This window comes from Bacillus rossius, chromosome 7 (assembly GCF_032445375.1).
Source record: "Bacillus rossius redtenbacheri isolate Brsri chromosome 7, Brsri_v3, whole genome shotgun sequence".
In the NCBI taxonomy this organism is placed as follows: Eukaryota; Metazoa; Arthropoda; class Insecta; order Phasmatodea; family Bacillidae; genus Bacillus; species Bacillus rossius.
Window position 1 is genome coordinate 61,834,294 of NC_086335.1, and position 60,948 is coordinate 61,895,241.

The following is a 60,948-nucleotide window of genomic DNA, read 5'->3' on the forward strand; positions in this document are numbered from 1 at the left end:
GTTCCGACAGTGGTGTCTGACAGTCAGTGTGTCGGAGGAAATGCTCTACTGTCGATAGGCAGTGGCTTTAGGGCCCCCACTGAGATATATGGACAAGGTCTAGGACTGCTAGTGGTTCCGTCAGTGGTGTCTGTCAGTCAGTGTGTCGGAGGAGATGCACTACTGTCGAGAGGTTAGACCAGCACGACGTGGAACTACGCCAGGTGCCAGGCGATTGCGCAAGCTGTGACGTCAGGGAGGTACCGGATGACGGCCGCCGCGAAGAAGAAGAGGAGGCGACCCGGAGCCCGGCAGGGGGATCCGGCGACCCACTGGCGGGGCAGGCCCCTGACACAGTTCGCTGACCGGGCGGCCCTTGCAGCCGATGAAGTTGCCTCACGGGCAGTCCGGGGCAACACCGCAGGCTGTGTCGCCATCGCAGCGGTCCTCCGACGGGCATCGAACCGCTAAGGCCCTGTTCCGAAAATGGCACGGGAAACGGATCCCCCAAGAACATTTCACCATCGCGTCTGTTGCTCCCGCGAGTAAATCCTTGTTAGTCCGTCTCCGCATGCTTGCCACTGTAAGATAAACTCTCTAACTTAAAACGATTGCCTGTTTTTTTTCTGGAATTACGTGTGTACACACAGACTATGATAAATATGATATTTACGTTATGTTATGAATATGGGCTAGGCAGTCCGGAAGTGTGAAATTATCTACTTAGGTAGAGTATTTACCTGAAAGTACCTTAATTACAAACCCGTTAATTATCCGGGTAAAGAACCAATATACTTAATAAATGGTCAAATGGCGAATTTTTAAATAACACGAAACATTCGTTTTCATCTGCATACAGCAAGATTTAGTAAACACTTAAAAACGTAATGAGTTTTTTTTTTTTAATTTTTATTATTGCCAAAGAGAGGAAAATAGGTTCGCCCAAAGCCCTGCAGTTTTGTACACAGATATTTCCAGCAGTCGGCCGTATGCACCTCAGAGCGATTATTTTTGAACTAATAAAAACCATAATTAATAGATAATTAAGAGAGTCACACATTTAAAATTCTTTGCGGGATATTGTGACCATGTTGGTTTAAATTGTGAATTTGATAAAAAAAAATATTTGCTGCTGCCGTGTGTACGGAATCATTTAAAAACTATATGAAAAATGTAAATAGTTATTAAATACAAATAAATAAATGACCATAATTCTTTAAACTTAGAAATTGTTGGCTCAAAAATATTTTATTATTAATATTAGTTGTAAACATTATTTTCCAAAAAAATTATTTAATATAATTTTTATCATTCGAGGCATGGCGGTGGCGAGAGTCTTTTGCCCGTAGACTAATTCGGAAATAAGTTATTTTAATTTTAAATATAATAACAAAAAATTAATCTCAAACTAGCTTACTTATTTTTTTGCAAAACTCCGTTCCCCCGGAGAAACCCCCGGAATGGCCACCGCATGGGGAGCCCAAGAAAAGAAACGGGCTCCCCATTTGGAAGCCACCTGGAAGGTTTTTTTCTGTTCCACCCACCGTTTCTTTGGTAGCCTGACTTGTTACAAGGGATTGTATTCCTACCAGAGAAAATGCCGCCATTTTGTCTGGGCAATCCGCCTTGGAGGAGCCGGGGCGCGAACCCGGGTCCTACAAGTCACAAGGCAGGCGCTCTACCCCAGAACCAGAGTGGTAGAGCGGTTACCTGCAGTCTTCTTAACACTGACATGATGTTTACTACAGTTTGGCATTCAGCATTTAATAATGCTTACTGTTGGAGTTTGATTTGGGTAGTTGTAAACCAATAATGAGAAATAAAATACAAAAATATGTACACAACAAGCAAAGAGTACGGAATTTAAACAACAAGGACAAAAATAACATTATAGTTAATAGTGTTATGTAGTAACATGTTTATTATTAAATTGTTTGATTGTTTTTGTGCTCTGTTAAAACAAATTTTTGGTTCTTTTTCGAAAAACTACCCTTAATGAGAAAAATTAATTTTTTAAAATTGATATTTTAATTACATATATAGAATAGTGTAATATATATATATATATCATTCAATTATGAAAGTATTTTAAGTTTTTTCTCGCATCCCTCGATTGATACAACCCGCAGCTAACCCCAACCCACTCCCAGCGGTTTCTTCCTTGTGATTGACGGCCGTCTGCAAGAGAATTCATAGCCTTATTTGGCCTGGCCATTCATGACACGTTTGCTTTCGCACTGAACGGGTGTTATGGGTGTCCATACAGACGATAACTTAGCGTTTTAACACACAGCTGGTCTCAGAATCTTTAAGCGAAATATGCATGCACCTACCCATCACTTCTTATTTGGAGACAGGCTATAATGTATAATATGCCACTATACGTTTGAATTGTATTTGAATAAGTTAACGGGGATTTGACCAACAAAAAACCGGAAATAAACAATAACATACCAAAATTTTGATGATACAAATAAACTGTAATGGCAGCCATTGAACCATACATACTTTGTAAACAATTTTGTGGATTCTAACCAGGAATCAGAAAAAAAAAGGGCTAATTTTGCAGGCTTATATCATGAAATATCAGTAGTCAGCTGTATTTCGCGAAACGTTGTGTGCCAAGATATTGACTCAAACATTTTTTTTATTATTATTTGGAGGAAGGTTAAACATGACGTTAGTTAGTTAAAGTGAATTACGGACATTTATAATTCCAGTAACTACGATCCCATTTGGCCTCTCCAATCCGAAAGAAAACCTCTCTCTAATCAAAAACCAACAATAAACACAAATACTGCAAGAACTATAAATGATTTTGTCAATTTTTCCCTTTAAAATGAAGGCATCTCTAGATACTAGTAATAGAACATTTGCAATATTTTGTTGAAAGGCCACGTCTCTTACCGCAGACAAAATGTTATATCATGTCTCTGACTCGTACATAAAACATAGACGTACCAATTTAAAGAAAATGGAGATTCACTTTTTCAAATTTGACAATGTGTAGATGAGCATACGATATTCCCAGATTGTAACTATATAAGTTACGTGGTTATAATAATAAACTCGCTTCAATTACTAGGGGCTTTGCCCCCAAATCCCTAAGGCTGCTTCGCTCCCCAAAGTCCTCTATAGAAGTGGCGTCCACGCGTTAGGGGCTTCATTCCAAAACTTCCCTTGGGGGCTTCGTTCCCAAACTGGTCTCTTCGCCTCCCACTAAGGAAACTTCGCCCTCCATTGGGGTATTCTCCTAACCAAAATCCCTCAAACTCCCTCATAGGATTGTATACATTTTATATTTACAAATATTAATAGTATTACATTTTTACATACCTGATGGCCAGTTACAGTCATAAAATTTGCAAGCACATTGGCATATCCAGTAGCCATAAGTGTGCCAATTTTGATGATTCTAGCTGTGCGAGAAGAATGGAAAATTATAAATGAATTTGTATAAGACGAATTTGCGAACAGAAGTTATAGAAGAAAATTTAAGTTCATAGAAGAAAAATTGGACATATAAAGGCTAGCCAGATTTAAAGACTAAATATAAATTAATATTACTTTAATTAGATATAAATATAATTTTTTGCTCACTTGTAGGACAGCTCGCACATTCACATTTTGTAGGAATATCGGCATATTAAATAGCTTCAAAAGTGTAAAATTCGAAAGTATGTACTTGCTGTACGATAGCAAAATATTCCTTTGGAATTCAGTTGGTAAGAAATAGTTTGTAATACTGTAAGAAATATATATTATAAGTTTTGTACAACACATTGCAATGGTAATTTTTTGCATATATGAAATAAGTTTCCCGAGATGATAATGGGCATTTCTTACGAACATTGGCGCATAATTTTTATATTTTTATTAACGTTACATTCAAGAATCAATTTTTTTTATGTGAGCATTTAACACTGGAAAGCTATTCAGGGGACGGTTTACAAGTAACTTTAGCTATCGGTAGAGACAGGAAAAATTCGCGGATTCATTTCGTGATAGGCTGAAATTCAAACATGTTAACAATTCTGCTGGTTCTGCTATTGGCTCGCAGTTTAACTGGAGCTCTCTCGGCCAGTGAGAGACTATCGACCAAAGAAGCGTCGAATCACAAGCTACCCAGTGGAGACGCCTCACAATTTAGTACCAAATGAACACGCGTGTTTACTTGAGAAATGCAGAGGATAATGGAGGCTATGCTAGAGGTCATTGAATCCGCGAATTTTTCCGGTCCCTAGCTATCGGTAGAGACCTGCAAAATTCGCGGTTTCGATGGCCTTCAGGATAGACTGCACATACCCCTGTACACTCGGGAAAATAACGCAAGTTCATTGGCTGCCGACTTGTAAGTCGTCTCAGCTGGTTTGTCTGTGATTCGATCCTTCTTTGGTTGAGGGTTTATAACTGGTTAAACAGATGAACAGTAAGCCAATAGGAAAATTATCTAAGAGGTATATGTGTTTGAATTCTAGCCTATCACCGAATGAATCCGCGAATTTTGCAGGTCTCCAGCTATCGGAGGTACTGGGACAACACAAACGCCCCGGGCGGGAATCTGTGAACCCAGCGTGTAGCGATACAAGGCGCAGTTCTTGTCGGATGCGTCGAGCGATGCCCGACGCTGAAGGATGTGTTGTTCCTGGTGCGAGCTGAAGGCCTGCTGTCGGGGCGTACACGTCTTTCCTTCCTACCTTCCTCCTCCCGTCGGCAAGGGTAACTGTGCCGTTGTTTGGAGAAAGTGCGGCGGCGAATGTACTGTGCCTCTCTGCGCTGTGCGGAGGTCGCCGCGTGACGCCTCCTTCCTTCACTTCCACTGCCCCACTTGTCCGCGCCCCCCGCCCCCCCTGTGACACCACGGGCTGCCGGGGAGCCTTCAATCCACAGGCGAGAGAGCCACGCCCGAAGTTCCCCCAAGTTCATGCTCGCTTTTTTTTAATTTTTGATTTCACATTATCAGAGATTCAGCATGTTCCAAAAGGCAGAATTGTTTGAAGAATCAGTAACACGCACATGTTTTTTTTATGGTGTAAGTATTTCAAAAGTAGGCAATAAATATTTATCGTTAACCAATCATTACTGATTTATTAATAATCATTGATGTCCTGAGTAGTTAGTTTGAAGTGAGTAATAATTTTGTCAATTCGTGTATATTAACTTATTTTTATTTTAATCAAATTTCTAATAAATACAATATAGGTTAGGATTTAAATACTTGAAAATAAATGAAAGCCTAAAATTCCCGCGTTGTGTTATTTCCATAAAGTTTTCTTCTTTCTCCCTCACTCTCTCTCTCGTTGCCGTTTTACCCCTTACAATATTCTTACGAGTCGAATTTTGAATTGCCAAATAAGTTTCACTTCTATCGCGTTGTTAGATATGACGTTGATAAACTAAGACACCTTTTAACCGATTACCGTGAAAGTTGCCACATCTAAGTGTTTCCTTTTTCCATGCAAAATGTTTTTATGCTATCCACTAGACGGCGCTACAGCGCATCAACTTCTATATCGTTCGACCTATCGTCATGCGTAAATTAATTTTTATTACAGGAAATCATAGGTCATGGATAGGGGTAGTCAAATTTCGTTAATGACGAAATCGCGAAATTTTAAAAAAATCACTTGCACATGATGTGTAATACAAATAACCTTACTTGGTAGTGATAAGACGTTAATATACTGCATTTCGTTTTAACGAAATTTGCTGTGATGCGCGAAATCCGTAGTTTTTCACGAAATATGACGAAATAGCGATATTTGCGCGAAATTAACCTTTTTTATCGCGAAAAATCACGTTGAATCATTCTGGAACCGCACAAAACGTATATTATTCTAAGAGGTTATATGTGAGACGCCATCTTTGCTTTTGTTTTTCTCTAGCACCCATAGAGTAGAGAGTGGCAATAAACATCATCACTTTAGCTACTGGTGGACAAATCACAGATGGCGTTGGTAGTTACGAGTGTCAAAATGTTCTATGATTTTATTTTCACGAGTGCGTGTCTGTCGAGTTTAAGTTCTTTATTTCCGAGTGGATGCAATATGTATCTCTTCCGCATTCTATGATCGTTTTCCGTTAAAGTTTTTGTGGCATGTTGATGTTGGTCATATTACCGTGGTCACTGTGGATAAACGTATAAAATGCCGAAAGTAGTGAGTGTTTTCAAAAGAGCTTAAGAATATGACGACGAAGGATTTTACGTGTTCAGTAAAGAAAAAGGCATCATGATGTGCAAGTCGACTGGAAAAGAAAAGACACGTGTGAAAAACACTGTAAATTTTGAGCATCGCACAAGGTGAACAAAGAGAGGTGTCAAGCATCGGGTTCTGGAACTAAGCGTCAATTTACTCTAGAACCATATATTTCACGAATGAAAATTATTACATCCGGACGTACGTGTACTCAGTCTCCGTCGTCGCACACGTTCCTAAGTGACGTAGAAGGCCATTAAAACGACAAAAATCACATTATTTTGCCGACAACAAATGCGTCTCGTGACGCCATCGTCGATAGGCCTTAACTCACTCTTTGTTCCTTTCTCTGAATCGGCCAAACGCAGTCCAGAAAAATAGCGTCACTTCCATATTAGCCAATCAAATTATAACTTTCAAAATGCTAATTGTTGTATCTGGACGTCCTAGCCTAGGCGACTGTTTATTTTCGTAGTTGTCACAGCAACGCACGAAAAATGCCGGCCAAGCGTGCCAACATATACATGAACAAATACCGCACACGCTGTTGAGGCGGTCAAAAACTTAACCAAATAAAAAAAAAACAATATTCTGTATTGTTGAATAAGTACAGTGTTTTGGTGGGGACTAGTTTGCAGGAAATATATAATAGCTGATTTTCAGAGATAGTCGAAATGGACTTGAGCCACTAACGTTTCTAATCAGTTTTCGATTTTTGTTGTATGTAATCTTGAGAATTTTAATTACAAATGCAGCGTGCTAAATTTTAGATGTACATGTTGTACTTAAAAATATTGTTTTTGATAAATTTTGACCAAAGAAAACAATAATTCCATCAAATATATATATATATGTATAAAATTATAATGACAAAATAGTTATTTCTTCTAACTAAACAATTTTTTTTTCACCGAAATTTTGCACCGAAATAACTCTTTTTATTCACCGAAATGGGCCTTTTTTATTTACCATTTTTCATTGGCCCTAGTCATGGACATACAAACAGTGAGAGTGTGTAATTTCTTTATGTCCGCCACACGGTCATATAGTAAGGTCTGGCAAATTCCTATTCTTCTTCTTGACAGGACCCGTCCTTTTGGCGGAGCTCGCTGCGGCTAGCGAACTAACGGCGCTAATAACAGTTTTTTTTTAAATTAGTCAATAAATAGCCTGGGTAACGTCGGGTACTGCAGATAGTAAGATAATAATAATTGGTGCGTGTACTTATGTACGCGCTTTAGAAGTAATAATTACTTGGCGTAATAAAAAAATTAACTTTATTTTTGCACGCAAATAATCAATATAAATGTAATAATAAAAAAGACTGGAGTGATATTATAAATACGGCTGCAAAGTATAAATTCAATAAAATCAATATTTTAAAAAGAATACTCAGTATTCAATATTAATATAAATACGGGTATAAAATTAGCTATTTCATTTAGTAAAACAATCGAAACAAATTATAATTAATAATGAAAATCAATAAAGTGTTGAAGGTTTATTATAATGTATTAATTTTAATTATTTAAAAAAATTATTTATAATTCTAAATTAAAATAAATTATTCACACGCAAACATAAATTCACATATGTAAATATACATGAAAATACAGTTGAAAAAAATTATAAACACTATTTCTATCACTAATATTCACAATAAATAAAGGTTTTTAATGATAACTAGAGACCGGAAATATTCGCGGATTCCTTTCGAAACAGGCTGGAATACAAACTCGTTTAGCTTAATGCTGCGTCAGTGATTGGACCGCAATTTACCTGAAGTACTCTGAGCCAATGGCAAACATTCAACAAAAGAAGTATCGAAACATAAGAATCGCAGTAAACAGGTGTCCCGAGTCGGTAGCCAATGACCAGGTCATAGTTGCCCGAGTACATAGAGAATCTTGGAGTCTATCCTAGTGGTCATTGAAACCGCGAATTTTTCCAAACCCTAATCATAAGGACCAGTATATAATACCAATCACTAAATAATAATATTTAAAAGCAAATATAAAAATGTACGTGTATGTAGCATTTTTTTTTATGTAGACTTGTTTTCATCCTGTGAAAATTTCGTTGCATGATGCGCGCGAATCGTAAAAATTCACTCATCATTTTTTTCATGACGTGCCTAAAAAAGCATAACTTCAACAAAATGTGTGAGCCAATCTTTCAGTACTTGCCAGGTATGCGTAAAATCTAACCTTGGTACCGAGAAAATTCATGTGTTGTCACGTGGCACATACTTACCATTGTAATACGAAACTCGGGCTCGAAATATTGCCAAGCGTGAAATTTTATTTTATTTTACATTTCTGGACGCGAATCACACGTAGTTTCCGCACCCGCCGCTAGAATTCGCTGCCGGAGCAGCCACGTCGACTATTGTGTAATTTGATCGGCAGAGCCAAATGTTAAAGCATATATCGAAAAAGGCTCCGATAAAAGCGAATAAAGTCTTGAAAATATACTGAAACCCTGCTTTGCTCCTGATTTACGAATGTCCCCGGATGATTTGGTAATCAGTATTCTTCCTGAACGTGATATGAACACTGTTGATGGTGCAGGTGAGAAAGCTGTCGTCTTCAGCGGCGTCGCACGGGTGAGGAGGATCAGGAGCGACGCATGGGAACCTAGCCTTTAAGCTCCACGCGAGGGGCGTAATCTGGGGGCGACTGAAATGCTGCCCCTTGGAAGGGCAACCCATCAGGATTTTTCTGACAGTAGTGTTTTTGAAAGGTTGTCTGAATTATTGCCCCTTGGATGGGCAGCCCTTCAGGATTTTTCTGACAGTGGTTAGTTTGTAAAGCGACTGGAAGGGCAGCCCTTCCAGTATCTTAAAATGTGTATATTTTCGTAATTTTATAATCCTGAATTGTTGCCCCTTGGAAGGGCAGCCCATCAGGATATCTTTAACAGTGGTGTTTTTAAAGGTTGTCTGAATTGTTGCCCTTGGAAGGGCAGCCCATCAGGATTTTTCTGACAGTAGTGTTTTTGAAAGGTTGTCTGCTGAATTGTTGCCCCTTGGATGGGCAGCCCTTCAGGATTTTTCTGACAGTGGTTAGTTTGTAAAGTGACCTAACCTAACCTAACCTAACCTAACCTAACCTAACCTAACCACTGTCAGAAAAATCGTCAAGGGCTGCCCATCCAAGGGGCAACAATTCAGCTCCCCCGTAAACTGGCGGCGAGCCCTGTGCAGCAGTTGCCCTACTTTCGTTCGGGTTACGTGGCATTCTCCGCTAAGTAGAAAACTCCCGGACAACGTAATGACTAGGTGGGAGTCACTGTAATGACCGGGAACCAAGTGCCCCGGCCAGCTAAAAACCAGTTGGGCAATCCCGGAAAAACCTGCGATGATAACGAGAATCACACAAGGAAAACAATTATTTCTTTTCTGTGCTTTTACTAAAGATTGCTTTGGAAACCAGTTTCCAAGAAATGGTTTGTAATGCTACTTTATACAACTCGTGGCAATGGTTCGTTTTGCATACATTAATATATTTTAATAAATGTTTCATTCAAGAATATTTTTTTTAAAATCATGTAAAAAAGTTAGAAGAATAGTTAATAATTTGACTTTATTTGGTTTTTCATGCTTATAAAATGTGCGCAGTTGATACTGGAAAGCAGGTATTCGGGGAACGGTTCTCAAATAGCCCTTTAACTTTTGGAGGTACTGGGACAACACAAAGCATATATGCCCGGGTAAGAATACGAACCCAGTATATTACTGCGAACACTATTTTATTTATTTAACCTAGACCGTTGTTTTCATGTAAATGTACAAATTTACAAAAATGCATGAATATTTCTGTTCCATCGAAAACCTTACATTGCACCCTCTGACCATCCACGGAGATTTAACTAGTCCGCGGTTACCCATCTTCCAGGTAAAAGACGGAAAAAATGGTTCCTCCTGCGTGAGTTAATGCATGCCTCCTGCTTTCAATATCTGACGAACGTTGAATTGATGTGATAAGATTTTACTTCGGGTTGCAAAATAAAGCCTGTGAGTACGACAAGCAATAGTTGGGTTTTAACTCTGTTCACAGAAAAAACTGAAATTACTTGAGGTTAACACAAACTGAGCCTGAAGTGATTTTAAAGTGGATGGGTAAGTAGAAGCGATGACGTCATGAAAGTGCAATGGAAGTGTAACGCTTTGATGGCAACCGTGAAATTCCGAAGATTAGGGAGTGGAGTGCTCGGTGATGGAGAGCGGTTGAGTACTCGATGTCGTGTTTGTGTCACAGCACTCTTGCATATTTCCGAGTTTGCACGTGTGCATTTACACACTTGTATGCTTGCACCCTTCGCACTTGCATACTTGTGCACGTGCATACTTGTACACATTATTATATTTCTATCTGTGGGAATGTACTTCTAGCACGAGAGGCGAACAAGCACCCAAATGTTTATTTTTTATAATGTATTTTTTTTTCTCTATTGTTGTAGACAGCGTAGTATTTAAGGTGGGGTCGCACACGCTATGTTGATTTTTTTTCATATTTCTCGTCATTTCTAGTAGTCAAAAGCTATTTTTAAACAATTTAACACCTTACATAGTTTGCATTTGTTGTTCTGCCACAAAGATTTCTTAAGTGTTATTTAATGGGTGTAAAACGGTGCGCAAGTGATAGCAATTACAAACACTTGTGCGCCTTTTTACATCCATTATACGACACCTAAGAAATATCTGTAGATAATATATTCATCAGAGTAACAAATGCAAACTAGGTATAATGTCAAATTTGCAGAAATAGCCTTTAACTAGAAATAATGATGAGAAAATTAAAAAAAAAAAAATGAAATGGCGTGTGAGACCCCCACCGACGGAATCTCACAACAAAAATTATTTATATAAAAAAAATAATAATTTACCACAAATTAAAAAGTATAAAATAATTTCTCCTAGACCCATACGGATTTATTACCCCTTACAGATTCCTAACACCATACAGATTTTCCTGAAAAATTTGTATTTTTGTGAATTTTTAGTAGCTATAAAAATAATTGTAAGATCTAAAACGTAAAACTTGGTGCCCATGTAATATATAATTGATGCATGAATAGTTCAATTATGTCACTAACTGCAAATTTTATGAACTGTTGTGTGGTTTTTTTTCAACGGCGGCTACACCCTACACTCCTTACAATTAAGTATTGCATGCGCCCCACGTTTATCGATTTAAATCTTACAATAATTTTCATGGGTATTAAAAATTCACGATCACAAATTTTTAAGTTCAATCGGTATGGGGTCATAAATCTGTATAGGGTTAAGAGAAATCATTTTATACTTTTTAGTCCGTTAAATAAACGTGGTACATTATTTTTTTTATTTTGATAATTTATTATTTTCTGCATTTTCAGTCTTATGTGTGCATTTTCATCCAGATCTGAGCTGTGTTTAAAGTTCCAAGTCATCGGGAAGTTAGTTCAAAATCGATTTCAAAATTTGTACCGAACAAGCAAACAAACAGGCAGACAAGAAAGCTAGTTAGTAGAAACGTGGTAAAATAATAATTTCTGGAGGAGGAACTGGCAATGGTAAGAACAATAGTAAATAACCATTCAAACTGACTGAAGTGATCTCGGAGAAACCATAGGAAAGCTGAAGTCAGAAAGGCCTTTATCGTTGCGCCACCTCTCTCGATACTTCAAGTAAGGTTAGTGTTTCACATCACAAGGTCGTGCATGGATAAGTGGTGGTCAACGTCAGGTAAAAATATGGATAAGTGGTGGTCAATGTCAGGTAAAATATGGATAAGTGGTGGTCAATGTCAGGTAAAATATGGATAAGTGGTGGTCAATGTCAGGTAAAATATGGATAAGTGGTGGTCAACGTCAGGTAAAATATGGATAAGTGGTGGTCAATGTCAGGTAAAATATGGATAAGTGGTGGTCAACGTCAGGTAAAAATATGGATAAGTGGTGGTCAATGTCAGGTAAAATATGGATAAGTGGTGGTCAACGTCAGGTAAAAATATGGATAAGTGGTGGTCAATGTCAGGTAAAATATGGATAAGTGGTGGTCAATGTCAGGTAAAATATGGATAAGTGGTGGTCAATGTCAGGTAAAATATTGATAAGTGGTGGTCAATGTCAGGTAAAATATGGATAAGTGGTGGTCAATGTCAGGTAAAATATGGATAATTGGTGGTCAACGTCAGGTAAAATGCTGCAACGTTTTTATAATCATGCGGTACGCAACGGCAATCGAAACGAAATGTGCGCCAACTCACCATGTTCAACCTTAGTTCGTTCGCGGTTAACTGAACTATTTTGCAAGCCCCACTTGGATTTTCGTTACTTTCTGTTTGTTTGTTTGTTTTTATAGGTTTTCTCTCTTGTGTATCCTTCCGTGGTTTGTAAATTACTGCAGCGTCTTTAAATCTGCATCGTACGCATTTCTGGCCAGAGTATCCGACTACGTATTGGCTTCTGGACTGGAGAGGTTGTTGTTGTGCCCGGCGTTTCGGCATGTCTCGTAGCAGCCATCTACAAGGTTGGCAGCCGCCAAAATGTTGTTACAGTATAATTAGTGTCATAATTTTTTAACCATGAGTCTTTTAAAGTCAGTTCATGATGGAGGAAGAGGAGGGACCATCTATAAACATTAGTGATACTTGAAGATTTTTAGTTAAATATTTAGATTTTCAGCATATTATTATTTCAGGTTTGCACGACACCTATAGATATTTCCAACTTGCATGCCTATAATAAAATGTGACTCGGCCTGAGATTCCAAGGTGTAAAGTTCGAATCTCGAATAAGCCTTAGACGAAGTTTTTTTCTTTCTTTTGCGGTTGGCTTTCCTAATTAACGTCTATCAAAATATAGCAATTGAATCAGGAATTTGCAAAAGGTACCAAGTCCACTTTTTGAGCAAATTCGTGTTATACGAGATTCCGAATCTCCAAAGTGTTCTCTTTGCTGTCAGCAGGAAAAGGAACCAAGTCCTGTATAAGAAATACGATTAACGGACTAGTAAATATATGTGGAACTTGCAAAAGGTACCAAGTCCTGGACTTGGTACCTTTTGTTGAAGATATCAATCTCTGAACTTGGTATCTTTTGTTAATGAACATGGGCAGGGCATTATAATAATGTTCATTCATCAAGGTGTTGTTGAAGTATTTGAACAGCTACAGGGGTTGGTTTATCATACCTTTCATCTCCAGCTCCCAGGACAGTTGAGACACATTGTAATGCCTACAAACAAAGCTTACAGAAATAGAACTGTACCAATTAAAAAAACAAAACTTAAAGACATTCACAAATGTTTGCGGTACATTGCAGTTCATGATGAAGCTCTCACATTCTACGACAATATACTACATTGGCCTGCCATAGACTAACAGACATGCCCATGTATGCCACAAGTGCACTATTTTGTTTATGACTTACATTATTGTTTTTGAAGGATCTGTTTTCATGTTGTTTGTATTTATTTCAATAGCATGTACTAAGGTTCCACTAATCTATACCAATGACACTATGCATTCTCAGATGTGTAAATTTAATACTTAACATTTATTTATGGGTAAATGGTATCAGGTGGTTTTGTTGTAAAATATGTTTTTGTGTATCATATTAATAATTTTTGCATTATAATATACCAACACTGTACTATTATCGAACCAAAACATTATGTTCTATGTGCCATTGTTTGAATGAATGATACTTCATTTGCAAAAAGTACCAAGTCCACTAACTTTATTGATTTTTAATATATTTCAGACAAAAGTGTATATATGTGAATTACGTTTAAAATCATCACACACCCACAATACTTTCAATTGATCCATTACTGATAACCTGTTTCATTACCAGGTCGACAATAATATGTTTTCTGTTGTTTCCCAACAATCTACTTACTTGGACTTGGTACCTTTTGCAAATTCCTGATTCAATTATAATTTGTAATTCCATTTTAATTTAAATGTGGCCTTGAAAAGAAACCGTTGACTTCAAACATACGTGTTGGATGTCGGGAAATGTTTATTTCAAGACAGCTGTCCCGGATGCTGTGGCCGGATGACCACCGCAGTTCGTCACGACTGCTCACAGTTAGGCTAGGAGCGCCCCGAGTGAGGCAAGCAACCCCTCCGACGCCCAGGCGCCACGACGCCTGTGACGAAACGACGCCGTCGGTCGCCCGGTCACGCTCCCAAAGAGTGTAGCAAGCGGCGCGCCGGCCGGCTCGTGCTCGCTCCGGGGCCGCCGGACACGCCGGCCGGCTAGTGCTCGCTCCGGGGCCGCCGGAGCAGGGCCGACTCCCGCGCGCGGGAGAGCGGCGCCTCAGTCCGCGACGCGCCGCTGACGGGGGAAGGTCGCACCGAGGCGATGGCGACGCGATGACGGGCCCGCGCAGCTGGAGGGCGCTTATGGCGCTGCTGGCGCTCGTCGCCCCGGGGTCCGCGGACCGCGCGGAGGAGTCCCTGGACCGCGAGGTGGACCGCCACGACCTGAGCCCCGGCAGGCTCCTGCTGGGGAGGGTCGTCGACGCGCTGGTGCCCGGCGACCCGGGCGCCGACAACGACCTGTGGCGCGGGCTGATGGGCGAGTGCGCGCGCGACGCCTCCTTCGCCTGCGTGAGGCGCGGCGTGTTCGGCTACCTGGACCGGTCCTTGGACGAAGGCGCGCGCGACCTGCGGGTGTACGACGGCCTCGTGCTCGCGCGCAACGAGAACAAGTACTCGGAGGAGCTCAACTCCAACGGCACCGCGGAGGCCCGCTCCGCGCCGGACTCGTTCGAGGGCGTGGCCGAAGCGCTCTACGACAAGGGCGTGAGGTTCGCGATGACGCACGACGTGCGGCTGCAGCTGCCGCGGTTCCTGTTCGGCGGCGCCGTGCTGCGGGTGTCGCCCCGGGCGCTGGACGGCGAGGGGGGAGCCCTCCTCAAGGTCGAGGTGAACCCCGACGGCGCGCGCGCCGACGAAGGCCGCATCTTCTTCAAGAAGCGTGAGTCTTGCAACCGGCCTGTTGTCCCAGCATCTCCCTGGAGCTAGTGTGTTGCCACTGAACCGCTGGAGCCATCCAGTTCCTCCAGGAGCCTACTAAGGATCCTCTGCAGTGGAAGTCACCGCGTCCCGCTGTGGGTTCGAGTCCTTGGCAGATTGACCTCTTCGACATCCAGGACATTCAGAGACGGATGGTGGCTGAAACTATCGCCACGGGATGTAACGATGCGGAGAAATGGGAGAACCGCGAGGAAACTTTCCACGGGCTCACAGCAATGTCCGCCACGTATCCCACTTGTGAAAAAAAAACAGAATTTTTTTTTTCTTCGCCCGGAAGTAAAATCCGGGTCCCATCGGCAGGAGGCGTGTCTTCAGAACACTGCTCTGCCGTGGGAATGTGTGTTGGGGCTCAACCCAACCGCAATTGTTATCATTGCATTTTCATAGAATGATTACATCTGGCGCTGGCCGCCATCTTGTATTGTAGTGAGCATGATACCTGACGCCATCTTGTATCCGCCATCTTGGATCCTCCATTTTAATTCTTGTTTTGATCTCACTCATATCGTTGTTTGACTTCATACGCATTGTATTTAATAATTACTTTGTTGCAATTTTTTTTTTTGGCTAGATATAGATGCACGTGATATGTTATTTGTTATAGGTCAGGCATGTGCTCGCAATTAAATAGATGCGTTTGCCTCTTACTTACTCCGTTTTTTTTAAATTAAAATTACAATAATTCTGAAGTACTAATTTACATTCTGTTAACAAATTTCAGATGCAAGATTTATACGTGTTGTAAAAAATTGTTTTCTCTTAAATTGCAATATGTCATTTTATCATACCTGTTAACAAACAATACGGGGTGATAAAATATTGGGTAATTAACTTTAACTTTACGGAATCAAATTAATTAAAAATAACTTGGTTTTATTGTTTACATCTAACATGTTTGATGCATTTAGTAATAGCTTTACGTTTGTCATTAATGCAGATAAATGTTAACTTTGACGTTTATTTGCATGTATCACACAAACTGGTCACCTTTTTAAAATTACATTAAAGTAAAATATAAGACTTGGTATTCATGGCACATTTCAAACACGCTAAACTTATTATTAGAGTCCCGGAAATTTCGTTGATTCCTCTGGCCTCAGAATAGAATTCAAAGTTATAGGTGTACTCGACCCATGTTTACTTTCCCATTGGTTGATTTCTTAGCGAAAACATTTTCATCCTTGTTATTTGGCACTACCTGATTCGCTTACTTCTCTCCTAGCTGGACATCATTGGCTCACGGTCGTAGAGGGGCGTGTCCAAACAACTGCGTGCCAATCATGAACACAGTGCGAAAGTGTGGAGGTTTGCATTCTAGCTTGCGACTATTTGAATCCGCGAAATTTCCGTGTCTCTACTTATTATCTTAAAATAACACAATAATTGTAACCAGGGGCGCAAATTTGTAGGATTCAAGGGGTGTCCTTAAGATGTTGGACCGAGGGGGGGGGGGGGGGTTGTGGACTAAATCTGCGGTCTGAGAGTCTTACACATGGGGGTACCCGACACAAGTCATCTCTGGGTAGCTCAATTATCACATACGATGTATTTACTAAATAGAGTAGAGCGGCATATGTTGTAACACATGTTAACCATTGACTGTAAATAGTGGAGTAATAATATAACTTGATGTAAGCTTTTGGACATACGCCATTGCTAAGCACATGTATGTCTGTAGAAGAAAACTACAAAAAACACAAATTAAGCAAAACATTGCTGTTGTAAACAGGATATATGTTGACCATATTCCTGTTATGGAATATTATGTAGTGTTTATATCATGTTGACAATAGCAATTTTTTGCTTAATTTGTGTTTTTGTCTTTTGTGTTTTTTGTAGTTTTCTTTTACAGATATAGATGTGCTTAGCAATGGCGTACGTCCAAAAGCTTACATCAAGTCATGCACTCCCATTGCACAAATCTTTCAAAGATAATAGTATTAATATATTCCCGCGTACAATTTATTCCTGTGAATTTAATTTCAAACATACAGTTTTCATTTAAGGAAAATAAATATTTTCAAATAAAAAATATGAATAAATTAAACAAATTGGTAACACCTCTCTCAGTAAGGATTTTTTTATTCCCGGGGGAGAGAGAGGAAGAGTTGAAAGCTCATGATTGTAAGGTCCAAAGTCATCACTGTCCATTTGTACACATTTTCAATGAGCCCACATATTACAGACAAAAAAAAACACTTAACCCACCTTTACCTTCCTCGTGATTTAGAGATGGAAAACAGTTAAAGCAGAAAATACATCACACATTTTTCTTCTTCTCCTCCACGCACCCAATACGGTGTTTGTTTCTAGCATAACATTCCCCTCACCCACTGCAATTGTAATATTTCAGCAGCCTTATAACATATTATATAAAGAATATTTTTCTTAAATTTAAATTAAAATAAAGCTTCTCAGTATCTTCGCTATCTTAAATTTTTGACGTGATAACGTCTTATAAATTGATGAACACCGGCTGCACGCACGAAAAAGCATGACTCATTGTCACGTTCCGCCTGGGCCGAGCGTGCAAGAACCGGCCAAACCACCGTGCGAGAAAATCTTCCATAATATCAACCAGGTTAAGGCGGGCTTTTTAACTAAGTAATTGTTCGTGATTGTATTTAAACAAATTACTCAAATTAAATTTGCAAAAATTGTAAAGAATATTTGAAAATTAAAAAGTATGAAATTGTTCATCATTGTTTTCTTATGACGTTATCACGTAAAATTATCGTTTGTAAACCAACTTTGCAGACAAACCCCCCCCCCCCCCTTTTTTTATAAAACCTATTAAAACCTTAAATTTTCTAATTTCCTCTTTGGAGGTTGATGTCGACGGAGTGACGCCTGGCGCTCCCTGGGCTTCGGGCTTCGATGCCCTCGTCCTGGCGCTCTGCCCCCGGTATCCGCCCCTGGGGTCCGCCCCCGGTGTCCGCCCCCGGCCCGGGTGCAGTCAGCAACGGGACTGCTTCGTTAATTGGGGGGGGGGGTGGGGGTGCCTCGCCAGCTTGCAGTTTCAGATAGCTCGCCAGGGGCGCAAATCTTTGGGATTCTCGACGGGGAGGGGGGACACACGGCCCAAGATCTGGGCGTGTGGGTTTTAACAGACACCAGTCATCTCTGGCAGGGTGCTTGTACGCTGTATACTTCCCGCATCTTGCCCTACGTGCGTGAAATAAGCAGAAAAATTTTCCATTAAGACATAGTTTCGACATCAAACTCATTTCACAGTCGCACGGTTTTGCAAGTGCCGGCATCACCCCTTCCCCCCCCCCCCCGACCACCCTTTGTGAGGGGCTTCTTAATTCCAGGGGAGGGGGGCCTTTGTTTGACCCCAGGGATCTGCGCACATGCCACTTGCTAGAAACCTTCCGTGCGGTTTGTTTTTCGGTTTGACTACTTGTAGCTTTGGCTACATGTTGAAGCCAACACTTGTGAACTCTTGTGGTTGCCATGATAGTTGTAGTGGCGCTTACAGACTGGAGCCTGTTAAATAAATGTGTGGTTGCCACAAGGTATAGAAGGTCTGGGATTAATGATTGATAATAATTATTAATTAATAATATGATTAATGCCTCGACATGCCAAAAATTAGGCTAAACAGTTGAAAATTAGAAATGGAAAAAGCCAAGAAGTCCGGGCCTAATCCCCCTTAACAGGAAAGTATTCAAAATTATTTTTTGGAGTGACAACGTCTAATAAATCGATGAACGCCGGCTGCACGCACGAAAAAGTGTCCCGTTACGCACATTGTCCCGTTACGCTGTGTCCCGTTACGCTCATTGTACGCTTGCGCCGCATCTATCTCTCTTCCACTCGATTGGAACAACAATCGATTTGACTTTTTCGAGGCACATTATACTTGAAACACTCCCATTCGTTTCCTACTTTTCCTATCATCGTCCTATCCTTAACAGAAAAACACAGATTGGAAGAAGTTAAACAGCAGACATGTAAAAAGTTATAGTTAAAATAATCTCTTCGTTAAAGTAATACACATATTTGAATTAATGAGCGCAAATAAAAGTAAATTTATCAATTAAATTGTAGATTTCATTTCACTCCTTCTTTGTATCCATACAAAATAGTGATAATTCAATAAAAATTGTTCAATTTTATTCATAAAAGAATGCAATCATTTCATCAATGTTTTATTATGACGTTGACACGTTAAACTATCGTCCGTAAACCGACCTTATAGACAACCAATTTTTTTCTAATACTTGGCTATTTGCACGTGATTTCAAATACAGTTATTATATAAACAAAGTTAATTGTTTATAATTTTTTTCCTAAACGAGTTCTAATTTAATGGGTATCATGAACTTAATGGCAAAGTTTTATGTCAGTCCTAGCATAAACTGAAAGCACGAAAACCTGTCGTATACAGATTTAAATGAAACGTTCGTATGTAGCCTACGTCTTAAAATTATTTATTTTAAGTATAAAATTCATTAAATCCATAATAATTAGCTTTAAACTATAGGGAACCTTAGTTCACGTACTAGGTTTTTTTAAAAAAATATATATAATTTTTATTGATTTATAGAATTTTATACTAACATTTAAGAGTTACATGACGAAGACTCATAAGAACGGTTAATTCAAAACTTTAAACCATATGATTTCATGCTTACAGTACTTGCTAGGACAGACGCAGTTCGGCTTCAAGTTCATAAAAATCATTTAATAATTCTTTTAATAACCAAAATAGTGCGTGGAGTCCCTCCGCGAGGAAGAAGTGAAACTTCACTGTTTACTTCGCTGCATAGAAAGAATACCACGCGCATGTGCTTGGGATCTACCGACTCACTCTCTTTCTCTCTCCTACTTTCTACCTTTGTGTATCTTTCTTTCTCTCTCCCTCTTGCGTTGGATTATTGGACGCTACTCGTTGCTAACGCTCGCGCTGGCCTGTAACAGGTACACTACGCGCATGCGTTCGAGTGCCACGCATTCACTCTCGCTATGTCTCTTTCCATTCCCCCTCCCCAGGAGCGTTGAACGTTTAACGCAACAGTGCTTTCATACCCCCTCCATGGTAGCGTTAAAAGGTTTAACGCAACCTTGTTGGGAAGTCGCACTAGAAGTTTCACTTCAACAATTTAATGCGGTTGAGTTGTGGAATTATTTAAGAACCGCGTTGCATTAGAAGCGATATAAGCATGTATTCCGAGCTCGGCGAGAGAGTGGGGACAGCCTGCCAAGTCCAAGGTCAGAGCGGGAGACGCCAGCACACTGACCTGGCTGGCGCCTGGGGGCAGAGGGAACCCACTCAACCGCTCGGGCGAGACGCCGGGGGAACCCGGGTGGCTTCCAGCGGAGCTGACCCCGATAGCAGACCTTCATTACGCCGATGTGGCCACGAGCTTCATCTGACGCCGCTGCTCCCGAGGAAACGAGGTCAAATGGAACATCCCAGTTGTTGTTTTTTTGACGTGACAACGTCTAATAAATCTATGAACGTCGGCTGCACGCACGAAAAAGTGTCCCCCGTAACGCACATTGTCACGTTAAGCTGTGTCCCGTCACGCTCATTGTACGCTTGCGCCGCATCTATCTCTCTTCCACTCGTTTGGAACAACCATCGATTTGACTTTTTCGAGGCACATTAAACTTGAATCACTCCCATTCGTTTCCTACTTTTCCTATCATCGTCCTATACTTAACAGAATAACACAGATTGGAAGAAGTTAAAAAGCAAACATGTAAAAAGTTATAGTTAAAATAATCTCTTCGTTAAAGTAATACACATATTTGAATTAATGAGTGCAAATAAAAGTAAAATTATCAATTAAATTGTAGATTTCATTTCACTCCTTCTTTGTATCCATACAAAATAGTGATAATTCAATAAAAATGATTAAATTTTATTCATAAAAGTATGCAATCATTTTATCAATGTTTTGTTATGACGTCACGTTAAACCATCGTCCGTAAACAGACTTTACAGACAACCAATTTTTTTGACTCACGTCTTTAATATTGCTTCCATAGTGGGAGGCAATTTAAAAAAAAAAAAAATGATAACAAAATCGGGGGATACAGTTTGAAGTTTTAGCTACATATCTGTCATCTCCATCCAAAATTTAATCAGACCACTGGATGGTTAAAGGATCAAAGAAAGAATTAGTTACGCTAAGAGAGGACTGTGACGCATCGCGCGCGGTGGAGGGGGAAGCGCCGCCATTTTTAAAGTCATTTTGATGCGTTTTGAGATTTCCATTTAGTATAACTTTTGACTCGGAGAATCTACGACGTTCGTTTGTGTTTCAATCGTCAGCTCTCGTCAAAATCTATAAATGGCATATATAGAACTTTAGGGTAAATTAGTTACAGTGAATATATGGTGTTAAAATAAAAAATAGCGTATTTTATATTTTGTATAGAAAATATTACCTGTTACGTACACGTATTGACTTACAACACACGGCCATGTCCATGACACAGCCACACCCCATTTTTTTTTGTTTTGTTTTATTTCGCTCCATAGGGTTTTTTTATTTGGATACAGACTGGAATTTATATTATTATATAACTTCATGACATTTTCATTGGTTTCTGGGTGGTTAAAATTCCTACAATCCGACCACATGTAATACGGACCGAAGATAAAATGTACAGCTAATGACTGACAACATGCATTTTTCACGAAAGGATTTCCAGACCAGCTGTGTGTTAAAAATTTGTACCATCTTTGTTTCGTTTTTGGCTGGGTTTACCTCAGAAACATGTATACTGTCAGCGCACCAATCACAGCCATCCAGTGCGAAAGCAAACGCGTTCTAATGTCCCTGTCAAATGGGGAAATGGCTTCTCTTGCAGACGACCACCAATGAAAAGGAGCAGTGGCTAGCAGTAGTCTTACTTTATTGCTTATTGCAAGCAGTCTAATAGCGATCACATTTTTCCGCGAAAAATACAAGCCCCTACTAATGAACAATACATTGATTTGTTTGTTTAAAAGTGTGTGAATTCTTGCTTACACCAGAATATATCGCGAATCATGAAAGTTTATACATTTTTTTCTTATGATCATACGCTGCAGTAGAAAAAAATAAATAAAATATTTTTTATCTATCTGTTTATTTTATTACAGTGATGCTTAATAATTATAAATATTATATTTCATGTTTAAACTGTATTTTTAGAAGAGTCAAAATGGCTAAAACTACTGTTTTCAGAATAAATTTCAAGCTTGAAACACCTCTTACAGATTTTTTTTTAAAATATTATATTCTCCACCATGCAATGTTAAAGTTACCGCTCAAATCTCATAGTTGCCGTATACACGACGAGAAGACCGCGCGCCAGTCCAGAGGAGACACCGCAATAGAAACACCAGCGAGCGGCGCACTTATCACCCCGCCTCACCGACACAAATACACCCCTGAACAGGCAGGCCCCTTAAGGGTTACTTGTACCGGTTGTTTTACGCGAAAAAAATTACTCTGAATAAATGCGGTTTGATCCATTTTAACTCTTCTAAAAATACAGTTTAAAAACTTAATCCGAAATCAAAAGTACTTTTCGGCCCTCTGCGAACTCTTGAATGCTTTTCGTAAGAAGACCCCCACTCGGATATCTTGAGTAGTTTTGAAATCGCGTTGTTTTTTTTTTTCCTGAAGCTCTGCGCACCGTATGAGTGCCCGGGTACACTCTAAAAAAATTTTGTACGTTTACAAGGGAAATTCTTGGAAACCCTGTTGCCAAGGATATTTCTTGCAAAACTACAAGGCAGAACCTTGCAAAATCGTACATGGTACAAAGCTCTGCCTTGTAGTTTTACAAGTAATATCCTTGACAACAGGGTTTCCAAGGATTTTCCTTGTAAAATATACAAAAGATTTCTTTCAGTGTAGGCGGGTAGGCGGGACACTAGCTTGACATCTCTCCATCGAGGTTATTAGAAACGAACGAAGCGTGAAGCTTTAATGGAGCGTTAACGGAGAAACCTCACATACTTGTGAAGAGAAATGCCACGGTCTCTTCGCCGGCAAACGGCGTCGGGTTTGACCCCACCGGAAAAGAAACTCGAATCGATGTCGTGGGAAGCGAGTGGTCAGGCCAATCAGGCCTGCAGACTTCAGTGACGTCACTTGCCATACGGTGATCTCCCAGGATCCGCAGGGTCGGGAGAGGTCCTGGTGAAACATAACCATACCTTTCCTGCCTATTTACGAAACAATTGTCTGTACTAAATCCTTGCTTCAAAATCTACAGCTTCATCGTAAAGCGTTTTGTAAATGGAACACATGTTATTACATATAGTATATTTGTAAATTCGCACGTTTATATGAAAATAACTGTATCGCTACAATGTAGTGTTCACAGAAATACTGGGTTCGGATTCTTACCCGGGCATATATGCTTTGTTTTGTCCCAGTACCTACAATAGTTAAAAGTTATATGTTAACCCTTCCCTGAATTTCTTTCTAGTATTGAATGAAACATCAATTAAAATATATAGGTATTAATGTGCCAATTTTCGTATGAAATACGCATTATTTACTAAACAATTAAATTCATATATGCAAAAAATAACCATAGCCATGTGTTGTACAAAGTTAAAATATTTCCTGTAGTATTTCAAATTATTTCTTGTCAACTGGGTTCAAAAAGAATATTTTGTAAAAGCAAATATTTTTTTCCCTGTATTGAAATACGCGTATTCGAAGATTACATCCTGTGTTGTCGGACGGGTTCATCAAATTAGTGCATCCATAAATTCCAGACAAAAAAATTACCTTGTGGGGAGAAAAGTCAAGGTCTTACAGAACTTCATTGAATAAGACTGTTCCATAACAAAATCTAAAGAATAGTCTTTCAAAATTCTCAATAGTACTCTTGCAGAGTTGGTAAACATATATTTTTGGATATATATTTTCGAATTAAAGTTTTATTTTCAATTTCCTTTATTGGTACTATAGCGTTAATTAATTTGCCCTTAGATTACAAAGGGAAGCGTAACTGCCTAGATTTGAAAAAAAAAATTGAGTCAAAAGTTTACATTACCAGGTTTATCTTGTATTCGAAATGGCAAATTTTTGTTGATAAATTGGTAACATTATTTGGTTTTCTGTAAAAAAGAGAGTGATTACATATTAATTTATTTGTTCACAACAAATAAAACAAATATTATTACTGAATGCAAAATTATGCATTAGTTCTAAAATTAATAATATTTGTGTGCGTAATGTTAGACGTAATTTTTAAAATACGAATCAATTTGTTGAACGATGTGTACAGAAATACTCCCTGAATTTTCCCTGACCTTTCAAGTCTTTTATAATTATTCACTGATCAAAATATTCTATGTTTCCACTGATGTCTTCGCATATGATATGGAGCCCTCGGTCGTTGTATGATTCCAACTCTAACTAGCCTGGTTTATGTCTTACTTAGATTTAAATTGTTTTCGATAAAATCGTTAAAAGATGATTTTATTAAAAGAGGAAAAAATATGAACGGTAGGAGAAACTATATCTTACATAAGTTTTCTGAATTATTTGATTACTTTTATTTCTATTATAAAATAAAATTGGTGTTTGTTAAACGAAATTCTAACCGCAAACAATAAACTTTTAATATTTAACGGATAAGCATTATTATAACGTTTTATTTTCTTTTTAAAGAAATTACTTTTTGAAAGCAACTGTACTCAAACAAGAAAAAAAATTAGAGACTTCTAATATGAATAGATATCTATTTCAACTATCCTAAAATTAATCTTAGAGCAAGTATTATAATAGAAACTAAGAGTTGAAATTATCGCTGTGTTTTGGATAAATATGCTGAAATTTTTAGATACTAATGACTCAAAATTTACTCTGTGTGTGTCTATATATATAATTTTTTTTTTGTGTGTGTGTGTGTGTGTGTATGACCATGTAATTTGCGCGAGAATATTTCCAGACCAGCTGTTTGTTAAATATTTTGCAACTTAGTATAGGTTTGTCTGTTTTTCGTGGTTGGCTGGGTTTATTTCAAGCACATGTCTACTGTCAGCGCACCAATCACAGCCATCCAGTGCGGAAGCAAACGCGTCTTGAATGGCGTGGGCCAAACAGGGCCATGGCTTTTTCTTGTAGACGGCCGTCAATCATAAGAGAACAATGGCTAGCGCGAGCATGTCATATTGCAGTCAATGAGCGACAAGATTATTTAGCAAAAAAATTTTAAAGAAAACATGACACCAATGCATCTATTTTCAAGGATTTTTTTTTAAATCAGCATACAATAGAAAAACTTAAAACACAGCTGACATAGGAGCCACGGAGGGTGAGTCGACCTCCATAGCGTAGTTGGTTGTGGGTTCGAACCCCAGGTGAGACATGGAAATAATTCATATTGCCCTAATCGTCTCCGTGACGCCAATACCCATGCATACACCAAACAACCACAATAACCTCAATTACACAACTACTCGGGTTACGTAAAAAAAAAGGGAATGATAATGAAACATCTAACCTCGGTAATGAGCAAATTCATACGATCTCATTTTGAAAATACACATATAAAATAATAATAATAATAATACAAAAATGGGTCCTCAATTTAACATAGAATTCTTTGAAATAATGCCGAGCGTTAACTACATTTCTGGACGCGAATAGCGCGTAGTTCCCGCAATCACCGCCTGAGCGGCTACGTCGACTTTCAAATCTTTCGGTTTGTAGAGCGAAATTTTAAACTATGTAATGAAACGGCTCTGATAAAAGGTAAAAGGCTTTTTTTGTTTAAAAAAAAAATTGGTTGTCTTTAAAGTCGGTTTACGGACGATAGTTTAGCGTGACGTCATAACAGAACATTGATGAAATGATTGCATACGTTTATGAATAAAATTGAATCATTTTAATTGAATTATCACTATTTTGTAGGTATGGATACAAATAAGGAGTGAAATGAAATCTACAATTTAGGTAATTGATAAATTTACTTTTATTTGCACTCATTAATTAAAATATGTTAATTACTTTAACCAAGATATTATTTTAACTATAACTTTTGTACATGTTTGCTATTTAACTTCTTCCAATCTGTGTTATTCTGTTAAGGATAGGACGATGATAGGAAAAGTAGGAACTAATGGGAGTGTTTCAAGTTTAATGTGCCTCGAAAAAGGTCAAATCGATGGTTGTTCCAATCGAGTGTAAGAGAGATAGATGCGGCGTAAGCGTACAATGAGCGTAACGGGACAAATTGTAACGGGACAATGTGCGTAACGGGACACTTTTTCTTGCGTGCAGCCGGCGTTCATCGATTTATTAGACTTTGTCACGTCAAAAAAAATACAAAACACCAGCTTAGGGTCTGATTTACGTCAAGGATTTTTTTTTTAATACTTGTTCAAATTCACTAAACAGTTAACCGTATAAATTTTGCGTTTTTTTGCGTGGTGAACTTTGATTCGTGCCATCCGCCACAGATTGAAGAAAAGTGGTTGTTACGCATTTCCGTTCCTCGACTTGCGTCGCATCCACGGAAATTAACCCACCAAATGCCGTATACCGAGAGCTGAGATGTCACACATCAAAAAAAAAAAAAAAATACAACATTGAAAAAGGAGGGAGAGGGAAACAGTTGGCTCGCTCGTCACTGTCACACACTTGCCAGTGTGCCTATCATCTTTAATTTGAAGCGTCCTGGGTTCGAATACTGTTTGAGCCTATGCGGATGTCTCGCAAGTGGGAGAATGCGGCGGCATTTCTCAGAGAAACTTACTGCGTCCCCCCCCCCTTTACCATTCCATTCATTTCAACAATTTTCCGTCAGTTTCAACGAGACGTTAATCCCCATTCGTTCACAGCTGTCCGTCTAAGCTTGTTACTACAGCAAGTCCTTTGGCAATCCGCGCCTCGGAACTATTAGGACACGCGAGAATTAAATAAAATCGTCTACAAATCTTATCCGGATTATCCGGATATTCGTACCAAGAAGGACGATTTATGCGTGAAATTGTCATACAAAATCTATATAACTTTCACGAATTATAATTCAAACATGTTAGATTGCACAAGACGGAAATTATTCAAAACGTAACAGTTCATTGTCAGCTGTTACTTGAAGATTTGTGTAACTTTTGCGAAGCAGACCCCAAGAGAGGTAAAGTTGTCTCGACGCGCTTCCAGCCAGCCACGCGAGCTCAGGGTCAGTTTCCATTACGAGGGGGAGGGGGGGGGGTCTCTGGCTGCCTCCCGTGGCTGACCCTGTGACGTAGCAGCTGCCCCCCCCCCCCCCCCCCCCATAAGGGGCGCCAGACTCCTGGCGAAGTGGGGCGAGGCCCCCTCGACTGGATTCCTCTCTGCAGTTCACCGGGTCCGGACCAACAGGTCTTCGACCCAAATACATCCCCCCCCCCCCCCCTTTCCACGTCTGACCCTGCTGCCGGTTCTTCGAGTTAACAGTTCCGTCCATGGCCGTGTGCGTCTTTTCCTCTCTCACGGTAGCGCTTGCTGTGGCATGGGCCTACTGAGTTATAATGCTTCTGAATTCTAGTGATATTGCTCATAACCAGAGACCAGAAATATTCGCTAATTCATTTCGCGATATGCTAAAATACAAATAGTTATACCTCAGTGCTGCCTCTGCTATTGGCTCACAACTCACCTGGATGACGCTGGTCCAATGAGGAACACCCGACCAAAGCTTTATCGAATCACAGGCTGCTACGCTGGGACGTCTCACACGACAGTAGCCAATGAGTGGGTGACATTTGACCGAGTGTACGTAGAACTATGGAGTTCATCCTGCAGGTCATTGAACCCGCGAATTTTTCCGGTTCCTACTCATAACCATAGTTAATTGTTTGTAAAAGCTTTTTTTTTTTAACACAAAACCGGCTAATTTGAAAATTGTTATTAATTAAAGGGTAAATGTTTAGTCAAACCTAGCATGAAATCACGAGGTAAATAGTTTTGATTAAATCGATAGAAACCAGGTTTTTTTTTAATCCTGAAAAATCATGGTTTACTGGGAAAACAAATTTTTTTTTATAGATTTTATGAACGATTTAATAAAAATGAGCTTTGAAACGAAGGCTAAATACGAAAGTTTATTTAAAATCTGTACACCACATGATTTTCATTATTTCACTATGTACATGCTGTGTGTGGTATAGAAACTTGCATTAAAAGTTCACAAAAATAAATGTATAAGGAGTTATTTTGTAAAAATAAACTCTTATAAACAATTGCATGTGGTTATATTACGAAATTATTTAAATCATCTGCAAAAACACGAAATATTATAAGCAAAATAATTTAGGACACTAATGTGCTTACAAGTTTAAAAATAAAAATGGCGAGTGCATAGTAGGCTACGGACACGACTTTGCAAACGACGCGTAATTTAATTATCAAGCATTAATATTTAAACTATTGAAATTCTCGATGTACCCGACACTTTTAGTTGTGTTATTAAATTACTCATTTTAACTATCTGGTGATTGTTTCTTGATAATAGACCAGCGTGATATGAACACAGTTTTTCAACACATTAATTAATTTAGGCTATTTAAAAATTTTAGTGAAAAATGCTAACCTCTAACTTTTTTTTAATTTTTACTGGCAATAATTGCTAGTTACGTTTTCCAGGTGATTGTCATTAAATCGAAAATCAACTGATTTTTTTTATTTTGGCAATTACTTACCACAATAATTATAGATTAATACAAAAAATTCCTAACTCCCTTCTCAGGCCCAAATGCCGCCGTATTATTCTTTGACTGGCGGCGACGCCATTCAGGACGCATTTGCTTCCGCACAAAACTGATGTGATTGGTGCGCCGTCAATAGACGTGTACCTGAAGGAAACTCAACCAATCACGAAACACAGACGATGCTACAGTTTTTTTTACACACAGCTAGCCTTGAAAAAAAACTTCGCAAAAAAAACTTGTGTCCATGTTGCTACTAACGAATTTTGCACTTTTTCCGTTAAAAAAAAAATAAATAAATAAATTGGTTGTCTGTAAAGTTGGTTTACGGACGATAGTTTAACGTGACAACGTCATAACAAAACATTGATGAAATGATTGCATACTTTTATGAATAAAATTTAATCATTTTTATTGAATTATCACTATTTTGTATGGATACAAAGAAGGAGTGAAATGAAATCTACAATTTAATTGATAAATTTACTTTTATTTGCACTCATTAATTCAAATATGTTTATTACTTTAACGAAGAGATTATTTTAACTATAACTTTTATACATGTTTGCTATCCAATCTGTGTTATTCTGTTAAGGATAGGACGATGATAGGAAAAATAGGAAACGAATGGGAGTGTTTCAAGTTTAATGTGCCTCGAAAAAGTCAAATCGATGGTTGTTCCAATCGAGTGGAAGAGAGATAGATGCGGCGCAAGCGTACAATGGGCGTAACGGAACACAGCGTAACGGGACAATGTGCGTATGGGACACTTTCGTGCATGCAGCCGGCGTTCATCGATTTATTAGACGTTGTCAAGTCAATAATTACGAAAAGAAGGTTTGGGGGAAGAAAATTTATTTTACAGTTTCAAGTTTGTAGTGTTTGGTGATGTCTTGCGGCTTGAGTTTGTGGTTTTCTTTCGTTCATTGCGTGTTGTGTTCCTTGCGATGTCGCGTTGTTTGCGAGCGCGCGTGTCGATGCTGACAAGCTACCGGTAACCCGCATGCCCTCTGGGTGTCGACCAGCTGTCTCGGTCGGGAAGTGGGTTGGCAAGAGAAGGCGGGCATGGATACCATGCACCATGGGCGTAGATCCGACAGGTAGGGAGGGGGGGATGGTTTGTAATCTCTGAGGGGGCCTGCTTGCGCCTGCGAAATCGTAATTGCCAAATGAGACTGATAAACGTTATCCCTAGAGACCGGAAAAATTCGCGGATTCATTTCGTGATAGGCTGAAATTCAAAAATGTGTACAATTCTGATGGTTCTGCTATTGGCTCGCAGTTTAACTGGAGCTCTCTGGGCCAATGAGAGACTATCAACCAAAGAAGCGTAGAATCACAAGCTACCCAGTGGAGACGCCTCAAAATTTAGTACCCAATGAACACGCGTGTTTACTTGAGAAATGCAGAGGATAATGGAGTCTATCCTAGAGGTCATTTAATCCGCGAATTTTTCCGGTCCCTAGTTATCCCTTAGCCCAACCCCACCCCCTTCGGAATCCAACCAATTTTCAACCCTCCCGAGCCCGGATATTACAATAAAAAAAGGGGGGTGGTCTGTAAAGTCGGTTTACGGACGATAATTTTACGTGATAACGTCATAAGAAAACATTGATGAAAAATTGCATACTTTTTAATTTTCAAATATAATTTACAGTTTTTGCAAATTTAATTGAAATATAATCACGAACAATTAGTTAAAAAGCCCGCCTTAACCTGTTTGAATTTATAGAAGATTTTCTCGCACGGTGGTTGGCCGGTTCTTGCACGCTCGGCTCAGGCGGAACGTGATAATTGTTTTCGTGCGAGCAGCCGGCGTTCATCTATTTATAAGACGTTAACACGTCAAAAATCACAGAAAACAAGACTGATTCAGTCTTGTGTTCTGTGAAATTTTTATCTTCATATTTTTTTTTTTTTCGGAATTTTTTCTCATGACAAACAGTGAAAAACTGCAATGGCGTTATGTCCAAAAGAAAACCTGCATGTCTCGTCATTGCCAGTTCACTGTGTTCGTATGTGCTGTAATTTGTTTTTCCAAATTAATTCCTCCAGCGGAAATATCTATGCTGTCTAAGCACGTGACTTGTGACGTCAGCTGACATTGGCTTGTTTTCCGTGTGTTTATTGTGTGCACTTCGCGTCACTGTTCATTGTTGAGGTTTTTCTGTGACATACCAGCGATGACTAGAGACATGCAAAATTCGCGGATTCATTTCGTGATATGCTACAATTCAAATAATTATACCTTAGCGCTGCTTTTGCAATTGGTTCACTGTTAATCTGGAGTAATGAGGGCCAATTAGAGATCCTCACTCGCAGAAGTGTCGAATCACAGACACTCGGTCGAGACGACTCACAAGTCAGCAGCCAATGAACAGGTGGAATTTGCCCGAGTGTGTAGAGTGTAGTAGAGTATATCCTGGAGGTCATTGAATCCGCGAATTTTTCAGGTCTCTAGCGATGACTAATGAATAGAGACCTGTAAAATTCGCGATTTCAAATCCCTAAATGATAGACTCCATGATCCTCTATGCACTCGTGCAAATTACATCTGCTGATCGGTTACCGACTCGTAAACACCTGTTGACTGGAATTATCGTAATTCGCTAATTCTTTTGTTAAAGATCTTTCATTGGCCCAGGGTCCTTCAGATAAACTGTGGCCCAATCACTGAAGCAAAATAATGTCAAAAATATTTGGACTCTATACTATCGCGAAATGTATCCGCGAATTTTACAGGTCTCTACTAATGAATTAGTATTCGCTTAGCATAAAAAATATTTTATACTAGCTGAATCACTCTTGGGCGATGATTTTCGTAAAATCCTTTATTTGCAGATGTCTAGGTAGCAAAAGGAATACACGTGCCAAATTTCAAGTCTGTAGGTCTTAAAGTTCCCGAGAATTCGTGATGATCTAGTCATTGAGTGGTATTTCGCTTCATACAAACTTTACCACCTCTTTTCACACTTTTAGGGGTGGAATTTAAAAAAATTCCCGTTTTTTTGCATCCCAGGGTACTCAAAGAATAGGTATTTCTTCTAAATTCCAAATCTCTTACGTCCACCTGTTCAAGCAGTCAGGGTTTTATCAAATATATCAGTAAGCAGTGGCTGATTTCTCCTCCCAATTTCTCTGGATCGTGATGTGCCCGTCTTTAATGGCATCGCTGTTTACAAGATGGCAAACCAAAATAATTAATTTAAAAAAATAATTCCCCGTAATTTCAGTCATCGTGACCGTAAATAAAATCGCGAATAACTGAAGAAAATATATTCAATAACTAGTTTAAATCGTTTCATTTTTCACGCACAAGTTAGGTTGGTATCTTAGGGAGTTTGATACCCACTTGCAAGTGGTTACGTTTAGTAGCGGTAGTAATTGTGGAAAATGACGCGCTTGAGATGCGAATTCCCCCCTCCCCTCTCCCCAAATGGAGGGGTTAAAAAAATCAATTGTGGGGTAAGACCGAGCCTTTATCTGGTTTCCAAATTTTTCCCACTGCTCCAAAAGTAATTCTTGTGAGGTTCATGTTCAAAATACAGGTTTTACATTAAAGAATGCCCCAGTTTCAATTGTCTATTATAACAGTTTACTTTAAAATATTTAAAACAAAATATACATCAAATTGAATTTAAATTAATTTAATTTTTTTTTACAAATGTTCAATATATGCACCTTTAGATATACAGCACACATCCGAACTTAAGTTCAATTCTTCCCACACTTTGGTTAAGTTTGAAGTAATGGAAGCAATAGCCTTTTCAATTCTCATCAGGTACCGGCGGAACGTAGACACGATCTTTTATAAAGCCCCAAAGGAAAAAAAATCGCATGGCGTTACGTAAGTTGAACGTGAAGGCCAGAGAAAAAAAAAGAGCTCTGACGTCTCGACAATTACGACCAATCCAACGGTGAGGAAATTGGACGTTCAACCACTCACGTACAAATAGATTCCAATGGGGAGGGGCTCCATCCTGTTGCCAAATATAGTTTACAGGTTAAACCTCTACTAATCGGGGGAAAGAGCCATTCAAGAGTCGCCATTTTGCGTAGGTGGCGCTGCAAGCGAGAAAACAAAAAAAAATATCAGTACTCGCGCATGCGCTTTTCTAAAACTGAGTTACTCTTTAACAATGACCTTGAACCCAGGGCCGGCGCGTCCATACAGGCGAACTAGGCAACCGCCCAGGGCGCCAAGTACCTGGGGGCGGCGCAGCACGACACATAACACCTGATATAATATATGTTTAACGATTATTGAAACTAGATGAAAATGGATTTTTGTAACAGTTTGGAATGTTTATATTGATATAAGTAATTATTTAAAGTCCACTGTGACCTGCTTATGATTTGTAATAAGTAAAAAAGTAAAAAAAAACTCAAGCCTGCTTACATTTCATTGTTGACAAAATCTTAGGCTTACGTGATGTATTTTGAGGCAAGCAAATTTTTTTTTTTGGGTGTCCGGCGGGGGGGGGGGGGGGGAGGAATGGGGATTAAGGTTTTTCGCCTAGGGCGCCAATTGACCTTGCACCGGCCCTGCTTGAACCAACACTCTACAACGATTACTACTAAAGTGTATAACTGGGGGGGCATTCGTTTATGTATTCACCGTATAGTGGACTCAGAGAAAGCCATTTTGCAAATATGTTCGTAAATTCATGAAGAACCCTGGATATTTCGTTACCGATGTTGTCCGTGATTTCGAGGTGGATATTTTTAACAGCGTGTCCGTGGTGTCCGCTGCGGTGTGCGACATGCCACCGCGAGCGGGGCCGCCGGCACCTTGGCGCGGTGATTGTAGGTCAGGGCGCGCCTGCGCATCGCTTCCGGGGCCCCGCCCGCGCCACTCCGCAGTTCGCCGCCTCGCCGCCTCGCTGGCAGGGCGCCACCGTCGCGCGCCGTCCCGCCCTCAGAGTCGTGCTCACGAAGATCCGCTCTCAACCCCCCCCTCCCCTTTGCGGCTGTTACTTCGTTCTTTACATGTATCTTCCGGGCGGCTGAAATGCTGCCCCTTGGAAGGGCAGCCCTTCAGGATTTTTCTGACAGTGGTTACTTTGTAAAGTGACCTAACCTAACCTAACCTAACCTAACCTAACCTAACCACTGTCAGAAAAATCCTGAAGCGCTGCCCATCCAAGGGGCAACAATTCAGACAACCTTTCAAAAACACCACTGTCAGAAAAATCCTGATGGGCTGCCCTTCCAAGGGGCAACAATTCAGGATTATACAATTACGAAAATAGACACATTTTAAGATACTGGAAGGGCTGCCCTTCCAGTCGCTTTACAAACTAACCACTGTCAGAATAATCCTGGAGGGCTGCCCATCCAAGGGGCAACAATTCAGACAACCTTTCAAAAACACTACTGTCAGAAAAATCCTGATGGGCTGCCCTTCCAAGGGACAAGTTTTCAGGATTATTTAAACAGTTATAGAAACATGTTTTCAGAAATTGGATGGGCTGCCCTTCCAGTCGCTGTACAAACAAACCATTGCCAGAATAATCCTTAAGGGCTGCCCTTCCAAGGGGCAACAATTTAGCTCCCCCGTATCTTCGCTATTGCTTTGTTTGGTATCAAACTTATATGTTTAAGAAGTAGCTTGACTTCTGGGTTGTAGCCGTAGTCTTGGCGAATAATTCACCGACGTTTCGGTCGACATTGCAGTCGCCATCATCCTGATGTCGACCGAAACGTCGGTGAATTATTCGCCAAGACCACGGCTACAACCCAGAAGCCAAGCTACTTCAGACAATTGGCCGTGAAAGCCTGCGAACATTATTAATCTTATATGTTTAACTTAAAAAGTTCATTTTATATTTACAACATTATTAACCTTTTTCGTATTTTTAAAGTCTTCGTTTGATTACAACTACTAATTTAGCGAATTTCCGTTTTTTTTTTTTTTTAATATTTTCTACCCACATTTATTACCTTATTGTTATTAGCTATAGACGCAATGTTGATTTCAACAGAATATTTTAAAACATTACAATTTTTTATGTTTATTATTGATAATTTACCTTCTTTGAGGCATAGATCACACATCAAGAGAACTTAAAGACAATTAAATAGTGACAGTTATATTTATTTTGTAGCTGTTACCAAAATGTAAATCAGTACTAAACCCCAAAAGGCAAAATATTTTTGTAGTGGTCAGTCATTTTCAACTTCAGGCTAAGTTATGTACAGCGCCGTGTAATTTTTGCGAAAATATCTGACCGCTCTATAGACTACGATAAGGTATGGCCCAACGCAAACGTTTTCTTCCTTGTAATCGCGTTAGCTTCTACGCTGGATGGCTGTGATACGTGTATGTGCCAGCAGCCAACGTGGGGTCGTTACCACAACGCCGAAATACCACAACACCGAACGTACAACAACGCCGAATACCATAACGCCGAATGCCAATTTGAACCGCAACGCCGACAGCTAGAAAACTGCTGTGTACCACAACGCCGAAATACAGTAACGCCGAAAAATGTACCACAACCTAACCTAATTTAACCTTACCTAACCTAACCTTACCTTTGTGGCAGTCCTGCAATGACATTTTTCGGCGTTAATGTATTTCGGCGTTGTAATACACAGCAGTTTTCTAGCTGTCGGCGTTGTAGTCAATTTGGCATTCGACGTTATGGTTTTCGGCGTTATTGTACGTTCGGCGTTGTGGTGCGTCCCCACCAACATGCACCACGAATAAACTCAACCAGCGAGGCATCTCTGGTGGCCTACCCCCTGTTGTTCATCGCCAGACATGTAGCCGACGCGACGGGTGGACGTCGAGTCAGTCTAGGCGGTGCTGGTTGCAGACAAGGAGTTCAAGAAGAAGCTGCTGATGAGCTTCATGGCGCTGCTGCTGGTCATCAAGATGATCAAGGTGAAGCTGATCTACCTGCTGCCCTTGCTGATCGGCGTGGGCGCCGCCAAGAAGCTGCTGCTGAAGGTGCTGCTCTTCATCTTCCCGGCCTTCTCGCACCTCTTCAAGTTCTGCTCCACCTACCACTCGTCCTACTCGGGGAAGTACCACCACCACCACCACAAGGTGAGCCGCTCGCTCCTTCTTCCTCGCATTTCCCACCGTTACTCAACGATCATTTGACGTGACAACGTCTAATAAATAGATGAACGCCGGCTGCACGCACGAAAAAGTGTCCCGTTACGCACATTGTTTCGTTACGCTGTGTCCCGTTACGCTCATTGTACGCTTGCGCCGCATCTATCTCTCTTCCACTCGATTGGAACAACCATCGATTTGACTTTTTTCGAGGCACATTAAACTTGAAACACTCCCATTCGTTTCCTATACTTTTCCTATCTTCGTCCTATCCTTAACAGAATAACACAGGTTGGAAGAAGTTAAATAGAAAACATGTATAACAGTTATAGTTAAAATAATCTCTTCGTTGAAGTAATAAACATATTTGAATTAATGATTGCAAATAAAAGTAAATTTATCAATTAAATTGTAGATTTCATTTCACTCCTTCTTTGTATCCTTACAAAATAGTGATAATTCAATAAAAATTATTCAATTTTATTCATAAATGTATGCAATCATTTCATCAATGTTTTGTTATGACGTTGTCACGTTAAACTATCTCCCGTAAACCGACTTTACAGACAACCAATTTTTTGGAAATAAATTTTATTGCTATTGACGAGTAACAAAAGTTCAACAGTTCTTATGTGAAGATGACTATAGAGAAGTAAATGGTTAAGAGGGATTTTACCCTGTTATTTTGGATTTTTCCACCTTTTTGCTATAATTCTAATTTTGAAACATCTGTCCCAATTTTTGACATTCCAAGGAATATATCATATCTCCCAGACTTTCTGTACTTTGTTGCGACCATGAGTTTACCGACAGTCTCTAGTCTGTAAGCGCCGCAAGGAAAAAAAAACTTATTATTTCACGCGGATGACTACATGATAATCACACCAGTTCACAATTATTGTCTTCAACAAGTAGCTAAAGCTGAGTCCTATGTTTTGTAGAACCAAAAAAATTAGCACGAAAGCTTTATTCCAAGTGGTATCAAAATTGTTGAAATTGCAAGATGGAAAAGCCTAATCTCCCTTAGGTTCAGAGAATATGGACGAACGTGTAACTTAATAAATTTTTAGTGCACATAAATGGTCTTTAGAAATTGAACACCTACATGTTCACGAACTGACTTAACGGGAATGCCGAACTGTTGTGTGCAAGGACCCATAATATAACACAGGCTGCACTAAGGCGTGCCAGTAGCCGATACGGCATTATTGTCGTCCCGAACGCCTAATTCCAAACCCTATATTGACTCGCCGACGTGTTCCTGAACTGTGCTCTCGTTGCCCGCGATGTGAAGAGGGGAGGGAGATGGCCGCGAGATAGGGGAACCGCGCAAGGAAAGAGAAGGGAGTCGGGTGGAATAAAATCCGTCACGACGTCTTGAATATAACTATATACGTGTTTGTACATATCATTCACAGAACGTAATGTCAGTCATCTCTTCAACTTTACAGTAACAGGAAATAGGAGTGAGTATCTGGTTAAGTGCGGGGTTCAAAAACTCTGCAATAACTTTCAAATGCTTAATATCGATATACCGCAGCATTTACGTACCAATTAAGCCCTTAACGAAATTCAGTATTTTAACGCACAAAAATTCCCATATCAAATCATTTAATTACAGCAGGCTCTTCGACGGCCGTGGCTGCTGAGGCGGCTCGCTCTAGGCGAGTTCCCTCAGTCTAGGCCTAACCTCAAAACAATGCAACATGGTTTATATATATATATATATATCAATGAGTAGGGTCAAGCATTTTTTCGCGAAAAGATCTAAACACTTATTAGACTGCAACAAGGTATACCCGCACCTGTGGTTTCTTCCTTGTGATTGGGCGGCCGTCTGCGAGAAAAGTCGTTGCCTCGTTTGACCGTGCCACTCAGGACGCGTTTACTTCCGCACTGAATCACTGTGATTGGTGTTGTTACAATCGATATGTAACTTTGGTGAAATTCACCCAATCACGTAACACAGACGATGCTACAGTGTTTCAACTCTCATCTAGTCTCGAAATCTTTTCGCGAAATCTGCATGCCCCTATCAATGAGCAATAATTGGCTTGATTATTTTATTCGTGGGTTTTTATGCGTTAATATAAGCTATATAATATATTGCATAGTGTATAAAAAAAATTAAAAATTGTGAAAGATAGTTTAGTTATCCATGGTTGTGTGGTGGGATGGCGGGGCAGATCGCGCACCACCACCACCACGTGAAGGTGCCGGTGCCGGTGCCGGTCCCGGTGCCCAGCCACCACGACGAGGGCTACCCGCCGTCCGGCCACGCCTCCTGGGACTCCGGCCCGGGCTGGGACTCCCCCTCGGGGCCCGGCCTGGACCACGCAGGCTCCCGCAGCGAGCTGGCGGCCGCCGGACACCGCGCCGAGCAGGAGCTGGCCAGCTGGGGGCTGGGCCACTCCCAGGGAGACCCCGCCGACACCTTCAGCGCCAACTACGGCGACTCGCTCGCCTACCAGGCGCACCTCCCGGAGGACCCGCGGCCCGTCTACGTCACCCCGGGTCCCCCGCAGCGCAAGGCCTACACGGCGCAGCGGCACGACCTGCGGCAGCAGGTGAGGCGGCTCTCGTGGCGTGGCGCACATCACTCCACGTTACATCTCCTTGCATCGCCACGACCTGCTCTCATAGCGTGGCGTTCTGTTGCTTCACATCACTCCACGTTACATCTCGTTCCATCGCCACGACCTGCTCTCATAGCGTGGTGTTCCGCTGCTTCACATCACTCCACGTTACATCTCCTTGCATCGCCACGACCTGCTCTCATAGCGTGGCGTTCCGCTGCTTCACATCACTCCACGTTACATCTCCTTGCATCGCCACGACCTGCTCTCATAGCGTGGCGTTCCGCTGCTTCACATCACTCCACGTTACATCTCCTTGCATCGCCACGACCTGCTCTCATAGCGTGGCGTTCTGTTGCTTCACATCACTCCACGTTACATCTCGTTCCATCGCCACGACCTGCTCTCATAGCGTGGCGTTCTGTTGCTTCACATCACTCCACGTTACATCTCGTTCCATCGCCACGACCTGCTCTCATAGCGTGGCGTTCTGTTGCTTCACATCACTCCACGTTACATCTCGTTCCATCGCCACGACCTGCTCTCATAGCGTGGTGTTCCGCTGCTTCACATCACTCCACGTTACATCTCGTTGCATCGCCACGACCTGCTCTCATAGCGTGGTGTTCCGCTGCTTCACATCACTCCACGTTACATCTCGTTCCATCGCCACGACCTGCTCTCATAGCGTGGTGTTCCGCTGCTTCACATCACTCCACGTTACATCTCCTTGCATCGCCACGACCTGCTCTCATAGCGGGGCCTTCTGCTGCTTCACATCACTCCACGTTACATCTCGTTCCATCGCCACGACCTGCTCTCATAGCGTGGTGTTCCGCTGCTTCACATCACTCCACGTTACATCTCATTGCTTCACCACGACCTGCTCTCATAGCGTGGCGTTCTGCTGCTTCACATCACTCCACGTTACATCTCGTTCCATCGCCACGACCTGCTCTCATAGCGTGGTGTTCCGCTGCTTCACATCACTCCACGTTACATCTCATTGCTTCACCACGACCTGCTCTCATAGCGGGGCCTTCTGCTGCTTCACATCACTCCACGTTACATCTCGTTCCATCGCCACGACCTGCTCTCATAGCGTGGTGTTCCGCTGCTTCACATCACTCCACGTTACATCTCATTGCATCGCCACGACCTGCTCTCACAGCGTGGCGTTCTGCTGCTTCACACCACTCCACGTTACATCTCGTTGCATCACCACGACCTACTCTCATAGCGTGGCGTTCTTCTGCTGTACATCACTCCACGTTACATCACATTGCATCGCCACCACCTGCTCTCATAGCGTGGTGTTCTGCTGCTGTACATCAATCCACGTTACATCTCATTGCATCGCCACGACCTGCTCTCATAGCGTGGCATTCTTCTGCTTCACATCACTCCACATTACATCTCGTTGCATCACCACGACCTACTCTCATAGCGTGGCGTTCTGCTGCTGTACATCACTCCACGTTACATCTCATTGCATCGCCATGACCTGCTCTCATAGCGTGGCGTTCTGCTGCTTTACATCACTCCGCGTTACATCTCCTTGCATCACCACGACCTGCTCTCATAGCGTGGCGTTCCGCTGCTTCACATCACTCCACGTTACATCTCATTGCATCGCCACGACCTGATAGCATAGCGGGGCGTTCTGCTGCTTCACATCACTCCACGTTACATCACATTGCATCGCCACGACCTGCTCTCATAGCGGGGCGTTCTGCTGCTTCACATCACTCCACGTTACATCACATTGCATCGCCACCACCTGCTCTCATAGCGTGGCGTTCTTCTGCTTCACATCACTCCACATTACATCTCGTTGCATCACCACGACCTACTCTCATAGCGTGGCGTTCTGCTGCTGTACATCACTCCACGTTACATCACATTGCATCGCCATGATCTGCTCTCATAGCGTGGCGTTCTTCTGCTGTACATCACTCCACGTTACATCACATTGCATCGCCACCAAATGCTCTCATAGCGTGGCGTTCTGCTGCTGTACATCACTCCACGTTACATCTCATTGCATCGCCACGACCTGCTCTCATAGCGTGGCGTTCTGCTGCTGTACATCACTCCACGTTACATCTCATTGCATCGCCACGACCTGCTCTCATAGCGTGGCGTTCTTCTGCTTCACATCACTCCACATTACATCTCGTTGCATCACCACGACCTGCTCTCATAGCGTGGCGTTCTGCTGCTTAACATCACTCCACGTTACATCTCATTGCATCGCCACGACCTGATAGCATAGCGGGGCGTTCTGCTGCTTCACATCACTCCACGTTACATCACATTGCATAGCCACGACCTGCTCTCATAGCGGGGCGTTCTGCTGCTTCACATCACTCCACGTTACATCACATTGCATCGCCACCACCTGCTCTCATAGCGTGGCGTTCTTCTGCTTCACATCACTCCACATTACATCTCGTTGCATCACCACGACCTACTTTCATAGCGTGGCGTTCTGCTGCTGTACATCACTCCACGTTACATCTCATTGCATCGCCATGACCTGCTCTCATAGCGTGGCGTTCTGCTGCTTTACATCACTCCACATTACATCTCATTGCATCGCCACGACCTGCTCTCATAGCGTGGGGTTCTGCTGCTGTACATCACTCCACGTTACATCTCATTGCATCGCCACGACCTGCTAGCATAGCGTGGTATTCTGCTGCTGTACATTACTTCTCCCTCGCTGAAGCATTCCTTCCCTGCCCCTTCCCCTCGTGCGTCTCCGAAAACTGCGGTTTCGATGACAATTTGGACCCTGGGTCGCTCGATGAGGGACCTAAGGACGTTATCGTGGTCTCAACAGCTTTAAGGCAGTTTGTTTTTTTTTTAGCATATTATACAACTTAATGGAGTGCCTTAAAATTTAATAGCAAGTGGCTGCCAAAAAAAATTTTTTCTAAGTGATGTCTTTGGAATTTAGTATTGTCTTTAGGAGATGACAACCGCTGTGTTATTTTCTTTGGGGATATTACAGTGCACTGAGAGAAACGTTTGTTTGCCTCAACAAAATATTTGTTTGTATATGGTGAAATAAATATATTTTGTTAATTCAAACAAATATTTTGTAGTAGGAAAGATTCTGTCAACCCAATAAAATGGTTTTGTCAACTCAAATGTATATTTGGTTAGGTGTAACAAATCTTTTTTTTTTTTGTTTCTTACCGAGTTTGGTTAAGCTAACAGAATATTTTGTTCCACCAAGTAAATATTTGTTTCACCATATATAAACAAATATTTGTTTGATTCTGTGTGTGTGATATTCTCGCGAGGCCTGGAAGCTGTCCGTCCCACTGGATGCTCGGTGGACGGAGACCACAGATGTTGGACGCGGGGTGTTGCAGGTGCAGAGCCTGGAGGCGCAGCTGCAGCGGCAGACCCAGGTGCAGCAGAAGCTGCAGAACCTGCGCGTGCCGCAGGCCCAGGCGCTGACGGCGCTTCCCGCCCCCGCCGCCGGCGGCAGTACAGTCGCCGTCACCTACGACCCCTTCTACAGCCCCATCCTGCGGCGGCTGGACGACGTGTTCGTGCAGCTGGGCCTCAGCGATGAGCCCTGCCGCCAGAGGCTGGTGTGCTCCATGTACCGCTGGCCCGCGCGCTTCAGCCCGCACAGCAACCTGGTGTCCGCCGAGCTCAGCAGGTCGGCTCTCTCTCCTCAACCAGCTCTCTACTTGTCCTGTCCCTCTATTACTCTTCTTTTCCTTTTCCTCTCTCTCCTTTCTCTGCTCGACCCGCTCTCTGCTGGCCCTGTCCCTCTATTACTCTTCATGACCTTCTCTACCTCTTCTTTCCTTCCTTTTCCTCTCTCTCCCTCCATCTCCCTTTCTCTCCTTTCTCTCTCTATCTCTGCTAAACCCGCTCTCTACTGATCCTGTCCCTCTGTTCCTCTTCCTGCCCTTCTCTACCTCTTCTTTTCTTCCTTTCTCTCTCTATCTTCCTCCAGCTCCCTCTCTCTCCTGTCTCTCTCTTTCTCTCCTCAACTCGCTCTCTACTTGTCCTGTCCCTCTATTCCTCTTCCTGCCCTTCTCTACCTCTTCTTTCCTTCCTTTTCCTCTCTTTCCCTCCATCTCCCTTTCTCTCCTTTCTCTCTCTTTCTCTCCTCAATTCGCTCTCTACTTGTCCTGTCCCTCTATTCCTCTTCCTCCTTCTTACTCTCTCTTCCTGCCCTTCTCTACCTCTTCTTTTCTTCCTTTTCCTCTCTTTCCCTCCATCTCCCTCTCTCTCCTTTCTCTCCTCAACCCGCTCTCTACTTGTCCTATCTGTCTCCCTCTTCCTCCTTCTTACTCTCTTTTCCGGTCCTTCTCTACCTCTTCTTTTCTTCCTTTTTCTCTCTCTCGCCATCCATCTCCCTCTCACCTTTCTCTCTCTTTCTCTCCTCAACTCGCTCTCTACTTGTCCTGTCTCTCTCCCTCTTCCTCCTTCTTACTCTCTCTTCCTGTCCTTCTGTACCTCTTCTTTTCTTCCTTTTTCTCTCTCTCGCCATCCATCTCCCTCTCTCCTTTCTTACTCTTTCTCTCCTTAACCCACTATCTACTTGTCCTGTCTCTCTCCCTCTTCCCACTTCTTACTCACTATTCCTGTCCTTCTCTACCTCTTCTTTTCTTCATTTTCCTCTTTCTCCTCCTCTCTTTCTTCCTCTGTCTCTTCCTCTCTATTTTACTTCCCGTCTCACTCTCTCTCCTCCCGCTCTCTATATTTTTCCTGTCTCTCTCTTCCTGTCCCTTATTTTTACTCTCTCTACATCTTCCACTCACTTCTTCCCTTACTTCTTCTTTCTCTCTTTCTTTCTGTACCTCTCTTTCCTTTCTCTCTGTCACCCTCTCTTTCTTACTTTACCTCTCTCTCTTTTTTAATCTAATCCTCTTCCTCTCAATCTCCCTCTCTTTCTTTCTCCCCTCTCTCCCCTTCTCACAAATTCTCTTGCGGCTCTTTGCCATAATTTGCTTTTTTACTGCTCGTCAGTATTTTTACACAGGTTAACCAAAAAAAATTTAAAAATAACTAAAATATTCAAAACAGACAAAAAAATACATGCCTGTATAATAGATGTGACAAACACACAATGTGATGTGTGTCTAATCCAACATTCTGTGGTTCGGTACATCCGGTAATGCGGCAGCAATGGAGCCACTCGCGTTCAGGTGGCTGCTGACCTTGAGCTGACCCGCGCCGGGTCGCGTCGCTGCCTTGCGGGCTTCTGGTCGCTCAGACCCCCCGTGACTGTCGACTGCCTGTTTTATAGTGGTTGCCACGTTCGGTAGTCACTTTAGTACTGGATTCACGTTCCATAATACTGGAAAACCGATAATATAGTATGACCGCGGTCTCAACGTAGAATTCTTATTACTAGAGACAGGAAAAATTCGTGAATTCAATTTCGCGATAGGCTAAAATACAAATAGTTGTACCTCAGTGCTGCCTCTGCTATTGGCTCGCAACTCATCTGGATGTCTCTGGGCCAATGAGAAACACCCAACCTAAGGCTTTATCGAATCACAGGCTGCTACGTTGGGACGTCTCACAAGACAGCAGCCAATGAGTGGGTCACATTTGACCGAGTGTACGTAGAACTACGGAGTTCATCCTACAGGTCATTGAACCCGCGAATTTTTCCGGTCCATACTTATTACCGTCAGACAGTTATAGAATTATACAACTTAACAACCTCCCGTAGTTCTGTAATTATAGGATTTTATAATATCTACATTTAATTTACTATCAATTAAACATGATACCTGAGATTCAATAAGTAATTTAGACACATTAGGAGGTTTCGTTGAGAAATACGGGTTCAGATGAAGATATAGCTACGCAGCCAGTAGAAAGGAGTAAAAAAAAATTCCTCCATGCATAGAGCATAGAGACAAAATAATAATGTTCCTTACTCAAAGACAGTTATAAACATGTTTAACCGTAGCTTTGGTGTGTACTTGGGCTGCGTGTTGATATATGTTTACATCTGAACCAGCATCACCTTACTTCTGTGTGTGGTTGCCAACAATTTTTTTTTTCTAAGTCGCTTCTCTGGCAGTGTTCCAGGTCGAAGAAAGTTCTCCACCGAAGCAGCAACAAAAGGCGTAACTACGCGGCTTGAAATGAGTTTGGCGTGGATCCCGTTCGGTTACTTTCTAAAAACTGGTTTCAGCTTTTCTCCGCGAATGTTTGCGTGAGCGCGACGCATTCGTTGGCTATCGAGATTAGGCGGATGTTATCCGGCAACCGCGTGAAAGGCACACTCGCAAGCCGTAACCTACAGACTGGTTGCAGTAAAAAAATAATAATGTTCGAATACACTGTAATTATTTTTTAATGGAAGAGAAAGAAATATTCATCTACAATAACAGATATTTGTAAACTTTTACATTTACATAAAAACCATTGTCGCTATCAGTACAAAATAGTGTTCACAGTAAAACTGGGTTCGGATTCTTACCCGGGAATTTATACTTTGTGTTTTCCCAGGACCTCCAGTAGTAAAATTTAACCTTAAATTAAACATTTTCCTGGATAGCTTTCCAGTATAATCTGGGCACATTAATAAGCTAAATAAAAAAATAATATCAAATAGTTGAATATTCTGTAATTTTTTTTCATGGTTTCAAATTATTATGCTTGAATGAAACATCAGTTAAAATATAAAATTATGCACCAATTGTCTTAAGAAATAGTCAGTATTATCTCAGAACACATATTTAATACATGTAAAAATAACCATAGCCATGTGTTGTACAAAGTTACATGTCATTTTCCGCGAATAGATCTGTACGCTCATTGGACTGCAAACGAGCATGCCTGCGCCAGTACTGTCTTCCTTGTGATTGGCGGCCGTCCGCAAGAGAAGCCATTGTCCCATTTGACCGGGCCGTCTATGACGCGTTTGCTTCATTGGATGGCTGTGATTGGTGTGCCGACGGCAGAAATGCACCTGAAAAAAATCCAAGCCAACCACGAAACACAGACAAGACTATAACGTTTTAAAGCACAAATGGTCTGGAAATCTTTCGCGAAAAAATACAGTATGTCCGTAAAATAATTTCTCAGGTTCAATGGTAATTTATAACTAGAGACCTGCAAAATTCGCGGATTCATTGACCTCTAGGATAGACTCCACAGTCCTTTAAATACTCGCGGAAATGACACCTGTTCATTGGCTACTGACGCGTGAGACGTCTCAACTAGGCTGTCCGTAATTCGGCACTTTCTTGGTTTAGTGTTTCCCATTGGCTCACAGTTCCCCGGATAAAATGTGGGCCAATCGCAGAAGCGGTACGAAGGTGTAGTTGTTTTGATGCTAGCCTATCGCGAAATGAATCCGCGAATTTTGCATGTCTCTATTTATAACAGTTTAATTTAGACTATTCACAACAAATAGTGCATCACATTGAAGGTAATCTAATCTAGAATTTTTTTTACAGATGTTCAATACGTGCACCTTACGTTATACGGCACACATCCTACCAAAAGTCTAATTCTTCCCACACCCTAGTTTAACCGTCCGGAGTAATGGAAGCAATAGCCTCTACAATGCTGTGTCTTCAACTCTGGAAAATTCATAGGTAGCGACGGAACGTAGACACGATCTCTTATGAAGCCCAAAAGTGGAAGAAAAAAATCTCATGGGATTATGTCAGTAAACGTGGAGGCCAGGGGGAAAAAAATAGAAGTCTGTCGTCTCGACCAACACGACCAATCAGGGACTTGGACGTTCAACCACTCTCGTGCAAAGAGATTCCATTGAGGAGTATCTCGATTATGTTGCCAAATAAAGTTTACAGGTTCACCCTCCACTAAATTGCGAGCGAGATAAACAAGAAAGCAGTACACGCGCATGTTCTTATATATAGAGACCGGAAAAATTCGCGAATTCATTTCGCGATAGGCTAAAATACAAATAGTTATTACCTCAGTGCTGCCTCTTCTATTGGCTCTCAACTCACCTGGGTGACTCTGGGCCAATGGGAAACACCCAACCAAAGCTTTATCGAATCACAGGCTGCTAAGCTGGGACGTCTCACAAGACAGCAGCCAATGAGTGGGTGACATTTGACCGAGTGTACGCAGAACTACGGAGTTCATCCTGCAGGTCATTGAACCCGCGAATTTTTCCGGTGCCTACTTGTATGGAACTGTTTGAGTCGCCATTTTATTGTGACACTGGACCAACATACCCACGACGCTTGCAGTCGATGCTATTATATTTCAACTCTGGGAGAGTGTTTAGCTGCCGCGCTGCGCTATGCATGGTAAATGGACGCGCAGGTGCGCCCGGACGACCAGGGTTTCCCCGGGTGGCGCTGGCCTCGTTCCGCGGCCCCCCGGAAAGTAGTCCGCCCCCCGGTGGCCGCCGCCCCTCCATCTAACGGGACGACGCCTGCCGCCTCTATCGTCACCTCCGCCGCGCGCGCTGCCCCCTCGCCCTGGAGGTTATGGCGGGAGGGGGGAGTGGAGTCTCTTCATCCGGCTATAGGGGTTGCCTCTCGCCATCTTGCATTTTCCTTTTTTTTCTCAATTTTCTTGCTGTAGCGCATCTCATCCTTGGATTGCAGTGTGCAATTAAACGGGCACTCTCTCTCTCTCTCTCTCTCTCTCTCTCTCTTCACAATGCACGATTCCCGCCATCAACGCTGTGCTTGTTTCGGTGCGCTCTAATGCCAGTTGCACCTCATAGAGCGCTGAAGTTTCAGACAAACATTCGTAATGTACCAGGGGAAAAATAAATTGTATTTTGTAGGGTGAAATTTGGGATGAGAATCGTGGAAAGAATATTTTTTTTTCCCCTGGTGTATTTCATCAAGAGCATCATCTGCCAATTCACTTTTTTTTATAATAAGATGTGGATGAAAGACGCCATCCTGGTTTCAAACTTTTTTTTTAACAATTCTTTTACGTCTTTTTTTTATGTGGCTTTTGTCAGCATTGGACACACGTTCATGGAATGCCTCGTTGTTGATATTTTCTCCTGTGCAATAATTATTGGTGTTTAACACTTAATTATTATTTTCTTCTGTCAGAATGACAGTTATACTGTCAATATTCAGCCAATGTTAACATCGTGCGCTGATGAATCTAGGAGAGAGATTGAAACCGATGTATGGCATCTTGAATTCCACATTACATTTTTTTTATTTGTTACTACAATAAGTTCAGTTAGGCATGTCCCTCCTGTCGGAGCTGATGGTAAAAAAAATGTCCTTAGGTATGGCATTTGTTTGGTTCACGTGGCCTATGATGCGATGTGCTTATGGCGCAGTCACGTGGAACGGATCAGTCCTACCAGAGTTGGCGAGCTTGAACTACGGATGCCAAACAGGCCAGCATGCACTTCTGCATCTGACGGATCGTTGTCTAACAATAGTCGTAAAAAAATTGTTTGTAAAGTCTGTTTACGGACGATAGTTTAACGTGACGTCATAACAAAACATTGATGAAATTATTGCATACTTTTATGAATAAAATTGAATCATTTTTATTGAATTATCACTATTTTGTATGGATACAAAGAAGGTGTGAACTTAAATATACAATTTAATTGATAAATTTACTTTTATTTGCACTCATTAATTCTAATATGTTTATTACTTTAACGAAGAGATTATTTTAACTATAACTTTTATACATGTTTTCTATTTAACTTCTTCCAATCTGTGTTATTCTGTTAAGGATAGGACGATGATAGGAAAAGTAGGAAACGAATGTAAGTGTTTCAATTTTAATGTGCCTCGAAAAAGTCAAATCGATGGTTGTTCCAATCGAGTGGAAGAGAGATAGATGCGGCGCAAGCGTACAATGAGCGTTACCAGACAATGAGCGTAACGGGACAATCAGTCATCCTTTTTCGTGCGTGCAGCCGGCGTTCGTCGATTTATTAGACGTTGTCACGTCAAAAAGCATGTTTAGTGCAAATAAGCAGTATTATAGCACGAAAATAACGTGATTTCTTTAACGAATATCAAAACGTTTAGGTTTTCAAAAATTTTCCCGTCTTGCGTTGTATTTGTATGGGTTTTCCGTTAAATAACTTTGAATGGGACAGTAAATAACTCTTTAAATATAAGTGCGTATGCGTGATAATTATTAAGTGTTTGTACCAATTATTTTTCTCACTCTTGGATAAAACATTTTTTCTTGTCTAGAACTAAAGAGGAAAGCCAAAATCAAGTTGCTGGGATCCTACCGTGATGCACTCTATGCATCGCACAAGTGAACTACAGAAGACGTACCAGGGACACGAGAAGCCTAAGATGTACATCAAGTTCTGTCCCTTCCCGAACACGCTCGAATATTCACCTTCGGCCAACCTCGGGATTTGTTTTATTTTTGCGCAGGAAAAATGAATTCAAATATCAAAAGTGGTCGGTTAGGTTTAGCTACATTAAAACACTTTAAATACTGTGGACGGTTATTTAGGTTAGTATAAGTACATTAAAATAAACAGAGAAATATGAATATATATATAAATAAACCCGAGGTTGGCCGAAGGTGAATATTCGGGCGTGTTCGGGCAGGGACAGAACTTGATGTACATCTTAGGCTTCCCGCGCAGATCAGACAGACGCGCCTGCGCAGTTGCGGCAGGGCGTTTACCCTTCGCCAGCCGCGTCAAGGCCTCCTGCGCATGCGCAGAGAGCTTCACGCTCCAGCTTCCAGGAGGCCGTGAGCGAGGCGGTGCGGCGCACGCGCCATTTGGACCAGCCACGGGGCCGTGACGACAGAGAGTCGCAACTCGCTGCTGCAACTAACGCTCCCTATTTTGTTCCGAAATCAGCGAACTGTGCGATATTTATAAGCAACCTAACAATAAAAGAAACGTAAAATTATCAAAAGTGAATGTTGGCGACTTTTTTTTTTTTTTTTTGTGTTCGTACGTTGCTGGGAATATTCAACATATATGTTTAAGACTATCTATTTTCAAATATGAAACAACCAAAGCACTATGTTAAAATGCTTTATTTTTTTTTTTGTTTCAAAATTTAAAACTGCATAGCCGCAAAGTATGGGTGTTGAAAATCATAAACTCAGTTTCAATTACATAAAATACACACGAGCACACGCCTGCACATGGCAGACATGCTTATTTCATTGCTACCAAAAATTTTCAAAATTTTCGAAAATTATTCCAAAGTATAACATTTTTTTTTTTTTTTTGGCAAAACGTCACTTTTTTTAATACAGCATTCTATAAATCCTGAACTAATAATGTTTGTAAAATAATTTTTTTTGAGCAAGTTATTACGCTTAAGGAAATTCTATATTTTCTTTATGCTTAAAACTTCGTGTTTGATGTTGGCGTTTCTCAACCGTGCAGCTTTTTTAGTGGATATATTTCGCCTGCTCAATAGCGACCCCCTGCGTTTAGGGCCTGCCATCTCGCGGTGCATTTGACTGTCGGACTGGAACTGGTTTCGTACAGTTATTTGTTTACCCGGTTGGTGGAGCCAGGGGCCCGGGTTCAAGTCCCGACCTAGGAGGGGATTTTACAAACCTCCTCCCTGGGTTCGGGACTGGGTGTTAGCGATGTACCTTTAACCTCCATCCCGCCGAAGGCAATGGCGAACCACAGCAGAATCACCACGCCTTGGCCAGCATAGGTGACGTCATGGCTGCCACCATCATGACGTTGCCTGCGCTCGCGGCACCCAATAATGGCTAGAGACCGGAAAAATTCACGAATTCATTTCGCGATAGGCTAAAATACAAATAGTCATACCTCAGTGCTGCCTCTGCTATTGGCTCACAACTCACCTGGATGACGCTGGGCTAATGAGAAACACCCGACCAAAGCTTTATCGAATCACAGGCTGCTACGCTGGGACGTCTCACAAGACAGCAGCCAATGAGTGGGTGACATTTGACCGAGTGTACGTAGGACTATGGAATTCATCCTAGAGGTCATTGAACCCGCGAATTTTTCCGGTCCCTAGTAATGGCCAATGGGTAAAACAACTCACCATCGTGTAATTACAATTTATTACAATCTTTTAGAGCGTCTGGCCAGCCCGTGCTGTGTGTCGCAGGGACCCCTCGGAGCTGCAGAAGCCGTCCAGCCCCAACTCGGCGGTGGTGAGGTTCTACCGCTACGTGCAGGCCGCGCGCGACGGCCAGGAGCAGAAGAACTGCCTCAGCCTGTACCCGGCCTGCACCGTCAACACCGAGATGTGGCGGCAGTGAGCTGTCGAGCTGTCGGCAACACCGCGGCGGTGCGCGAGCAGCGGAGCTGTTGGCAACACCGCGGCGCGCACATGCTTCCGTAGCTGGCAGCAGTGTCTCACTATCCTGGAGCTGTTGGCAACACCGCAGTGGCGCGTGAGCAGCGGAGCTGTTGGCAACACCGCAGCGCGCATCTGCGGCTGTACCTGGCAGCAGTGTCTCGTGATACTGGAGCTGTTGGCAACACGGCAGTGGCGCGTGAGCAGCGGAGCTGTTGGCAACACCGCGGCGCGCATCTGCTGCTGTACCTGGTGGCAGTGTCTCGTGATCCTGGAGCTGCTGGCAACACCGCAGTGGCGCGTGAGCAGCGGAGCTGTTGGCAACACCGCGGCGCGCATCTGCTGCTGTACCTGGTGGCAGTGTCTCGTGATCCTGGAGCTGTTGGCAACACCGCAGTGGCGCGTGAGCAGCGGAGCTGTTGGCAACACCGCGGCGCGCATCTGCTGCTGTACCTGGTGGCAGTGTCTCGTGATCCTGGAGCTGCTGGCAACACCGCAGTGGCGCGTGAGCAGCGGAGCTGTTGGCAACACCGCGGCGCGCATCTGCTGCTGTACCTGGTGGCAGTGTCTCGTGATCCTGGAGCTGCTGGCAACACCGCAGTGGCGCGTGAGCAGCGGAGCTGTTGGCAACACCGCGGCGCGCATCTGCTGCTGTACCTGGTGGCAGTGTCTCGTGATCCTGGAGCTGTTGGCAACACCGCAACGCCCACATGCTGCTCCAGGTGACAGCAATTTCGATATGTTTGCAACACTGCCGTGCTCGACACTTGGTTCGTTGGGGCAGACAGCAGTGAATAAAAAAATCGAATTTTATCGTAACGAACAGTCTTAAAAAATAAAAATATGACGTGCTTCGTTTAGCTGTACATTGATTTTAAATTGATCTGTTTGTTGTTTACTGCCAGAGAAAGTACACAATGAAAACTTATTATCAGTTCAGTGAAATTTTCTAGTTAATTGTGTTGGAGTTTAAAGAAATGCACGAGGTTCGTGGAGAGCCAGTTAATAATTACCGCAGTATGACGTTACAATGCCTGTCTCTGTGATTTAGGAGTCAGCGTACCAAACTTCTAACTAGGTGGTTGCGGGTTCGAGTCTAACTCGGTCATAATTCTTTGAAAGTCGTTCCTCAAGAAGCCACCCGGCACAAGGCTGGATTGTAAATTCTATTATATTTTTAAATAAAAAATAATAATCATCGCAAACCGATAAACAACCTAAATATGGTATCCAGTGGGTACAGCATTAGGCTAAACAGGTAAAACCAGGAATTTTCGGGAATTATTAATTTCTGTACAATTCAGGAGATATATTTTTATGTATTCATGGAATTAAAATTATATAGTTATATTATGTCTCAGCCATAGTTTCCAGTTGAATGTTCTCTCTTTCCAAAGCACGATGTTTGCATTTAGTGCTGTCCGTGTTCGGTGTGCTATGTTGCCAGATATACACCTCAGAGCATAACATTTTTAGACATAATTTTGTAATGTAATTAAATTTAATTAAAATATATCTGTAACATTGTATTTTATAAAGGTAATTTTGGAATGAGAATTTTAGATATAGGCTACATTTTTGTTACATTTTTATCAATAGCATCATCTGGTAATAACCAATTTTTTTTTCTTTTAAGAAGACGTAACTGGAAAACACCATCTTGGTTTCAACTATTTTTGTAAACTAATTTTTGATATAATTTAATATTAGTAGTTTGGCTTTGCTTGAGCATAGTACATACTGTGATAGAATGTATTTTTGTTAATAGTGACTGAATACCAAACATAGTTACTACTGTGAGAAAATAATAGGTATTTAGCATTGAATGTTATTTTTCTTCCATAACTACAACTGTAATACTGTCAATAGAAAATACTTTGTGGTCTTGAATAGTAAAATTAAAAATAATTTAGTAAAACTTATTATAATTAACGATGCATACCAAACAGCACTTTTTTAATGTTAACAAGTCAGGTAATATCAATGTAGCAACAGTGAGTGTAATTTACTCTGTACTGCAAACTAAGCGTGAGATGCATTATAGACAAAGGGAAAATTCTGAATCGCTAATGCACTAACGGTGTTTTGCATATCTTATTTCTTTTCTCAGTATTTGTTAAATGTTAGTGTGGCAAGTATTTTTGAAGAGTGTTGTATTTTTTGGCACAAACTTCCGTCTGTGATGGTGCCTCGGCTTAATATGTAAGAAACACCATTTTTTGTGCATATATTTCAGGATTTTTGTTCCTGTGTAAACATTTAGTGTCGTGAATTGGAAATAATCTGTAATAGCTGCTGCGTTGTGACTATGGCCGTGTAAGGATATAGTTAACAACAATTATAGATATTGTTTTCTATAAAAAATATTACAGGTTTGGGTCAGTATAAGAATTTTAAAAACCTGGATAAGTCAGAAAAAATCATAATTCTGTTTGTGGTTTTTACTTAACATCCTTTCAAAATAATTACTATGGAATTAATTGATTGTCAACTGAAAAAGTATTGATTGATTCACTTTATTGGAATAATCTTGTCAGTACAAAGGTTATGTGTAGTTGGTAAAGAAAAATTTTTTATATTAATCATATAGCATATTTTTTTACTTTGATTAACATACAGAGTTAGTTATTTTGTTTTGTACGTTATGCAAATTACCTCAACTGAGAGACATTTTTACCGAGACGCTATCTATTGACAGTCATTAAATAAAGTGATTATTTATTTAAACTACTGTCTATAAATTATTTTGAGTTATTTAAGTATATATTATTTAAATAGCATTATTACTAATATATAGGTCAATAAGGATTAGGCCTCTAAAAATTTACCTTCGTTATAACGTAAAAGTTTTTTTTTTTTTACAAATAAAACGTAAAGCTTAACATATGTTTAAGTGCCCAATATTGAACCATTAAGTATTTAAATTCCAACATTAATTAAAATAGTGCATTACAATATCTTAGCTGTCCGGATTTGTTTTAAAGAATTAATATAAAGAGTAGTTTTATGAATACTTTGTGTGATACTTCCCCGTTGTAGCAGAGTGTTACGACTTTACAATGTTTTACTTTTAACTTAACAACTTGTGGCCAATATTGTCAAGTTAACAGTTGAATAAGAAAATTAAGCGCTCACACAAAACACTTTCAGTAACGAAAAAATAGTTTTCTCTGAATATTTCCTCACACTTTTAGTGTCTAAAACTAATGGGCTGTACAATTTTTGGTGTCAATATCGGAAAGAATTTTTTTAGGATGTTTGAAAGTTATTTCCAGTGTAAATGTAGGTTTTCGCTAGAAATTGTTTGCGCTGTGTATTTTTATATATTTATTATTGTGAGGGAAAACTGAAAACCTAGTGCAAAAGGACTGTATTATAATTATTTATATATTTATACATAGCAATAAACAAATCCAATTGGTATGATTGTAGTACACTCTAAACAATTCTGTGCGATTAATTTCAAGGTTTTGGTCCATTTTAGTGTGCATTTTTGAAAACAATATGCTTCATTGAAAAAGTTTATAGCTAACAAAGAAACAGAGGGAAATACAGTTTAATCATTTGAATAGTCTAAATTTTTCACTTTGTGATCTCATCGACAATAGGTGGAATAAAAAACTTTGAAAAAACCTATGTTGTTGCTTTGAATAAAATGTGAATCATAAAACTTTAAGTACATAAATTTGTCTTTACTTTTAAGGGCATAATTTTTAAAAAGTGTCATACATAGTTTTTATGTTACATTGGAATTCACAATTTTTGCCTTATGTCATTTATCTACAATATCAGCGAAAATTTGTCATAATTTTCATGTAAGTTGTGTAATATTGTGTGTAGAGTATTTGTGACTGACGCTCTTTCTACCATTCACAGTTAGATGTAGGTTCGACTTTCATACTTGAGATAATTGTACTGTACATAATATTTTCATTTTTGAATTATTATTGATGTGTAACATGTAAAGTGATAAGTTTAGGGAAGCAAACTGTTTACTAAACCGATATTTTTATACAAAACTTACATATTTATTTCCTTATTTATTAGTCCAAGTTTATTAGATGAAACAAATATTATCGGCTGCGATTACAGCTAGATTTTTGCGTACATGCATTGTTATAACAATATAGGTATTGTAGCTATATGTTCAATGTTATTTATTACATTATTTATTTATTATTGTGTTTGCTACTGCCATTGTTTAAGTAATAGATTACTTGTAGTTATATTTTCAATATTATTTATTTATTGTGTTTGTTATTTTTATTGTGATAAAGTTTCGTTTTGTGGTGTGGAAAATTTCAAAATTTATATACTTTATTCGTGTTTAATATTGATTCTGAATAAATAAAACTACAAAGAAATGTGTTCTAAAAGTTTGTTTCTAATAACATTTTGTAATTAGAAAGAAAATAATACGTCCCTTTTCTTTGCATCAGTCAACGACAAATGTAAAACGTAATTATAAAATACTAATGGAAAAATTGATTTGCTTCTTGATACACAAATGAATCTGTACCGCAAGCAATATAAGTAAAAACAGAAATTAACTAATCATTTGACCAGAAGACACTATCATTACTATAGTAACTATTCCATAAATTTGTAAAAGCTTTTGGAACCGTGCACATGTTTTAGTCTATCTACTGAAATTTTATTATGGAAAAATATGAGCCAACACAAATGGCAATGATGTACATTTCATTCACACTGTTCTAAACACGAAATAATTGAGCGTTTAGAAAGCATTTCTGTTCATATATTTAATTATCATGGAGTAGTGCACACGATAAGTTGATTTAAAATTGTAATTTCAAAAATCTCAACTGTGGCATTTTCATTATTATTTTAATTTATAGAACTATCATGAAGTTACTGGGAAAAATTGGTAACTAACAGACATAAGAAGTAGTTTACTTGAAAATAAGATAAACTTGTACTGGCCAAAAATTTTAATGCCTCAAACATATGCAAGAAATTTGCTTTGCACCTCCTGACGTTTTCCCAATATAGAAACAGTAGTATAGGAATGGGGCGCCGAGGACTGGGTTCTGGGTGTGGAGCCTGAGCCGGTGTCCGCCATATTGGATTGTAACGCCACGGCGGCCATCTTGGAGGAGTGTAACGGGACATAGCGTAACGGGACAAGTTTGACCTTGACCTTTGACCCTCAAAATTCGCCAAAATTGGGCAAAAATTGCCCAAAATTCCTCAAAATTCGCCAAAATTTCCATTTCTGTGAAAATAAATTCCACCAAAAAATCTCAAAAAATTCCTCAATTCAAAAATTAGAATTTCGAAAATCCTCAAAAGTCGTTTTGTCCTAGAAAGAACCCAAATTCCTAAAAGAGGCTTAAGCATCCTTGTCTACAGCCTCCGATAAGCCTCTGACGTCATCTAGGATTATGACCGCCATCTTGGAGGAGTGTAACGGGACATAGCGTAACGGGACATAACGTAACGGGACATAACGTAACGGGACAAGTAGATCACGGCGGCAATCTTGGATCCGCCATTTTGGATGACGTCATTGTGTTCTCGAACATTCCGGCGATGTGTTTTCCGCCATATTGGATTATGACGTCACCGTTGCATTTTCCGTTACGGCTGCCATCTTTAACTTTTTTATTTATCATCCGATTTTAATGAAATTTTTTTTAAAAATTATAAAAAAATTCAAATAATAAAATTTTAATAAAATACTTATAAAAAATTGTACTTTTACGACACGGAGTTCGGAGTCCTCGGTTCGAACCCGGTGAGGGCAAAAAAATTAAAAAATGGCGACCGATCCTTCCCCCTAGGTGACTGCAGGCATACTGACTCCCACCACTTTTTTCATAGCATATATATCGTCAGGTAGTATGACGTCATGTCCGCCATCTTGAAATTTGGACGCCATCTTGAAAATCTTTATTTATTATCCGATTTTAATGAAAAAAATTCCAAAATTCATCAAAAAATTAACGTATTTGAATTCTGTTTGATTATATCGATGTACGTTCTTGGTTCGATTCCCGGCGAGAGTAAACGGTCGATCCTTCCTCCATGAAAGCTACCTAGACTGATCTACCACCAACAATACCAAGGTATATATCGTCAACTGGTATGACATCATGTCCGCCATCTTGTCTTCATCCGCTGGAGACCACCATCTTGTTTTCGTCCGCTAGAGTGTGCCGATACCATGTAGTATAATTATCTGGTCACCATACTTGTGTCCTCAACTGTTGACATTGAACATTGACCTTTACCTTGAACCTTGACCTTGAAAATTGACCCTGACCTTGAAATTTGACCTTGACCTTGAAATTTGACCTTGACCTTGAAATTTGACCTTGACCTTGAAATTTGGCCTTGACCTTGAAATTTGACTTTGTCCTGGAAATTTGACTTTGCCTTGTCGACCATCATGGATCCGACATTTTATGTTCAGTACATGCTACCAGAGGATACCACCTGCTGGAGTACGCCATCTTGTGTGTGTACTTGTATTATAGAGTACATTTCCATCTGGATAATTTTATTCTAACCCGCTACAGTGCAGTAATCATTTATTACCGAGGTGCCCCCGCCATCATGAAATTCGACCGCCATCTTGAAATCATGTAATAATGTAGCTAGAAAAGCGGGAAAAAATCCAAAATTCATTAAATAAATCACTCATTAACTTACATATCGATTCGATCCGCTCCAGTCCTTGGCTCTATCCTCGATCGATGCAAAACATTTAATTTTATGAAAAAAAATAATAATTCCAATAAACCATGTTCAACATTCGTAAAGAGACTTTAAATCCTCTACTACCATCATCATATCAGACGACAAGACTACCATATTGGAAATTCGTAATTGTAATGCTAGAGATTCGGGAAAAAGTTCAAAACTCATTAAATAAATTTGTAATCTATATACTGATTGATTAGATCGACTAAGGTCCTTGGTTCGATCCCTTGTCGATACAAAACAACTTTAATTTTAAAAAAGTACCAGAAAAGTGTAAGGTTCGAGGAATAAAACACCTAAAAGTCTTTTACAAACATAATATTTATTACACAATTTCTATCCTACTACAGAATCACTTGCGAAAGCCAGCAATCTTATAAAAATTTAGCCCTGCATAGACGTACAACGACTACTTCTTAGCTCCAAACGGCCTCCAAATGCTTGACAGCTCCAAATGTTTCCAGCAGCTCCAAATGCTTAACACAGCTCCAACAGCCTCCAAATGCTCCAAACGGCCTCCAAATGTTTCCAGCAGCTCCAAATGCTCCAAATTTCGAACCTGGTGAGGGCAAAAAAAAATTAAAAATGGCGACAGGCTCCTTCCTCAATGGTGGGTGCTAGCAGACTGACTCCCACCACTTTTTTCAAAGCATATATATCGTCATCTAGTATGACGTCATGTCCGCCATCTTGTCTTCGATGCTGGAAGCCATCATAATTGTATCGTCGGCTAGAGTGTGCTGATGCCATGTTAGTTTAATTCTTACCCGCTAGAGTGCAGTAAACATTTATTACCGAGGTGCCCCCGCCATCTTGAAATTTGACCGCCATCTTGAAAATCCGTAATTATTTAGCTACAAATTCGGGAAAAGTTCCAAAATTCATTAAAAAAATCACTCATTAATTTACATATTGATTCGATCGATTCCCGTCCTCGGTTCGATACCCGATCGATGCAATAATGTTTAATTTTATGTAAAAAATAATAATTTCAATAAACCATGTTCAACATTCGTAAAGAGACTCTAAATCCTCTACTACCATCATCCTATCAGACGTCAAGACCACCATATTGGAAATTCGTAATTTTAATGCTAGAGAGGCGGGAAAAAGTTCCAAATTCATTAAATAAATTTGTAATATATATACTGATTGATTGGATCGACTAAGGTCCTTGGTTAGATCCCTGACCGATACAAAACAACTTTAATTTAAAAAAATACTAAAAAAGTGTTAGGTTTGAGAAAATAAAAACAACACAAGTCCTTTTAAAAAAATTTTTATTACATACATACTACACTACTACAGGTACAAAAAAACACTGACAAATTACTAAAGCCTTTTGGATTCCTCGATTCAAACAGTCTTCTTATTGTACGGACTAAGACTTTTACATGACTTTAAATGTCTATCCGATCCGTTCATCACCACAGCCAGAGACGGACTGAAGTTCATATCACTCATATAGTCTCATTAGCCGGTACAACACATGAGTCAAATCAATAACCATGTTCATTATACGTCTCGGAGCATTTTTTATAATGACGATGTAAGCTATCGAGACGTGAAATTAGTTTATTGCACTTATTGCACTGAAATTGTATTCTTTGAACATTATTAGAACAACCGCTTCTTTCATGTCTGCGAGCATTTGAGGTGATAGTAAATGACGCACCACAGTATTTGCACTGATGCGAAGTACGCTCTTCATTAATTAAAGTATTCAATGATGATGAAACTTCAGTTGATGGTGGAACAGCACATATCGAAGTCTCCTCCAGTGTTGTCAGAGGCGTTGCCAACGGGATCTGCTCCAACATCGTCGACGCCGACGTCAAGGTTCCCGCAGTCGATGGTACAACCTCCATCGAGTTCGTCGTTAAAGTCGGTAAAGATGCCATCGAGTTCGCAAGAACAGACAATTACGCGACTTATGCACCAGAAGAAAAAACTAGGTGATCCGTACACCGTCGACGGCAGTAACAAACTAAGCGTCCTGCTGTCTAGGACTCGTTTATATACATTAACCGGTTTGAATAATACGCTAGTCAAATCAAGAACAATTTACTAAAATACTAGAGTCAAAACAACATTTAAAAAAATAGAAGCACCGACAACGAAAAGGCAGCACATTTGGAAGCACCGACAACGAAAAGGCAGCACATTTGGAAGCACCATCATCGAAAAGGTGGCACATTTGTCATTGGCTCCAATATTCATTGGCTCCAATATTCATTGGTTCCATCAGTCTATTGATTCTATCAGTCTAGTGACTCCAACAGTCATTGACACCAACAGCCTTTTTCTTCATCAGCTCCAATGATATTTGGCTAGAATGCTACGAGTTTAAGAGACTATGAGGCTACAATTCCACGAGTGTACAAGACTCCTCCAACTACCTTCAAGTGTATAAAGCTCCAAATGCTCCATCAGCTCCAACACGTAATGTACGCAATGTACGCGCAATACATGCAATTTACACACAATAAATGTAAATGATTACACAGTACACACAGAAAACGGAATGTACACACAGTACACACACAGGAAACGGAACGTACACACAGTACACACAGGAAACGGAATGTACACACAGTACACACACAGGAAACGGAACGTACACACAGTACACACAGGAAACGGAACGTACACACAGTACACACAGGAAACTGAACGTACACACAGTACACACAGGAAACGGAACGTACACACAGTACACACAGGAAACGGAACGTACACACAGTACACACAGGAAACGGAACGTACACACAGTACACACAGGAAACGGAACGTACACACAGTACACACAGAAAACGGAACGTACACACAGTACACACAGGAAACGGAACGTACACACAGTACACACAGGAAACGGAACGTACACACAGTACACACAGGAAACGTAATGATCACACATACAGTAGCGGAAACACACACAGGCTTAGTTGGAAATCAGAATACAAGAAATAAAAACATTAAATTTTTACTTTCAATATTTTATTACTTCTCAACATTACACAAATACAAGTAAAACAAGCCATTATTGTATGTAGCCAGCATTCCTCAGTTCCTTGAGTATGAAGGATATTTCTTTGATGCACGAATAGTTTCCTGCACAAAGCGAACCATGTAGAAGTCTTAGCCGGTCAACCAATATGTTTGGATCTTTCCATGATGTGTAATCATTCTCTTCTACCACCATCTTCCTTGCACCTTTATAATAAATATTATGATCTCTGGTGTCTTCCGTTTTACCACCAACCTCAGGGTAACTTTCATGTTTGAGACGGTGATCATCACAAGCTTGATCAGATTTATTTAATATATCACGTCGTTTCCACCGTTTCGGTCTCAGGACATCGTCACATTCTTCGATCTTGACAGCTCTAGGTGCTTCATCACAGTCTATGCCTTTGTCAACAGCCTCAGAGTCACTATAACAATCACTGTAGAAGACATCCTCTTCA

General features: G+C 40.6%; 1 protein-coding gene across 1 annotated transcript; it reads left to right on the forward strand.

The window, feature by feature from the left end:
- The first annotated feature begins 14,504 nt into the window (after window positions 1-14,504).
- LOC134534469 (uncharacterized) lies at window positions 14,505-55,119 on the forward strand. Its single transcript, XM_063372945.1, has 5 exons — window positions 14,505-15,149; window positions 35,690-35,922; window positions 38,121-38,501; window positions 41,894-42,189; window positions 50,564-55,119. The coding sequence occupies exons 1-5, from the start codon at window positions 14,543-14,545 to the stop codon at window positions 50,715-50,717; spliced, it is 1,671 nt and encodes a 556-aa protein (XP_063229015.1). The 5' UTR covers window positions 14,505-14,542; the 3' UTR covers window positions 50,718-55,119.
- The last annotated feature ends 5,829 nt before the right edge of the window (window positions 55,120-60,948 follow it).

Excerpts from the sequence above, each read along its gene's own strand:
- LOC134534469 (XM_063372945.1), top strand. The coding sequence starts at position 14,543 with ATGACGGGCCCGCGCAGCTGGAGGGCGCTTATGGCGCTGCTGGCGCTC. Across the intron at positions 38,502-41,893 it reads GGCACGACCTGCGGCAGCAG|GTGCAGAGCCTGGAGGCGCA; the intron begins GTGAGGCGGCTC and ends GGGGTGTTGCAG. Across the intron at positions 42,190-50,563 it reads GTGTCCGCCGAGCTCAGCAG|GGACCCCTCGGAGCTGCAGA; the intron begins GTCGGCTCTCTC and ends TGTGTGTCGCAG.